The sequence below is a fragment of the Zerene cesonia genome, chromosome 17, assembly GCF_012273895.1.
Source record: "Zerene cesonia ecotype Mississippi chromosome 17, Zerene_cesonia_1.1, whole genome shotgun sequence".
NCBI lineage: Eukaryota > Metazoa > Arthropoda > Insecta > Lepidoptera > Pieridae > Zerene > Zerene cesonia.
The window spans coordinates 3,679,812-3,751,900 of NC_052118.1; the positions used below are offsets into that span (position 1 = coordinate 3,679,812).

Consider the following 72,089-nt stretch of genomic DNA (forward strand, 5'->3'; position numbering starts at 1 on the left):
GGCTGTATTTCAAAATTTATGAGCGCTGTTCCAAATATGTAAGTACTAGCTGTGCCCCGCGGTTTCACCTGCGTAAGTCCGTATCCCGTAGGAATATCGGAATAAAAAGTTGCCTATATGTTATTCCAGTTATCCAGCTGTCTACGTACCAAATTTCATTGCAATTTGTTCAGTAGTTTTTACGTGAAAGAGTAACATCCATACATCCATACTTACAAACTTTCGCATTTATAATATTAATAGGATTTTATTTATTTTCTGAAATACAAAAAATAATACATTAGCGCTTTGCCCTTTTTTATGCCGCCCGGTGCCAATTACCGACATGCATACAATTAAAACGTAATCTGTAGATAATCCAGGCGCCTTTGATCATCATTAGGCAATCTGCCGTTTTATTGTAGGTATAATCTTTCTATTAAGCTATTGCAGATATGATAATTGATAAGTATAAGTACTTAGTATTGAAACACTTTGGTTTGTAATCGTTTCTACTGAATATGTGCATATAGCCCTGCCATTTAAAATGAGCACGTGCAATGTGAAATGGATGTCCTGAGCCTGGGTTAAAAATAAAGTTTTGGATCAAACATGTTCCTTGTGCTGTGGCTGCACCTTACTTATTATGTACATACCTACTCGTCCTCGTTAGCCATTTTATTTTATACCTAAGTAGGTACATGAAGTATGAATGTGAATTTCACAATACCGTTGTTATGTCTTAATGGTCTGAGCTTTAATATTGCTTTATTACAAAGATATAATGTTCATCATAAATTTGATTTCATTGTTGACCAATAATGTTTAAAAAAACAGGAAACCACAATAATAAAGACATGCTAGCGAAATCCGGCTCTGCTCAAGCAGAAATACATGCAATGGTTTAGTGATATGAAATATTTTAATTTTTATTATAGATTTAGATAATAAGAGACCTCTTCAGCTCTTCTTCATCAAACTTACCATGTACCTACCGTGTATTCAGGAGTAGGTTTATAATAAAGAATAAATTTATTAAGAAATGTAAAAATTCAAATATTTACCTATGATCAGTGTTCACTTTTGATTCCACTAGACTTTAAGATCAATCATTACGAGATCGAGCTATTTATACAAAAATTTTCTTGATTATGTTAGAAATTTCTAGAACTTTCTCGAACGGTATAAAACAATAATGACAGCCTGCACTCAAATGACAATTTTCTAGATTATTCCAGATTTTTTTCCTCACATGACCATTCTAAACAGCAATTTTGAGATTTTCCAGAAGTTCTCTCAAGTTCCCATGAATAAGAGAAGGATAGAAAATTTTTTCTCAACTATTAATGGGTGAAAAATACTTCTATTACATAGTTTATTTATTAAATTATAAAAAAATTTATAGTCTTTTCATTTATTGTGGTATTGTTATACTAAGCCTGCTGAAGGTAAAGAAAAACTACACTATTAAGAAAGTTCATTAAAAAAGAAATAGACTGCAAAACACACCTTTAATACCCATATATTATCAGAAAAGGTTTCATTTAAATAAAAAATAATAATTTGCCTAAAACTTTATGCAATAGACCCTGGGCCGTGTGTAGTCTGATGGGAACCTTGGGTCCATTAGAATACTGGGATCCTTTTGATGTTTGTTAGTTTTTGTTTTTCTAACATTTTGATATATACTATATTGTTGCTTGGCCGTCAACAATCAGAGTCGAACCCTGATTCTAATGGAACTCAAATGGCGAAAGAAACCTAATAAACCTCTTACCTACGACTAAACATAAGAAAAAAATATATACAATACATAGAATTCTGGGAATTCTTTTCAAGAAATGAAACGGCATTGACTAAAATGTTGGGGAAAGAATACAGTCATATTTGCTTAATTTTCTCGAAAGAAAATTGGAATTCCAAATCAATTGCTCAAATTGTCCACTGGTAGAAGGGGCCTGAACGAATATTAAATATGTATGTTGATCTTATTGTATTTTAAATTTTGATACGCTTAAAGATACACAAAAATCCTACAATTCAATCAGCCGAAGAGACAAAGAGATCTGCATTTTTGTGATAATCCCTAGATACAAACTAATTAGATGAAAAACATAACAATGGTGACATGTTCTGTATCTCATTGTGATGTTATAGGATGTAATAATCCTAATAAATTAATAAGTAATTGATTGATAAAATAATTTTTACATAAATTTATTGTTTCGTTATTATATCCAGAAAGAAAAATATCCGGAATTTGGAAAAAAAATTGAAAAAATCATAGAAAATAATTTGTTACGCTAGCCAGTGCTTGATTCACGAGTTTCGCTAAAAAATAAATGTTATAAGTGACATTACAATATTAAAACATGTTATTGTGCCTGGCCTGGCCCTGGCTTTGGAAGAGATTCCCTTACACTCTAGGCATATACAATATATAGACCACATACGTACTTAATATAATCATATACTATATCATAATATAATCACACCTGCTGTTCCACAACCTATACATTTTTTTGGTACACTTAACGGAGAAACTAGTTATTATTAGTATTGACATAGCCTTTTTTATTAATGTCTAGACGTGTAATCAATCAAAAACTTTATTACTTTATTTTATTTTATTTTATTTTAAATAAAGAGTGTTAGGCAATTTGGATAGAAAACTACGCAAACCCTCGTAAAGTAGGGTGCTTTGCTAGTAATCATTACGTATCGTATTTGCCAGAAATTAATCCGGCCTTGTATTTAGGTATAGTTAAAAGGTCTACCAACAACACCTAAAGGCCTACAAACACATCACTATTTTTTACTCATACATCTATCATAGTACCTACTAACACATGTAATTTAGTTTTTCTGAGCTGATTTTGTGCATCTGAGACTAAATTTTAATTGTCAAAAAGTATTTAGTCTTTACGTCTTCATCATCTTTCCTCTTTTTACTGTTATTTGCGACGATGAGAGGGTAGTATTTTGCTCGATCTCGTAATATCCATACAATAATGATTTTATTAAATTGAGGAGTACGTGTATGTAATCTGTTTAAAAACTATATCTGTGTTGGATAGTCGTCGTAGTTGAGGAAGGCTTTTGTTTATATATTTTATGTGACTGTTAAAATTAGTTTTTGGTTACAACCCGGTTTCCCCAATTAGAACTAGAACGGAAAATGGGTTATAACTGTAACATATATAAAACTAGGACTAAAAAAATAAGCCGTAAAAATAGTTTGCAAAAATATTCCTTCAAGTAGCGAGAATCAGTGAGTTTGTCATATATGTATTTTTGTGTTCTTTATTTTTAATTAATTCTATTCTGTTCTTGAATATATGCTGCAGGACAAGTTTTTACTCATGGGAACGTTTGGTAACATATGTAAACAAAAACTGTTGCATTTATTTCATATTTGCTATTGACCGGCCTTATAAATTCATATTAGTACGAGCAATCGTTTGAAATCCCTATTAATCCTAATTGATAATGTTATAAACGCGAAAGCAACTTAGTCTGTCCATCCATCTGTCTATCTGATCTTCTTCACGTCCAAACCACTCAATAAAATTTTGTACTAAGCTATCTTAAAAAAAAAACTTAAAATAGGATAGATATAGGAACGGGAACAACGCTGGTTTTCTTCTGAATATGCGGACGAAGCCAGAGCCACGGGCAGATCTAGTCTACCATTAGAAATATGTATTCCTCCATATTTTAGTTGTCACTTATTTTATAGTGACAACGTTCATTTCGACATAAAATATAGAGAAATTACCTTATATAAGGCCTAGATATTTTATTTCGGATGACCTTGACAACAATGAATTGGATATAAATATTTTATGTAGCATTTCAAAAATATATTGATGAAAAAAAATAATTTGCATTTTTTTCTCTTTCGTGTGAAAAACATAAATATTGGTCTATAAATATATATAATTTATTGTTAAGTTAAGTTATAATTTTTGATCTTTACACGTAAGTATTAACGATTCAAAACATGAATTCAAATTAACAATAAAATCCTTTCTTTTTTATTGAAAGGACGTAATATAATTATCCTAGTTGTAAAATAAGCAATTAAAAGTGAGATCGAATAGTTACTTCCGTAAGTAAATCCAGCACCAATACAAACTGCATATCCCAACCCCCGCCAGTGGTCCGTTGTCATTCATTTTATAGTGACAACTAAAATATGGAGAAACTACCTAATATTAGGCCTAATTATTTTGTTTCCTATATCCTTGGCATTCGATAACCTTTCATAGGAAAACCGCACCTCGGACCTCGATTATTATGTTAGCATAATTATATAACTACATATATGCGTAATGCTTTTCTCACAAAGGACAACACTATTTGAAAATTTTAGAATTATTTTTTCACCACCTCTTTAAGTACATTGCAGCGAAAATATATTCATACCTATGGGTGAGATCGATTTCCGTTAGAACGTGTTTTGCCTAGTTAGAACTAGTTGTAACTAGACACGTTGGTTAAAACTAGAATTAACTCATACTCTAAAAAATCTGTTTATAATTCTTTTAAGTTTTTTCCTAGGTAGTGTACAGAATAATTGAAATATACAGTTAGCCTTCTTTACAACGTTGCTACATAGTTCAAATATATTTAAATACTTTCATTTGAAATTGGAGACATTTTAGTTTTATCGCCTTAACTTAACTTTTGTTGAACCACAGTTCGTTAAAACTTTAATCTTGTTATAGACAATAGCCAAAAATCAATAACGACGATGTTGAATGCCATAAATATGATAATTTGCATTAAAACATCATTGCTTTATATGTTTTATGCTTTTTTGAATATCAAACTAATTAATTGTTGTAAGATTCCACTGCTTTTAAAATTGCGTATTGATACTGATAAAGTGGTAAAAGCTTGTGAATTTGTGCGTTTGCTACGTTGTCGAGGGTAATCGTTGGATATGCTTAATCGATTATAATTATTATTTTATTATTACAAAGCCAGCTTATCTATGAGTATCACAGGCTATGTTTTATTGTATTTTTATCCCGGCACAACAAGAGCGGATACGGGACTGCTAATAATCTACAATAATAAGAAATATAACGAAGGATATACCTGATTATACTTGATTAGGATTGATTTATACAACATGCATCTCACTATCACCAGCTGTCTGAGAATAATATGTGCCTTTGTTAAGTCGGAATAATGTACTCAATCGGAGCCTTATTTTCGATTCACAAATGTGCCGTATAAAATGGTGACAGAAACAAACAGGCTGTTTTACGTGCGGGTCGCCTCCTCGGAGGAATATTCTGATATAATAAATTAAAAATTCTTTTCTTTTCCGTATGACTTAAAAAAAACTTAATTGAATACGCCTGAGTATAGATTAATCTGTATATATATAACAAAAAATTGTATCGCGAAATTGAATTGATTTCGGTGAGGTGACTTTTATTTATTCTTAGTTAAAAATGGATGAGGCATTCGCACATTTGGAACAAAATACACCGAAAGAAGGAAAAAAAACTTTGATAGCGCCGGACGGGGGTTGGGGATACGTAGTTTGTATTGGTGTTGGATTTACTTTCGTAAGTACCTATTCTATATTGATTTTAATTGCTTATTTTACTACTAGGACAATTATATTACGTCCTTTCAGTATAAAATGAAAAATTTCAATTGTTAATTCGGATTCATATTTTAATTGTTAATTTGAAGATTTTTTATCTCATTTATTTTTACATATACATTTTTTTCGCTAGGCTTATATCGAATATTTGCATTTTCACACGAAATAAAAAAACGCAGATTATTTTTTTTTGATTGATCATTATTTTGTTGAAATGCTCCATAAAATAGTTAATTCAATTTAATTTAAAACAAAAATTGTAAATTAAGCCATGAGATATAAATTAAATATTAACTTATCTTCACTTATGAATTTTTTATCTTTGTAATTCTATTATATTATCCAAATTATCCTTTATCTTTACCTTACTTTTTTACTCAATAAAAAAAATCAAAACAAACAGTACTTCATAATAAAAAATAAAACATTTAGCTCTACATAGATGGTGTGTAAAAAATTAAGTTATGCATAACGGTATCTTTATATAATATACATGAGCAAATATTACAATATATTATATGTATATTGTTTGTTTGTTTGAATCACTAATTGTGCTAATCTCAGGAACTACTAGACCAATTTTAAAACTTCTTTCGTGATGGGCTTTGTAAGTTCTAGGCCGTACTGAATATACGCTATAAAGGTACCACGGGCGAAGCCGGGTGGATTACTAGTTAAATGAAAGCTGAAATTTTATTTAAGAAATGCGCTTAATTTTAATCTTCCATTTTAGTAATGTACTGAATTATTGTCAGTCGATCGATTATAAAGTTAATACATAATAACCGTATTGTATAAAAAAATACATTCAATTTATAATATATTTTATGCTCATATATTAATCAAAACATGATTAAACCTGATTTATTATTATCAATGAGTTAGTGTTTTATTTTTCTGTTACGCGTGTTCTTATCTGACGTTACAACAATTTCATTGAATCCGTGCGGATGCAAAATGTTTCAATTGAACATCCCAGTTGTTGTAAAGAAACAAAAAATTTGCTAATGAATTAAAGGTTTCATTGATTCTTAGACAAAAATCCAAATCTGCTTTTTGTATATACTTTTACTATATATACGTAGTTACTTTAATTAAACAGAAATAATAAAGATTAATTACATTGAGAAATTTTCTAGAAAGTTGTATGTATTTATTTATATTTTAATCTGCGTCCCGAGATGCGAGCATTCCAGAAATGTTGTGAACATTATATTGCATTAACGATAATTCATTTCAATATTGTTCAAACAGCATAAATAATTTATCGTGCGGATGATATATTGTGTCTACTCATTAATTGATTTGAAATTATATTATCATACTACATTCCTTGTGAGCTTGAGAAATATATATTTTCGGTTGTACAATTTTAAATAATGTATAATTAATTAAATACAATTTGATTAGCACGAATGATACTTAAATTTTAAAATGTACTGGGTGTCGCGCATACTATTTTCAACTATGGCAATTATAATGTTGCGTATGTTTTTTTTATAAAATACTTAAACAATAAAACGACGTTAAAAAAATGAATTGGATTTCTAAAATTTTATATTTACATCTAGCAACTAACATTTACTGATTCGCTAATGTTATTGTGTTTATAAAAACGGTTGCGGACGAATTCTAAAAAGCACCCGTGGCCCCTTCACGTATGTGGCTCAACGGAATACTGTGGGGTTTTAGTCGGTAGGAATCCGACAAAACCCATGATCTCTTCCCCGGGGGCCGTGGGTATATATGCTAAGATTTCCCCACTATAAAAAAAGTGCGCGTTCGGTCAGCGAATTATCAGTCAGGGGTGTATATTATATACATTTTAGAAAAAATGAGTCAGATTTTATGAGCATTTTTGCGCAATCCGTGTATTTCTTTTAGTTCCATTGAGAATAACACACCACATGTAGGACACTCCGTATAAAAAGACTCATATTTAAGAAAACAAGGTCATTACTGCGCTTACATAGCAAATATGATTTGAATTTCAAGGAAGATAGTGTAGCCCTATGTATATATGTGGCAGGCAAATTATATGATTATTATACGGAATAACCGTTTACAAACGGGGCGTCAGTTTTCAAACGCTTGGCATTTTGTAATATACCGCGACTTCAGAATTAGGTCTTTTTAGTTTGGTTAAGGGGTTTGGGTTAGGTGAGGTTCCTTGTATTTTAAAAAGGAGGACACATAACAGGTCTTAATTGGCTCACATCCAGCTTCTAGTGCACGTTTGGAAAAAGTTAATTCTCAACATATTACAACGTGCATATTTGTAAACTACCGACGCCGTTTGAAAATGGCATAATCATACAGTTTGCCTGCGACATATATACCGGACATGGATTATGCGTAGATTATGTCTAAAAGAAAGCTGAAGGTTGTGCGACGGATAACTAATCAATAAAGAATTAATTATTATTGAAATAAATCATATCTATCAAATTCTAATGTCAGAAAATGCTAATTTAATTTTATAAATATTCAGTATGGGATCATATTATAAGTAACTTTAACTATCAACTTTATAGCTCCTTTGTGGAAATAAAAAATAAATTAATGAATTTCATTTACTGAATAAAGTATACGTACAGAATATGGACCCCAGACTCCAAATATAGCTTCCGCCGTGGTTGATATCTGTGCCTTCCCGATACTGCACGTAAAAAGTTCGATAGCTGAGAAGTAATAACAATATGAAATAATATATGTCAACACATAAATAAAAATCTGTTAAATAGTGTAACTCTAATATATGAGACAATTTGCAATTAAATGAGATGTTATAAAAACTGTATAATTTATATTCAAGAGTAAACTATTATAGTTTAATCTTCTTTTCAATTTATAAGCAAGTTAATGAATAAATAAACAAAAAAACGTAACACACAAGTAAACAAATTAAACATAATATCACCATACAATTTTGCCAATACTACGATTGATAAAAGAATTTTAAAAATCAGTTCCGTTGATTCAAAGAGTATCCTCTACTACTTCCCAAACATTACATATACACATTATTATGTTACATATACATTATTAATATGTTACTAGGTTTCCGCCCACGGCTCGATTTGGCCCCGCAGCCCAAGGAATTCCCATGAAATGAGACGTTACACGGCACTAAATGGAAGCCTTTCTCATTGTCCAGCCTCAAAACTATCTTTAAGAGTCCAAAATCATCAATCAGTGATTCCGTTGTGACGCGAAAGAATGACAAACAAACATATGAAAAACAAACACGCTTTCGCATTTATAATATTAAATGGATAGGAACATACTTAGTATAGATTGACAAAATGATATAAGGATAGCAGAGTTATATGTGATGTGAATTAAATTAAAAATTGGTTAATATTTTTTCGCCATCGGAACTAGTTTCTTGGTTGTTTTATCTCCAAAGTTTTCCGCATTAAATGTTGTGCAACTTTGTGAATTTAATGTATAGATAATTCGAAAAATAAGTATATGTAATTCGTAACAATTTATTCAGTCTAGCCAACGGTCTCAATGCAAATCGACTTTGATAAATTATTATATATTTGTAAGTAATATGAAGAAACCATTATAGAATTTAAATCGGTTTGACGTCGATATCGTCCTGTAGATACAACCTATTTACCTACATTATCATTATTTACAACAGGTAGGTTTATTATCGAATTTTTTGTATGAACATCATATTTGGATCTTTATTGCGATTTAATTCTAAAGAGCTATTTTCTGATATAACTGAATAAGGGGGTACCTTTTAAGACATAATAGATAAACATAATACTTTTTGTTTTGGTTTCATAAAGTTACAATGAGCCGAAGGGGATATGAATGTAATTTCCAAATTAAATTAGGTTCATTCTGTCCTACCTTTACGATACTAAAGCAGCTAAAACTGATTGCAATTATAGATAATAATAATTGATGGTGTTAGGTATTTTTGAAGGAAACCTTTATGTCCATGTATAAATGTTAGTGCAAAAATTAATGAGAATACTCTATATATATGTCAATATTTCACAGATGCTTGGGTTCGGATCATCAAATGCTTTTGGAATATTGTTCAATAACTTTTTCATGGAACAAGACGGTGCTAGTGGACTTCCTCTTGTTATAGGTGTTTATAATGGAGCACTTTCAATAGCAGGTATTGGATTACACTAGTACATAATTTAATATTCATTCATAAAACCAGTGCTCGAAACGGTGAAGAAAGACAGACACCGGCATATCCATGAATCAACAATTCGACGACATGTGACAACTACAACCCGCACTTGGCTTATGTGGTGGATTGTGGCCTCAACGTTCATAGGAGGCCTGTGTCCCCGGATGAAAATGGGGTTATGATGATGATGATGGATTAATTACACGAACAAGGGAATTCAGGGAGACAGCGTATTACATAATAATCTGTATATTTCTTGGGATAACTAATATTTATATAATTTAATTGCCAAGCGCAGATTCGCTAGCGTGCATATTTTCTTGCATACTTCAATCCCCTTCTTTACGGATCTAGGTCCTGTCTATCTCTATTTCATATTTTACTTCTTGCTTAACAATCCTTACAGAGAAAGTAGAGCTAATGGCCTAGCCAACTAAATTAATAAGCAATTGTTCCAATAGAAACATTACCCCAGCTGTCAATTAGGAGAGATTAAAATTTTTATTAATCTTTCGTCTTGTAATATGTAAAACGAATTCCACTGAAGATAGTTCATATTACACCGCTCTGACCCTAATCTATGAAAGGTCAATAACTATAATCTTAATCTAACAGTTTTATTAGGAGACCGTAGTAGGGGTATGTCAGTGTCATATTAATTTCCTATTTGCAATATTAATTGATCTGGCCGAGATATTAGATGGAAATCAAAAAGCAATGACCCATTTCCCTATTTTATTGATGAACTCAATTTAAATGGTTTATAATTATAAAGGCCAATTAACTTCTATCTTTGACTGTACATATTTTTAATGGAAATCATAAACATCTAACAGATTACTTTTTATCTCTTTTTTCTCTTAGGTTTTCTAAGTGGCATAGCATTGAAGAAATATTCGTTCAGACAAGTTGGTTTGGTTGGAGCGGGACTGTTCATTTTAGGAGATGTTTTAACAATTTTCGTGCAACGCACTTATCAATTGGTATTTACGTTTGGTGTTATACGAGGTAAATATAAAAAGAGCAATGAAAATATCGCTATACAATGCGTAGCTTTTCAGAGGTTTCATAAGTTTATTGTAATAGGTGACTTTTAAAACTAAGTTCCATTTATATTCCAGGGGCTGGTTTTGGAGTGATGATACCAGTTAGTTTTACGGCATTTAACTGTTACTTTACGAAAAAACGAACTGCCATGATGAGCGCAAATCAAACTATGAGTAGTATGGCATCCATAACTTTTCCCATCCTTGTCACGTTCCTCCTGGCAGAATATGGGTTTAGGTGGACTCTCGCATTAATCATGGCGGTGGATTTACATTTATTATTTGCCATGATAGTCATGCATCCTGTGGAATGGCACATGATTAAGGTGTCCGAGGATGCCATAAAAGGTAATTCTTTTAATGTGGTCTTTGTCTTATGGTTTCCTTGGAATTAACAAGAATTTACACTATTTTTTTTTTCCTACCATATGTTTCATATTATACAAATCATGTAGGCACGTATTGTTGAAAATGTCATGCAATCTTGCAAAGATTTATATAAGAAGTTCATTCATTGAATATTATTTTTAAAATGGTTAATTACTTAATGTGTTACAGCGTCTTAATATTTTAACTACACTTACGCTTCATCTTTGTGATGTATTCTTTGTCGATCTGCTGTGGCATTAGCTTCGGGTATGTGTGTTTATTTGTACGTATTTGTCGCCGCTTATCAATGTGCACATGACATTTCAGAACTGTCTTCACTTTGTGATGTTAAAAAAATAAAAAATGAGTCTGAAGTAACTGACGAAACCGTCGTAAAAATGTTGCCAGGAGATGACGTCGTTGAAGATAAGACATCACAGGTTCGGCACGAATCGATTCAAAAAAATATTATGTAAGTAGAGTACAACCATAATAATTTGTAAATATTATGTGAATGTTAATAGTTGAAGTTTTTTAATTTATACGGTTTTTTGCTGTACTTCCATTAAACTTGCATTTTTTTATTTATTTTGAGAGTTTGATTCTAATAACTGACAAAATGTACGTCGCAAAATGTTCACCTTATTTCTACGCACACTGGATGTGGATCGAACTTTATGATTTGGTGTTTAGTCCTCTAAAAGATCTATTTTCGTTTATAAAATATACTCGTATTTATGGTGTTGTTAAAACTTCACTTACATCTCACCTAAGCATCACTGAAATCTGATATCCATCTCTAACATAAATATCGCGAAAACAAAAGATGCTAATTGTCTTTCAATAGTATTTCATTGAAGGTACACAAATATTCGAATAATATCGAGCGGATCTATTGTTTTGAACATTACCTTTTGCTCCTTACCTACATTATTTAATGCTATCACAGCTATTCGGTTCTCGTAATCAACCCACTCCGGATTAATTAGGGGAACCCAATTGATGTCTAAAAATATTTTGATATGAGAATGACAAATTAGAATATCAAATGTAATAAATACATAGTATGTTTACTTTTCATAGTAACAGTTTTTATAGCCAGACTGAGTGAAGTTATATTATACCTTTGGAGGTTTATTGCGAATAACCAACGTGTTTAACATTTATGGTATATATTAGACTATTTTTATGAAATGTAAAATTGTTACAAATGATATACAGGTAAAAGTTCTATCACTAAGAGCATTTTTATTTAACGTAACGATTTTGTTTGAACGGTGAATTAGTCGGGCGTGTTTTTAGCGTTATTTGATGAAAATTTACTAAAGATAGCAGCCAACGCGAAATGAGGTTGAATTTTTTATTTATGTTAAATTTTTGTTAAGTTTGATGCATAATTTTGTCGTTTGTATGGATGAATAAATCGCTACCTACCTCAACTTACGACTTTGTGAGGTGTCGTTAAATACGTTAGGTTGTAGATTTAAACATGATTCGTCATTTATTTAGTTTTTTTTTTAAACATTGATTACATTTACCAGTCAATGCATTTTACAAACTAACCCTTTTAATTTCTATAATTGTTTTTTAATAACTCTCAGTAAGATCACGTAAATAAAGCATGAAAAACTATATCTTTTGATAGGTAAATAAAACAAAAATGTAGGATAATGAATGACGGGATTGTGTTGTGAAAATAACGAGGTTGACGAAAAGAAATGATTAACTATTTGCTGGAATGACTATGTTTATTGCGTAGTAGTGAAAATAAGATAAAAAGTTTCTGCAAAAATTTCGCCGATGTTTCCACCAACTAAAAGCAGCAAACAATAATCCGCCCGCGGGGCATCTTTTGGCAAAAATTAAATCTCCCATATCAGAAACTAGCGGTCGCCCGTGGTTTAATATGAATAGTGTATAGCTTATAGCACTCAGGGATCACGTAGGTTCATATCCAACGGTGTAATCATTTTTAAAGTCGGTTGAGTAGTTCCTGAGATTAGCGCGGTCAAAGAAACTCTTCAACTTTGTATTTTTTATATAAATTGTAAAGATACCTTATTATTAATTTTTTTATATAATAATTAAGCACCACTAAGAACTTAGATAAAAAATACTTCAAAAGTCCTGCTCTTGTTGCATTTGTATGAAAAACGAAACTAATACATAATGATGATGATTATGAATAAATAAAATAATAAGTCGAAATAATTTGAAGTAATCGAAGTAATCGATTCCTTTTGTTGATTCATTCGCATATTTTGAATTGAAAATTTTCGAGGCCTCGCTCGATTAATTTTATCTATTAAATGTATGAATAAATATTAGAGTAATAAGTTGCAAATTTATCTTACAGAAAAATGATTTACGCAAACGTAGAGTTAGATCTATTGAAAGACCCCAGATTCGTCTGCACTTTAGTCGGACTTGGCTTCGCTTTTGTGTCTGACGTAACCTATCTTGCGATGGAACCCATGTTGTTGTTTTCTTATCAGTACTCTAAGGTAAAAAAATTAGTTAAGCTTTATATTTACACAAATTTGCATATGTTTGAAATATTTATGAACACATTAAAACTACAATTCTCTCGCTTTGTTTGAAAATGTAATGTTTTAGTTATTTTTGTTTAAATGTCAATGAGTTGCCAGCTTTTTTTTTCATCACAGATAAAATACAGATAATGGAATATTTCATAATAAATTAGTAACATTATTTATCTTTTCTCTGTTTTTCAGATGCAGGTGGCTACGTGCGTCATGGCTGGTGCTATTGCTGACTTGGCTGCTAGATTTATTTTAGCGGTTTTCACATACTTTTATAATGTCGATAGCAGAAAACTGTTTTTTATTGGGACATTCATTACTATGATACTTCGAATTGGTAATTTCAACTTTTTTATTATGGTAGAACAATGTCAATGTACCTACGAAAACAAACGTATTCATAGTATTTATAATATTTCCATATTGATTTAAATTATTTAACAATTGACCGCATCATTCCATTCGAAATTTATTTTGGTATGCAATATTTCTTTTATTACTTGATAAAGACCAGGTTTATTCAAGGAAAATTTTATAATGTTTATTTACATAATATGATTGTTATTTTAAAGATCTTTATACAACTTTTCATGAATATTCTTTGTATTAGATAATTTATCAGGTTTGTCCAAGGTCTATTTAAGGAAATATAAAGACTTTGTACAAAAAAGGTGAAGGTTGTACAAATTGTGCCTTTAAGATTAAAGGGGACTACAAGAGCTAGACGCATATACAATCAATGTTTCTATAATTAATCTAACGTTGCTTGAAGAATTCAATCGGAAATCAATATAGTTTAAAAACTAAATAACACAAATGACTAAAAATTATAAAATATTTATAATAAGTGTGGGCTTTTTTGAACTGACATATGGAGCACCTCACGATTTTTTCACAATCACATTTTTATGTTTTATTTTTATTGCTGTGGATCAAATTCTTTGTGGCATTGTAAATCACTTAGTTAGCCTATGTAATCCCCTTATGTTTTGCGTATTGGAAAAGGGTTTGGTACCCTAATCACTTAGATAAATAATTTAATAAAATTTTCTTCTCCGAAATACACTTCTATGTTAAGGAATATTATAAAATCGTGTACTCAGTTTGGTGTTAAAATTGTTTAAGAATGAAATATTACAGTTATGTGAAATAGTTTTGGGACTATGGCAGTGAAACCGAAAGCGGCATATTAGTTTTATAATATACTAGCTGTTACCCGCGGTGCCGCAGCTTTGCCCTCGTGGTTGCCATTTCCCTCGAGGGAACAATTTATCGAAATACTTTTTTAGCGTATGCTTACATCATAGTTATCTGCATCTGCATATTTCAGGCCGATCGGTCAGTTAGTTTGGGCTGTGTTCAATGTTCATTTTTGTATGTTTTCAGTTCTGGTAACCTCTGACAACGTAACATTTGTGTTCGCAATAACAATCATATCGGGCCTCGTAAGATGTTCAGTACAAGTACTATTCCCCTTGGTGTTGGTGACTGCAGCACCCGACCGTTTTCCGGCCGCCTTAGCACTCCATATTCTGTTCTCTGGATGTCTTATGTTGATGGCCGATCCGATGATAGGTTGGTAAACACCAATTATAAATTATAAATATTACCAGTGAAATATATAAACTCCCTTCGTTTTTCAGTAGTTCATGTCATTGATATGGATAGTTTCAGTTTTGATTTTTGGTTTTGTCCTTCCGTTGATAAATGGATAAATTAATGACGATGTTTATTCTGAATTCTGATATAATATTAAACAATAAACAAACAATAAACAATAATTTATTTATCAAAAAAATTTGTTACATATATGTATATTAAGAACCCATGCTCCCACACTAGGATTCCCTGTGTCGTGGGAACAAGAAAAAGAACGGAAACATAATGTAACATCATCTTTTTCTATGTTTTGTAAATTAATTCATAGAATTTTGTATTTTTTTCCAGGTGTAATTTATGAAGCGACAGGAAGTTATGTCAGCTGTTTTATTGCGATGAGCTTTTGCTGTTTCGTTTGCATTGTTCTCTGGACTGTAGAATTCTTTGTGTATCGTAAAAAAACGTGATGAAATCGAGTATTAATTGATTATATTAATTCACACTTACTTGCAGGGACCAATATGTTTTCAACGCCCAAGCAAGCTTACTGCAAGCAATGCTTTTAAACTTCGTAGCTTAGGTTCAATTCAAGCTTTATTTATCAAAAAGGTTTCCTATTTTTTGAGTTGTTGTTATGTTTGATAATTTTATTTAGGTAGTTAAATTTGACTAGAATCTTACAGATAATGTTACCGAACAGATAAACATAAATACTATTAAGACCTCTTAATTTCGCTGTCAGATGTGGCTGTGTATTGAATTAGTTAAAAAATTGTCTGAAAGAAAGGCATCGTTACATTTTAGTGCGATTGTGAGGCTTCTTTAAAAGAATTAATTGGAACGAGATAGATAAATTTGTACTCGATGTATGCGTTGTATCTTATAATATACATTAACTCTCATAAGAATTAATATATTGTTACGAGGGTTTTAAAATTTTTTGTAGTAATCAAGTCCATATACAAGTATTTCCACTCATCATCGTATAGGTTTAAGCATGTTATAACAATTCATATTGATAATTATCGTATATAAGTTAATAGAAAAGCAATTGGTATAGTGTATCATATAGAATATAAAATTATTAAACAAGTAGGCATTTTTTTACTTTTTTTGTAGTAAAGATCGATAAAAGTAAACTCAATCTTTTTTTTGATGATTTGTTTTGGTAAAAATACTCAATGCTATTTCAATGAAAATTTAATAAATATTATATGTGTATACATAAATAATAATCCGTTAAAAAATAAATACAAAATGAAACTCTTCAGTTACTTTTACTGAATTTAATAAATAAAAATATATAAATCTTATATTATATAGCAACTTTTATTAAATACATATCACCTTTCGTAACCATTCAAGAATATAAATAGTGTTACCCTAATTACACAAATGATCTGAAATATTTGATTTAGCCTTAAAATTTATCAGGTCTTATCATTTGTAACATTAGTGTTCATAATGACTACGTTAATAGTAATGATGACAGTTGAAATGTTAACAGTCATAGCTTCCTCTAACTAAGAGTTTAATTTAAGCGGCGGTAGATGGGACCCGTTTCCTTGGTTCGATTTGAACCCTGAAGCCATCATTTCTCTTAAGGATGATGTCAGCTTGTAATACGTACTGGTCCTCGGTAACATCAGATACCATTTTGTAGTTACGGAGGATGGTAGACAGGAGGATCTTTAACTTCAGAAGAGCGTATTTACGACCTATAAGTATAAAATTCACATGTTAGTGTAAACCGTACGATAAAAGTTTATCATTGGTCCATTTATTATATGGTACTCTCTCGACTTGCATACAATTAAAAGATAAGACTATTTTAGTAACAATTGCCCAAGTGTTTGCGTTATTCCAAGTTCTGAAATAGCTTGTTTTTATTTATTATTGGCTTCTTATTTATCATGTTAACGAAACATTATTTACTACTTTGATTTTGAATATACAAAACTTCTAAATTATCTAATTAGGTCCAGCATTCTGCTCTGTATTTAAAATAGGCATTGATTGAGGCGATTATAATGAGAAATACTAAATCAAGTTCATATAAATTGATAACTAATATTAAAAATAACAATGAAGTAAATTGTAACTGAAGTAACTAAATAATAACAGTTAAAAACGAAGATGCGTACCAACACAACTCCTGGGGCCAGCACTGAATGGAATGTAGCTATAGTAGTGTCTGTTCTGTGTGTTCTCTGGCAAGAAGTTGTCAGGGTCAAACACATTGGGGTTCTTGTAGTATTTCGGATTGCGGTGGATCTGGAAGGTGCCAACCACTACCGTAGATCCAGCGGGAAGCACGTAGTTGTTTGTGGCTGAAATTGTACGAAAACATATTGTTTTATAGAGCGTCAGTAGCTTTCAATTACATTTGAGGAGCGTTGTAACAAAAATAATTCAATGTGTTGAGTAATATAATATAAGAAAATTGATGTATCGGTTATTAACGAAACTCATTGACTGTAATTTATATTTAAAATTAAATCCACTTTACACTAATATATCGTAGAGATATAAGTTTTTCGTTTCGAGCAATTCGAAATCTATCGAATATCGGATCGAAAGAGGCAACAATGAAAAATGCAAGAGAATAATTTCTTGTTCAGGACCGGATAGGTGTTTCGAGCCGACTTATCAGTTTTCGACTAAGTTATCATATTATATTCAAGAACAAATGTCCAATTGGAATAAAATATATACATACATGATGACAAATATGATACATCGATTTTTTATTGACGCTCCTTATTTAATATGCATTGATTTAAAAGTATAATGTTATGTACTATTGTCGCTTTCATATCACAACGTGAAGGTTTACTAACTAGAAAAAATCACCGACAAAACACATAAATTAATTAGTTTAGATTATGTATACACGTGTAAATACATTTTAGTAAGTCATTTGCATTATAAAAATGTATCTCTCATTACCTATTACGATGATTAACCTTCATGTCCTTACTTATACTTCCTCTAATAACCGCGAAATTATTACTGAATCGTTTTGGCATATATTCGCCCACATATTAACATATTATAGACGAACAATCTTTTATTATTTTTAACTAGCACTGACTTAAAACAAAATAATAAAAATGTATAATACCCTTTATACAATATATACTCACAAATCTTAACGTCGCGGTTCAATTTTCTGGCTATGATTGGCACTGGTGGGTACATTCTGAGCGATTCGAAGATGACCCTTTCCATGTATTTCATTTGGAGCGTGTCTTCGAAAGTGCAGGGGCGGTCAGAGTCTCCGAAGATGGAGTAAAGCTCATCGTAGACCCTGGCTTGGATGTCTTGGTGAATTCCGAGCAGGCAGAGGAAGAAACTGGAGCCAGCTGCTGTTGTATCGTGACCCTAAGATAAGGATAAGATAAGAATAAAGTATTTATGCATGTGGTAATAGAATATTTTTTTTCTAAGTGATGGCTAGGGGATTGAATCAATTTTAATATTAAATCTATTTATAAGTATATTAGAGAGTAAATAAATGCAACATTTCTTTCCCAATGTCATAGCAATTAATATCTTATAATATCTAAAAATCCAGTGTCATGATGTATGTTCCAATGAACTCTTCACCAACTCAACCGATTTTGATGAAATTTGGCATTTTATGTGTAATTTGGTCCAACTTAAGATATAGGATAGTTTTTATTTCGATTAATTATCCCAATAATTTATAATCTTGATACTTTTAATTATTACTCAGCCACTGCAACGCGTGGCCGGGTATGCTAGTAAATATTTAGAATACAAAAGTTGAGAAATTTTGAAAGAATAGAAAAAATTTGATCACGAGGCAGGATTCGAACCTGCGTTTCTTGCCTAACCTCTCGGCCTGCAACCTGCCTAGCAACTCGGCCACCCGTGATCCTGATCCTGATTGCTAGGCAGGTTGCAGGCCGAGAGGTTAGGCAAGAAACGCAGGTTCGAAGCCTGCCTCGTGATCAAATTTTTTCTATTCTTTCAAAATTTCTCATTTATAAAGCATTTCAATGCTATAAAACTAAAAATTAAAAATACAAAAGTTGTGAACACTATTGTAATTACCTCAAACATAATAGTATCAACCTCTTCCTTGATTTCATGATCAGTGATTTTGTTTGTGCCGTTTTGAGCGGACTCAATCATAAGGTCCAAGAAAGCAAGGCGCTTCTTCTCACCTAAAATGTATAAAACATTTAGAATAAATTATTACTAAAGTTGCGGTTATTAGAAGTCATAACAAGCTGTTGTTATACGGAATACGGTTAAATTGCACTTGAATTGATCTATTGTTCCTTGAAACGACATATCAAGATGACACAAGCTATCGATTACCTACTTAGTAACATTATCCAATCGAGCTCAACTTACCGACGTCGTTTTCATCGTTGAAGTCAAGGTCATCGCGGTAGCCCTTGAAGACTGTGTCAGCCAGAGTCTTAACATTGGCAAGACCTGTCTCGTTTTCTGACGACATTTTCTCCTCTACGATGCCAGGTGTAATACCTTTAGACTTGTTCTGGATGTATCGCTCTTTCTTGTTTTTAATTACCTAAAGATAACGAAGAATTTAGACATTTAATCCATTTTTTATAGATCTTATATGTATTAACCTCAGGTCCGTTTCCTTTTCCTCACCCTTTTCTAGTTAATGACTTTGTTCCCGTTTTCAACCCTTTCCCTATTCCTTATTGCTTGAATACGGGTAATGCAATTGCAAAGTTCTTACCTCTGCTAATGCTCATATATCGGTAATCGTTTACCATCAGGCGAACCATATAAAAATATACAAAATGCTTCGTCAAATTTCGGTGTAAAAATGTCAAATCAACATTATTTACCATTCATTATGTCAAGCTATAAAAAAAATATGATTGTTTCATTGTATTATTTAATTTTTTAACCTTGTTTGTGAGACCGTGGATGATGCCTAACAGTTGCTTTTGCTTTTCGAAGAAAGAGGTAAGCTTGAAGATTGAGTCGAAGCGAAGCCAGAATTTGTAGTGCCTTTGGTGGATGATATCGCACATCCTGTAAAATTTGTATTATTATAATCGAGATCTGCATATTTTTGAATTTTTTGTTGAAGATTTGAGGTAAGTAATATATGAATCAATCAATATAATAGATCAGGTGTACGTACTTCATCACAGCCATAGCGTAGTCAAAGCCGGATTGGTCTTGAGTTTCCTTGGTAATGCCCATAGCGGTTTCTGAAATAATGATGTAAATAATTTTTTTAATGTGTAGTGGAAAACATTTGTTTTAGATGGGTATCTAAATTCTGTAGCCAGTGCTATTATTAACTTTCAAATATTACTTAATTTGTCTAGAATGGATGTTTAAAAGTATAATATTCAATTTATAAAAATGAAAATGTTTTCTGTTAGCTTCATAGAACTATTCAATTCCATTAAAAAGTTGATTATATTTTGAGATAAATTGTATATGTTTTTCATCGAAAGCTGGTGTGTACCATCCTCCACCACTGTGTGGTTGTGTAGTGTCTGTGAATAAAGGGTGTTGTGATGTCGCGCTTAAGGCGTATCACGAAAAGTCTATCCGTCTCTCTTGCGCGTAGGCATGTTATGAATAGGATAGTTCTTATTCAACTTTTGCTACTGATAGCGAATACTGTGTGAATAGTGATTATTTTGCATTCGATGCGCGATCGTAAAGCGTCAGCGAATAGACGTGTTATTATTTACGTACAATGTATTTGTAAGTTACATTAATTTTAATATAATAATGTAAAACGTAATAAATATTTTACTGCAATACAGATTTTTTACTATTTATTCATGAATACCCTACCTAACTATAAATCAGTACATCAGATTAAAATAAAACGCATTTTTTTAAACATCTACATATATTGAATTATATTAGCGTGAGTACCTAGTGTGACAGTTTCAGCTTTAGGTAATACGTATATAGAATTATATAAATTAACTGTGGTATTCTAAGTTTAAACTATTCTATATTATTCTTAATTTAAAACAGCACAGTGAATTGTTATGAGGTTGCAAATTAATGAATGCGTTTTCAACAAAAAGTTAAATATTGAAATAGGTTTTTATACATGACGCACTTTCCAAAGTAATTATTGCTTAATCATGACAACAGTTAGGTCATATGCATATGCATATGCAAAACTAGCTGTTTTTAATGGACATGATTTGTATTGTGTTGTAGTTATGTACCTACATGTGATATATTTTCACGTCTGAAAAATAGCTTTTTGAACAGATTTCAAAAACGAAGGAGGCTCATTTTGAATGTACTTTTTTGTTTTGTAACTAGATAACTTCTTGGTTTTTCAACCGTTTCATGTGATTCTGTTTGTATTTGATAGGAAATTCTTGTCATAAGGTTCCAGCCAGCACTTAATCAGAATTGCCGTAATAAAAGGTTCCACTTTAATTAAAATATACAGAATACACCTTTAGCTGTATTTATTTATACTTTGATATTAATTCTGTAAACGTAGAATTTTGTAAAAAAAAGGTTTTGTATTCAATTTGTCAAAAATAAAAATAACACTGATTTGATTAAGGTTACAGGTTGTGCTATTTTAGATTGGTGATTGATACACAGCAATATTCTTTTGTTCGGGTTACGTCATGTTGTGAACTTTAAACAAAAACATTAATAATAATGACAATGTATATTGCATTGTGTTGTATGTAGAATATTTATGTTTTTTTTTTAATTGCTTGTTGATAATTTATTCCTATGATATTACATACGTCCGATAATATGTATTACTTAAGTACACGTGCGTAAGAACTTACCCAAAAGAATGTCAACGGTAACACCGCTCATGTAGTCATGGACATCAAAAACTTTTCCCATTTCGGTCTTCATCTTGCTGACAACACTCCTGCTGTTCTGATTGAAGGTGTCCACGAAGGACTTCAGGACGTTGATGTGGAAAGTGGGAGCAATCATCTTGCGGTGGGACCTCCATTTCTCGCCTAATTTTAAAAATCGGTATCTATATCACACTAATATAAAGTTAAAGTTTGTTTTCTTGAATGTTTGTCTGTCAATTATGCTGAAAGTAACGGATTTTGATGAATTTTGTTATACAGACAGGGTATGAGCTGACTTTTTATCCCAATTAAATGATCACTTGGGATAAAACAGAAATCTCGATAATTGGGCGGAGCCGAAATTAGTGTCTAGTAATTCAAACAGGAAATATATCAACTGCTGCTCGTTAGCTTCGTTAAAAGAATCGAAAGACTAAAGTTCTGGGGAATGACACTGCCAATACTGATAACTTTGGGTTTGAAGTCATTCATAATAGTCAAGAAATTAAAGGAAAATAAGGAAAAATAAAAACACAAAAGGTTCCGTGTGTAGTTGTGGTGACTACACACAACTACTTACAAAACTAGGGATTCAACATTGGATTAGGATATAAGAAATAAATAGATTTTCCAAATTTTCATACTTCTTTCAAAATATATAAATAAAATGGTATTAAAATAGAGCATCTTTCTAATCGCATCTGATTTACCTGAACTGATAAGAAGACCTTCACCAAGCCAGGGCTTGAAGAATCTGTACTCAGAGGCTTTGTCGATGTGCACTTGGCTGTTGAGGATTACTTCTACATCATCAGGGTCGCTCAAGAACACAATCAGTTTGGAGCCGAACCAACCACGGACGACTGTTCCGTAGATTTCGGCGTATTGCAGGGCGTATCTCACCAATTCTAAAGTGAATATTGAATAGCATTTATATTTGATGTTTATACAGTGCTGAATTAATTAAATAGCATGTATCACGACAATCTATGCATTTTTGTAGTACATTTCATTTCAGTAGGTTGCGTAGCGTCTGATTAACAGACGCCCATCTACAGTATGTTAAAATTATAATCGTATAAAATAACTGCCTCTAAAATTTCAAGGTAGATAACTTTGCGATCCGATCTAAGGTATCGCGTTTTTGACTCATGTTTGTATGTAGGCAACTGATTCCTTTAGAGTCGAATAACAACTTAAACAAAATACTATAATTTCATGAGTTTATCCTGATTAAAATCCCCAGATTCAATAATTTCCCTACGTATAGGTACTCTGTACAAAAGCGAGTAAGACAATTTAGTCGATTCTATAAGCGTCTTTCTAATTTTTTAAAACTTCTTTTGCTAGTAATATAACGTAAATAAACTTTATTTGTTTGGTAATTTGTATGGATGAGTACAAATGCTTGTTATTCAATTATGTCAAAGGTTTGCATCTTAGTTTATAGTCTGGAGACAAAGACTGAAAGACATTTTGCGTAAGGGCAGACGCAGTCTGCCAACCATTATTTTTAAGTTAAACAGGTATCTAACGTAAACCGTTTTTTTAGAAGTCGACTGATATTTGATTGTAATTTTAGGCATACAAATTATTTACATCTAATCTTACCTTCTGGTTTTTTACCGAGGGCTATCAGAGCATTTCCAAATACAGGAATGGCCATGGGCCCCGGCAGTTTGTTTCCTAGTTTGTGTAATCTTGACTGTTGTTGCCATCTGTATAGGAGCCATAATCCGGTGGCAAGAAGTACTAGAGGATAAAAAATTAAGCGCGTCGATAGCTGGTACGTCTGAACATCTTCGACGACCGTCATATTGCTGCAAATAAAACAATCAAACTTCTAAATGTCGTGAAATTATTAATAAATAAGAAAGATGATATGCATTCAGAAATTAATGTTTTTAATGATGAGTTTTTTTTTGGTTTGGTATTAGTTTATAGAGAAGTACTGGTTATATATTTGACTGTGACATTAACTTGTATATATATTATATACAAATAACCTGTCTCAGAAAGCAATGTCGAGAAATAAATAAATCTATCCATTGTTTTACCACAAAAAGATTTTATTTGTGTAACAAATAGGTCTACAATTTGCCTAATAAATAAAACCGAATTACACCACTCAGTATAAATGGTAACTCTATAATTTTCTTTATTTGATATTAAAAATGTTGTTATCTAAATCTCTTGTTTATTGTATAAAATGGACTAAAATGTAAAATATTTAATAAGAATAGTTGATACAGAATTTCTTGCCGGCTCTTTTCATTTTCAGAATGCAACAATTGTTTACAATTATTACGATTATTTTATACTATTTATTCCGACGATTCAAAAACGATTTAAAACGAATTCTAGTTAAATAAATAATTTTTGGATTAAAAATATTCATTTCACCGCTTTAAGAAACTGAGTAAGACATTATCCAAAAAATCTCTTATTTAATACTATAAAAAAAATAATATAAGAAATATAAACAAAAAAGAAATATAGTAAATTATTAGTGATCAAGTAATTTAAATAGAAATTAACTTTCATACTTATTTGTCATATGAATTTGAGCGACAATTTTACAGAGTATAAAATAATAATGAAATTATAAATTAAGATCCCAAATCCAGAAAGTCCCAACACAACGTAATTTTATATAAAAAATAAAAAAAAAAATGAATAAAAAATTAAATAAGTTTTATCAAAATATTAGATACAGACTGTAAATTACGTTACATCTTTCATAATAATAAATTATGAAGAAACAAAGAATATCACCTATTTAGACAAAACTATGAGTAGTATCAATATATTTCTTAAATTTTGAATATATGATTATTGTTTTATAGAATTAGATGAGTTTAATTAAATATATTTAAGCACGGTGTACCTGGCGGAGACGGTGTGATGGGAAAATATAATCCTCTTTGCTCCAGTTACAATTGGTGGTGAATTGCTATTTGGCTTTAAGATTTGCTAAACAACAGTTCTTATATAATGACGATGACAAACGAAATCACGAAAGTGTTAAGGCGAGGATACACGCGCATTGCAGACAATAACATCAATAATTTATTGCAGGCATAACTTTTATTTTTGCCATGTTGGTTATGAACTAGTACTTAATTTACCACATTCATCACATCAGCCTGGCTTATTGTACATTGGGAATGAAACGCTGGGTAATCTCGGAAAACTGTACCGTCAGAAAACTTCAGGAAATCCTTTCTTCAGTATTGTGTAGGTATTGTGCGAAAATATGCTGATTTGATCACTATATATTTAACTTTATTAATTTTTCTAAAGAAAATGGGTGTTTATCCCGACTGATTTGGTATATTATTTATTCGTTTAAATTTCGTTTTGAAATAGTTTCAAAATTTATAAAAAATATTTCAATATACGGGTTTCTTCGAATTAATGCTGATAAATATTTGAAAATACTATAGGTAAATTGGTTCAGTACGTTTACCGTGTTATTTATCTACGGGATTTATTGTTGTGTAACGATACATTTTATTATTCAGTATAGATTCACTAAATACATATGTTATATATGAGATCCAACGATCGCATTCTTAAATCTATTTTCTGCATTATCTGCATAGTTATTTAACATGAAATATTTAATAAATCGTAATTTTATTATCAAAACAATACGCTCGCTTGTATTCGCCTTAACTTTAGTAAATTAATAGTTATAATTCCTTGACATTTCACCTGAAATTTTTTCATTGTTTGCTAATGGATGGAATCACTTATGACCAATTAGAAGTCGCTGGTAAAATTTACGTGGAATTTGTAAACAGTAACAGAAATTACAATATTTCCTCCAATATTTCTTGTGGGTTAAATCATAATTTGAATGTAATAACATACTTGTATCATTTTAATAATTCATTATACATTCAAATTTATGAAAAGTAATATAATATAGAGCATTGACATAATATTGTTTATTTCATAATAGGGTGATGGAAAACTTCGGGTATGTCAAAGTTTACGTTTGATTGAAACAGAACTTTAAATTAAAGAATTCTTTATTTAATATCAACCAAAGAAGCGAGATAACTTTTAAACTCCGACGAAGGGCTTAAAAAGTTAATTATAGGACAAGGAAGCCTAAATGCAAATCGATCAGTGAAACAGATGTAAAATTATTTGTATGAAAGAATTTCAGTCACATTCATCAAAAGTTCAAAGCATTATTTATCATTATCATCAGTCTATTTCTTGGGCACTTGAGGCGAATGACTTGTGGTAGATGTTAATTGCTTTCGAACAAAGTGTAAGTTTTAATTTTTTTTTTATTGATCAAAACGTTGGCCAGACCTTAGGTACATAGCTGGTAGCGGTCACAATGAAAATAAATATAGCTTTTGAGTGAATATTTGTGGTTATGAAGTCGGTGTTTAAAAAAATATTTTGTATAAATAATAAGTTTCAAATAAACCATGTACAAAAAATCATGTTGTCAGTCCTTTTCATTGTTGAGTAGTCCTTAAGCGGATGTCAATCCTGGGTGCATCAGTCAATTAGAATAGTCTATTATAGTGTAATAAATTTACAAAATGTTGTGTCTGTAGGTTTGTGATTTTTCTCGATGGAAGGCAACCTCGGATATAGTAGCCATATCATAATGGAGTTTATAAAACACTAACTGCGCCCCGCGGTTTCACCCGCGTAAGTCCGTATCCCGTAGAAATATAGGCATAAAAAGTTGCCTATATGTTACTCCAGTTGTCCAGCTATCTACGTACCAAATTTCATAGCAATCGGTTAGGCAGTTTTTGCGTGAAAGAGCAACAAACACACACACATCATTACAAACTTTCGCATTTATAATATTAGTAGGATGCATTGTAAAATTAATTTATAAAATTTTGTGTCTTTGCTGTTTACCTCCTGACTCCATCATCAGATCAGATTAATGGGACTAGATTAATACCTTATTTATTGAAATAAAAAAATATCCAAATCAAAAAATTAGAAGTGGGTCTAAAGTAATTTCTTAGACTTTATTAGGTTAGTTCGTTAGTTTTTGCTTGATTTTCTTGATTCAATCATCAGATCCGGATTTTCTGGGAGAGGGGACCACCTTCAACGAACTAAAAAAAAATCATTCGATTCGCAAATAAAAATTTACTTTCTGAGACCAGCAACCATACCAGCACCGCCTATCGGTGCCACTACCCTGAAAAAGTAAAAACCACTAGAGGTCTATTTCTTACAAAGAAAAGTGTGCGTTAGTTGCAAAATAATTGTCAAATATGATTCAAAACGCTAGTAGAACGGCGGCTTTTAATAAAGCGCTTGAATAAGCCCGTTTGCTACGACATATACCCTAAGGCCTGAGGTGACAGATATGTTAGTGCATAAGTTTTATTGCATGAAATTGTTACTCAGCACCCTTACTATTAGTATTTGCGTTTTTTTTATAGACACCTAATAAATAATTCAGTGATGAAACAATCACGCATGAACGTCCAATTACGCATGGATTAAATTGCGCATTATTATACAAAAGGAGTGTATTGTTCGGTGGCAAATTACTATCCACCCTGTAATTATAAATTAATACTTTGATTTCTACTTATTTATTGCTTCTTAACAATACTTGTGCGGTATATTTGGTGAATAGAACCAAACGAAACAATGATACTATAACCATTCATTAAATTATTTTTTCTTTCATTATTTTCTGTTTTGTAGTTTATATGTTAAACAAGGTCCAATTTATAATAGATTAGTAGTTATTAAAAGTCATTCTGCAACCAAATTTAGTATTTTATTTGTAATTAAGTGTTGGCAGTAACTAATTATAATCTTGGGAATTAGAAAGATGAAGGTAAAATAAATCTAGAAAATAAGACCGAACGTGTAACTCTTTATTTGCTTAACCTGTGTATTTTTTGTTGGCAAATACCGTGTATAGATTATTTTGTCATCAATGAACCGCAGGAATTAAAAATATGTTTATTACAAGACGAACTTAATACTTATCAATTATTATAACGTACATTACGTACCGATTTGATATATCTCTCTTTTTCGAAAGTATTTAATACTTTATATCAATCAATAAAGTGTCTGTTTTTTTCTTTATTATTTTCAAGGATTATATTAAGTACAGTTTATAGTATTTTTAGTAGACGTTCGCTCTTTTTTGTTTTTTATCCTGACAACGCTTCATATTTAAACAAGATATTATTTTAGCGAGTTTCATAAAAATTATATAATTACCTATATAAATTTTGTGCTATCGAACAACCAATTCGTGAATAAACAAGTAGTGAAAAAAATTTTTGACAGTTCTTGAAAACACTGTTAGTATTAAAACTAAACTGAAATACAAAAAACATTGTAATATTAAGAGCAATTTGTCTTCAGTTAATATTTGCTATACTACGACCCAAGGCGCTGTAAATTAGAAAGATTATGTCAAACATAAATAATCAACATGTTTCTTGTTTGTAGCATTAAATATACATATTACACTAATAATATCAATGGACACTATATGAAAATACAAACTTATGTAGAATGTATTTAGCTACTTAACCAATTTGCGCAATAAACCAAACCCATTTAATTTGGAAATTCTTGATTGCACAATATGCTTCTAATATAATTATTCTTCTATAATCACTTTGGAGTAGACGAGAAAGAAAACGTCATTATTTAAAAACTTATATTGTAGCTCATATTTTAATAATATTACATACTCCTACATACATTTAAACTCTTGAAAAGATTAAAAAAAGATATGCATCTGTTACTTTGAAGTGCTGCAAAGTTTTTTAAAGAATCTTGCTTTAGTGTCTTACGATTTAGATCGGAAATCTTACAAGTTTCTTGGACCCTAAATACAAAGGTCAGTAACACCTGAGTCAATAGCCTTCAGGTCATATAACGTGGACTTTATGTTAGGATTTTAGGGTCTACCTGTGTGCCAATAAATGACACCACGCATTTAGTCACTACTTTCGGATGTATCTGGTATACAAGTAATATTAAAAAAGGCATGTTGAGTTCAATTACTATCCTGATCTAAAAGTGATGATAATCAGTTAATTCAAGTGCTGAAATCTTATAAATAGAACACTATTTATAACATCTTTTTAAGCAAAATGTGTGAGCATTAATAAGTCAACGACACATTTCCTCGCTTATCTAATAAATAAATCATAAAAGATTTAAATTCACATTATGGCATTTGCCATTACATTTGTCGTATCAATTATATTCTTGGTGAAATTAGATCCTTTACTGTCATAAGGTATCTTTGATCAATATTAATTTTTCCCGCTACATTGGTATGCACATTTTTGTATACTGGTTTTATGTTACAATAAATTCCTCAATCACTATTCCAATATTCGAGATTTGTCGGTTTTACTAAGATGATGCATTTAAAAAAATTATACATAAATAACCAAAATAAGTTTTGTTCGTCTCAGTTCATAGAAAACTATGAAGGGTCAGCTTTTAGGCTAGGTCATAATTGTGCTGTAAATGTGACTAGGTAAACACTGTAAAATCCATAAATGATTGTTTTATTTACACCGTCATTGACAAGCTTATTATTTAAATGAGGCTTCACGTGCAAACTTGATTGTGAATCATAAACAAGCAAGCCGTGTTAGTAAAATTATAAGGTAAAATTATAAAATATTTATTTACTCTACAGGCAGCCTAGCATGCGCAATAAGACGAAATTTTGTGGATACGTTTTGCGTTTTGATAACTTATTGCCTGTTTCCACAGAATCATAAGTACAAGTACTATTTTTCTATGATCCCTACGATCTTAAAAGAAGAAATACTGGACGTTTATAATGGACATTTTATCAATAAAATCTTTGATAGGGATAAGTATGAATATAAAACGGCAATAAATGAATTCAATGATTATACAACCACTGAGAATTCGTTACACGTTAATTAATAAGTATATAAATCACACTTAACATATTAGAACTTTTCAAAAACATAATGCTGTTTGTTTAGCACACATTAATTTCTTTCATTAGGCGGTATATTTACCTACATCGTTCTTTCTCATGGCTAATTAGTCATATGAAGTAAACAAATGCAGACAATGGTAATCGATAATCATAAATAAAACCAAATATTCCTATCTCTCCGATTCACATTTTCGATACAATATACTATAATCAAATATAATAAGAGTAATGTACAGTTCCTATTTTATTCTCAAATGTAATTTTATTTATAATTATACTACTAGGTTTTGCCTTATTTGATCCTTTTTTTTGGGAATTTTATAAAAGCCATAATCCATGGCATTAATTCTAAAGGAAAATGGAAACATAACTGTATCAAAGGTCTTTAGATCCTGGAATGAAAGTAATGCATGGAATGAAAAGGATAAAAAAAACACACCCGAGGCAGATAAATTACGAACCATTAAAAGATTTTGCGTAAGAATATAATGAATAAAGATTCGTAAAAAAATCTACTTTAATTCTGTAAATAACAATACGATAGAAAAGCGCTAAAAAGCGCTTATTATTATATTTGTTATGTATTACTTTCAGATTATTTTTTAATATACCATATTTTAGGTATTTAAAATAATACAAGCCCAAAAATTTCATATTTTATTAGCTGTTCGCCCGAGACTTTAATTATGTATTTCGTGGGTTTTCGCCGAAGAGGCAGTATGGCATTTTTTACTGCTATAGATAATTCGTGCTTTGTGAACTATTTATTTTATCAAAATACCTATTTAAGAAATTATTAAAAATAGACATTTAAAGGATATCCCGGCATAGTTTCCTTTCCAGTGGAATTTCGGGGCAACAACCTATCATATGTCCTTTCTTGGGTCACAAATAATCTATGTACAAAATTTTATCTAAATCATAAGTTCATTGGTTTAGGCTTAAATATGAGACAAAAGAAAACTAGCAGAGCTACTCACCTATTTGTAATATTAGGTATGTCTGTATTATTGTATGTGCAATCTATAATTACCTATATTTAAGTGACATGTGCATAAGATTGGATTCGTCATCTTATCTGTGGCTCTTATTATATTTGTAGTAGGTATACAGGAAATTCATACGATGAGGGATCTTTAATAATGATTATTAGTGTAATAACCCTCCTCATAAACCTGGTGGAATTGTCACCTCTAAAAATGAAAAAGGTTATTTTTTGCGTTCAATTTTTAGTACACACTGAAGCGTTGTCTGTGATCAAAATTTTCACTTCTTTTGTCAATATGAAATTGAAGATCCGTATAATATATGAATTCACATGAGAATTTTTTAAAGGATGAAAATACTTTGATCACGAGGATTCGAACCCGCGTCATATCGATGAACTAAAACTAATTATTATTAACCGTTACCAAACCGTTTATGTAAGCCTGTCATGTTGTGTTAAAAAAAATCATAAGTATAATAACTATATTTTATATGTTTATAAATAAGCATATATGCAAGAACATATCACAAAATAAATCTTCTTTCCAATTAACAAAAAAAAAAATCCATGAAGATAACTGAGAGACTTTCCTTTTTATGTCATCGTCGGCAATGGAGCTGGTAGTTCGCCTGATGGTAAGCACTTCCATCGCCTATGAACGTCTGGAGTGGCGTAAGATCGATTACCGACTTTAAATTGGAAAGGGATTAAGAAGGGAATAGGATTGAAGACAGGAATAAAGGAATGTACTGGGAAGGGTAAGGAAAAGGATATGGTCAGGTTCCGCTACTCACCGAACAAATCACAGTAGCACACTACCCCGTATTATTATATTATTCTGCGCATGCTACAATTTCCCTCCGCTCTTCTGTGGGAGTGTGGTACTTCCCCGGTGCGAGCTGGCCCAATTCGTACCGAAGCGTGCTCGACTACCATATTAATATACTATAACATTTATATTTTTTTGTACTTTTCAAGTAGTACCCAGACACAATTTTTTACCCACCACCTTATCACTTTCCGGCGGTTCGTCAAGTATTTATAAAAGAGATAGATAATTAACAATTTATTGTAAAATACAAAATGATTATCAAGTACGCGTGCATTAATAACCCTAACAGGTACTAACGACGTGTTATGTAATCGAATATAAATAAATTGTTCTTGTTATCTACTTTAAAGTAAACGACTCGTAGCAGTAACACGATCAAAATTTAATACTCGTATTTAGTCAGTACTATTTGTGCATTATTACAGTCAATATATTTCCCTATCTAGTTTATCACAGCAATAAAAAATTGTTTATCATTGCTTTTTTATTAAACGGCAAATTACTCGCAAGAACATGATCAAAGATTATTTAAACACAACGCCGTCAACAAGTTTTAGTAAAATAACAAAGGCAAAAGGCAAAGGTTTACCTGATGCGTAAATACTTTCTCAACCCAACTATGAAGTCCCATCCATTATCCAATACTTTGTGCTAATGACATTGAAATCCTTTCTCCGGCATTCGTCAGAACGTAAAATGTTAACAATGCGACTCGAAGATAAGATAAATAATGTCATGTAGTGATTGGAGTTTCATAAAATAAAGCCCTCGGTCCGTACATCGGCGACTCACAGTATCATTGCATGGTCGATACAAGATGGACCACGAGGAAGGAACTGAGTTAGAAAAGATAAACAAAAGTGATGAAAATGGTGATGTGAAAAATAATTATAGCGATGTTGATCCTCGGCTACCGTTTAGAAGACAGGTGTGTGTGTGTTTTTTAAATTAGGCAGTTTAAGTATATAAAGTTGTGAAACTAAATGAATATAAAGGAATATTCATAAAGTAACAACGAGTATAAAAATATAAATAATAATCATCTGTAGGTACAATAGGTATAATATTTATATCATGATATAAAAACAACGTCAAAAATCTGGTTTAAGGACTCGACTTTTTAAATGTTATGATGTTAAGATATCATGGAATATTATTTATTATGCACTGTTTATAGTATATTTAAATCGCTGCATCATTAAAAAGCCTGGAAAATTTTATATAAGAATACTGTGTTAATTTTGTTTAAGGATAAGTATGAATTTTATTTCGCTATACTATACATTTAAATCATTTTCAAATGTATTTGCATATAAATTGCCTAGTAACTATGGGTTTTGTGGGGTTTAAAACTTGTTAAAGAAACGAAAGAGGTCTATTAACAAATTTCATCTACTCTTCTTTGGAACTAATGTGAATAGAAAGCTCTTGACTACTCAGGTTATTAATATAGGTCATCACGAAGTACCAAACTTTCACTGATTCTACCAAAAACCACTGGTTAAGCAATTTTAATTTCGGTATTAAATATTCATATTAACTCTCAGACGATTTAATCTATACATAAAATATTCATGAATAAATCAATGCTGAGTATCAAAAGATGTAGAACGTAAAAGGTATAAAATAACTACATAATGTTGTGTTTGCAAATATTTATATACTTGTAATTTTTGATAAATGTACTTTAACTTCATGCAAAAGACAGTCCTCAGACAAAATAGAGCTAAGACTGAGACAAAATAGAATTAAAAAAGATGGAATAAAATAATAATGATTAAGGAAGCAAACATATTCATGTTGAAAAATACTTTAACACGTGGTGTTTATGAAGCGTACCATCCCAAGTAAAGAGAAAGGTAGTACAGCAACTAGACAAAGCTTACCGTAGGCCGAAGGGTTACAAAACACATTCAAGTAGCGTTTTCAATATGGGGCCGAACAGTATTATAAACAGCTTTTGGTAACCGGTTCTACACAGAGTCCTCTTTTTCCTACTAAATATTAAAGGTGATTTACCTTTTAAATCAGGCTTATTTCATAAACAACCTTAATTAGGTGACATTTCGGGAATAATTCTAAATAATATTAGTTTCTACTATATTGTTGCATCATTTAATATTATGTTGTGAATTGTGGAGCAAAATGGGGCCACCCTATATGATGCAATGAAAACATTGTTTTTACATCCATTTACTTTTACGAGTGAAGTAATTATTTTAGATAATTTTCTCAATATATCCAAAAAGGCCCTTTGTAGCGAGCAAACAAAATCATTACTTTGATTCCTTTTTGCACTATTTTACACATGTAGCTTCATAAAACTACTTAATAACGAATACCCGACATAAGGCAAAACTTAAAACATTGAGAGCTGAAATGTCAAAAAGTCTTATGCAAAAATCTTGGTTTTAATTAAAAAGGAAATTTCGTTAGGATAGGTTTACTTCATATATTTTAAAAACTAACCAGAAGTGGAGCCCAGCTTCTCCGTGTTCTGTAGACTTATATCACTACTTACACCATACAACTCCTAAGATGATTGTTATACCTAGATTTTACCAATGTCGACTTTGGGCACAAGCCGTAACATGTAGAAATACATTTTTAAAAATACTATGTACGTAGATACACTTGCAATTCATTAAAATTATATTCTATCAATTTATTCCAATTTACATACACTAATGGCAAAAGTCCGAAAAATCATCATTTTTTACACGCTTTTTATTAGCTTCACCTGTATGTTTGTATGTTTGTTTGTATGTTTGTTTGTATGTTTGTTTGTTTGTAACCAACTTCTTTGGGCGCGATTTTGACCCACTTTAAACGGCCAGATTTCGTTCAAACTTTGTAGATTTATTGAGAATCGATGACAATACACTAATTTGATAAAATTATTCCATTTTTCAATTTGCAAAATATGATAAAAGCGTGTTTTTTAGTTTTTTTAAACTATTATTATTATATTATTATGTTATCTGTGGCTTAACACATTAATTATTTAAACAAAAGCTTTGCATTTATCAGTACATGTTTAAATCCTCAGATTCGTTATAACATTCTAACAGTTACCGACATATGAGCTTTTACAGTACTTGATAGCACTTTAGTAAAACTTTAGTGTTCGTGAATATTAAATTATTATTTCTTCGTTTAGATAATAGCATTCATCTCATAATATAAAATTAAAAAGATGAAGAAGTTCTTTCGATTTATACTCAGGACAACAACTTGGGTTCGAAGTAATAAAAAAAGTATTAATGGATTTTTCCATTAATCAGATTGGTGTTTACTTCGTAAAATAAAATGCGTTATGTTAAAGACCGGGGTACTTCTTGTACGTGAATGATAATATTTTTATAACAATACATATTTTTTTAATTTATTTATTGCACTCTTGCTGTATTTCCAGTTTTTAAATAACTTTTTTTCTTTGGAAAGTAGTAGAATAAAGAAAACTGCATCTTCTTTCTTTTTAGTTGATTTTTAGCAGGAAATAAGACAAAAAAGAGTGAGCTATTTAATCTTAATCTTAATCATCAATCATCTGTGCTTTTCTAAAAGAAAAATAATTTGTCTTGTCCTATTTTAAGATTGTTTTAACTTGCTAGATATGGGATATGAATATGAGTGATGACATTGATATGCACTGCTATATTTTTTTACTTCCGAGCTCTAAATGAACTGTGCATATATTGAATAATATAATCTAACTCTTACTTCTATTACTTAGTTAAATTACTATCAGTAAGGTTAAACCTACGTTACATGGCAACACCAGCCAGCACCAAAGATTTATATTTGGAACTTTATTTTCACATATGAACCAAATTAGCCATATTTACTCTTTTCATGAAATCTGATTTTTGATGCATGAGTTGTCTACCGCGGAAAGCCTAAATAAAATATATCCGATTCGAACATTAGCCGGAATGACCATGTATTTATAAATTTACAACCGGTTTAAGTATCGTATTTTTAATAAGTGCATTCACATGCGTTAAACTGTTATATAAATAGATATTTAAACTATTCATATTTTGTATAAGTAATATATAATTTATTGGAATTTAGCTGGTTTTCGGTAGTAAAAATAAATTAAATAATTTGAAGCTTTAACGGTATTGTTAACGGTTCTATGCAAGCTACTTTCGAGGCTTGTTCTTCGAATACATGATAGTGTTATTGTTTATTTTGACACCCTCATTATAATTTACATATACAGGGAAAATGGTATGAGAGACTTTAAAAAGTAAATACGTTTAATCCTTCCCTGTAGATATTATAAACTATAAATGTGTCAAAGTATACTGCATATTAGGGATCGATAATAAGGATACAAAGTATTTGCTTCATACATTAATATTTAACTGTACATATCTCATATCTAGTTATTTATGTTGAAATGAATATACTCATTAAACGTCATAAAATTGCAAAAATACAATATCAATTCATAAAATTGCAAAAATAATATCATCAAAATAAATTCAATAAATTATCAAAAAGGTTATTGTTTCGACAGTCAGCCCCAAGTTCATGGTACATATGAACGCCATTTCGATGTAAAAATTAATAAGATGCAGACGATATGTACACATTTAGGCATTTCTACCTCGATACGTATTTTGTCTAATTCCTAATTAATAACGCAACTATGAAATTCACTTTGTCTGTAAATGTAATAAATTGGATGATTGCTTCTGATTTAATCATATCTGGCATAATTTTCTAGCAAAAAGAAAACCTGTGAGAGGTGAAATATAGAATGATTATTTTTATGCGTAATGAGAGTAGATTCCAATTCAGCTAGGAAGTAAATTTCTGTACAACTTTGTCATTATAATAAACACGAGACGTACGTTATAAACGCATTATAAATAGGTGATATTCTGCAAGTAAACAATGTCAACCGTCTCATAAACTCGCTTATCATTCTTTGTGTAATTATTCTTGTATTTTACATTACATAAAAATCGGTTAATGCCCTTGGGTTGCAGGTATAAGGAGATAAATCGAAACTTTATTCGGTCGTTCGTTTTCGTCCCTCCTTGAAAATAAAGTAAATAAACCAATGTATGGGACAGTAAACAACCTATTTTTTGTATTACACCAATACTGTTTCAATAATAATTATTGTGGACTACAAAGTAAATGCGGTATTATCGTATAGAGTCATAGATTTAATGATTTCTAAAGACCCTAGAATGACACGCTCAAGCTAAGACGCAGTTAGAGTTGTAAATCAAGATTCCATAGCTCATATTAAATTACATATATACACAACAATGAAGTTTGTTATTGAATATCAACATTTTGAATATTTTTTCTAAATTATTAAAATTGAAACTATGTCCTGTTAAACTACTTCAAAATAACATAATGTAAGTCATTATTAACATGTGCATGATTTGCAATCATAGACATTTAACATAATAAATTGTTCCTTTCCGTTATTGAATGAATTATGTTACATTTATTGTATTATCAATATGCAAGATATAAAGGTCTTTCTAGGCATTCCTCCTTCAAGAGTTGTTTTTATTATAAACGAGGCCTTTTTTGATGAATATTTATATTGACCAAGAACTAGTTATTAAAGATACATTTCAAATACATTTCAGGCATTGGTATCAATGGGATCCTTCATGCTCTCGTTCAGTGCAGGTGCCACAGGTGGAATATCAGCTATCATTATACCACAGTTGCAAAAAGACAATGGGAGGCACAATCACTATAATATGGATATGTTGTCATGGGTAGGTATGTATTAATGGAAATTCGGTTCATTTTTTGTTGGATGTTATTTACTAATAGATAATTTAAGTTAAATTATAATTGGAATTAACTATCGAATGGTTATTTTAATTTAAGTGAGTGGTATTTTTTAGGCTCATTAAAATACATTGTCCTTATTGTAGCTCAGGTCACAATGTCCTTTAAATGTAGAAATTGTTGCTAAATTGGAAAAATGTTTCAAGACGTTGACTGCATCTTCTACTGTTCCCATACTGAGACTGTTTAATTTTTACACTATCTAAAAACTACCACGTTCTATATATTCTAACAATTATTGTCCTAAAAATTAAATACAATTTAATTAATAGAAATCCATTAAACAATAACAATAATTTTTCATTACATTAAAGATTAATTTTCGCTTTACGACATTTTAGTAATACCCAAGTAACTTTGATTAGTATGCCAAGTTTTTCAGTACATTTTCTTGCTTTTTTACAGCGGCTATGTCATCGCTGGCTTTGCTGTTCGGTAACATGATTTCTGGATACTTAATGGAACGATTCGGAAGAAGAACATCCCAGATTATACTATCAACGTTTTATATCAGTGGATGGGTCATCATAGGGTTCGCTAAAAACATGTTTTTCATGCTACTGGGAAGATTTATCACTGGTTTTTGTCAAGGGTGGCTTGGACCTTTGGGACCAGTGTTTATCGGAGAAATTAGCTCACCGGCTTACAGAGGATTATTTTTAGCTGGCTTATCATTGAGTATTGCATCTGGAGTATTTATGTCTCACTTATTTGGAACCTTCCTTCACTGGAGTCACGCCTCATTCCTCTGCGCTCTGTTTCCGTTGTCGGGGTGCATTATATTATATTTTGCTCCTGAATCGCCATCTTGGTTAGCATCCAAGAATGAAATAGAAAAATGTAAGACAGCTTTTTACTGGTATAGAGGAAGATCTCCGGTGATGCAGAACGAACTCGACAAAATGCTAGCAGAACACGAAAAGAAAAAGGAGGTGAAGCCGAAATTGGAAACATTAAAGGAAAATATAAAGAAGCCAGAGTTCTGGAAACCACTTTCTATTATGATTGTATTCTTTATTGTTACTCAGCTATCGGGTATCAATGTTATATGCGCTTATACAACGAGTATAATGGAAGTTCTCATTGGAAATAATAGAAACACGTACGCCGCGATGTTAGCTACAGATGTTTTACGAGTGGTAGCTTTGATTTCGGCCTGTATTCTACTTCGAAGGATAGGTAGACGACCGCTAGCTGTATTTAGTGGGATCTTTACAACTTTATCATTGATAATATTGGCTATATACTTATACCTTGTAGATAAACGAATAATAAGACATATATCACCAACGATATCATTAGGGTTAATGGCGGTTTATATAGTAGTATCTAATTTAGGTATATCGCCATTACCATGGAATATGGTAGGGGAAGTATTTGCATCCGAAACAAAAGGTTTAGGATCCGGTATTAGTGTAATGATGACGTCGATAGCTTTCTTTGGGACTGTGAAAACTGCACCGGCAATGTTCGACACTATTGGCCATCACGGGACTTACTTGTTCTATGGTCTCTCGACTCTATGCGGTACAATATTTTTGTATTTCTTCCTTCCCGAGACTAAGGGAAAAACTCTATTGCAAATCGCCGAGCATTTCAGAAACGGCAATAAAAATAAAGAAAAAATTTTGAAGGACGATAATAATTTTGTTTGATTACCAATTCAATACCGTTGCTACGACGTCGCGATAAGATAATTCGCTGTTTTATGAAGAGAGGTTAGAATCAAATAAATTGAATAGAACAATTTAGCGTGGTAAAATAAAATACGTTATTTTAATGTTAATAAAAGTAGTCAATTATAGGAGAATAAACAATACTGCCGTAGGATTCATTTTGATAAAGCAATATATTTATCAATCATTCAGCTAACTAAAATCTATTAACGCCTAATCATTACAGATAATGCGCTACTTAACCTAATAAGATACGATTCTCATTGATATTACGAAATATCGAATATAACCTTTAGATAAATCAATATATTATATTTATACTAATCTACGTAAGGTTATTAAGATTTCGTCGGAAACAACTCACACAAAATAATTGTACTAATAAGTCCATGTCAGTAAAATAACGGCATAGTAATTCTAGATTATTCCTATGAAACATCAAACAACCAATCAGTTGAGATTGTTTTAGCACAGGCCTAGAATGACCCACTTATAAAACTGCCCTATTAACCTGCACGTAAAAATGTTTTTTCAATGTAAGATTAATTAGAACAAGGTGAAGTGTTTACGGATGCACCCTCGCTAGTAAAAACCGAAGACTATTTCACAGTCCGTTAAAGATGGACAAGTGGCACGCTTCTGTCGGTGAATTATAAATTTCTTCCTGTTGTGACACGTGGATATGACCCGAAGCGCTCGAAGATGATTCGCTGACATCTGCGAAGAGGTTTTTTTTTCAAAATTTAAGAAGTTCCCACGTTGGTACGCGACATGTTCTTATGTAAGACAAAAACCCAGGGAAACATCTGGCCTGGATGTGGTTATTTTTGGAAGACTTGATGTTTTTATGGAGATGCAAAGAAATGTAGATATGTATGATAAACACGTTGACGTAAATCTTCCCTTGATAAAACTAATCTTTATACGCGCAATTTGCTTATTCTGAGTCAAAGTATAGTCTTTACATTGTTATATATGCTGAGTCTGTCTTTTGACTATTAATGCGCATAACAAATATTTAATTAATAAACCAGTCATGTATGATCTCTTATCTTAACCTTATTATATTACATTGATAATAGTGTTACATAAATTATTTACGTAAGACATATTCAAATACGTAAAAATATTAAATTACTAATTAGGTTGTCGTATTCTATACGAATGATAATTGCATATTGTAGTATATTATAAATGTGTTATGTAAATCAATCTATATAGAAATTAGTTCAATTTCCATATCACGTAGTTGCTGTGAATATGTTTTGTTTATTGTTCTGTGAACTACTTACATATCATATCATGTGTATGGGTCAGAACGGAGGTACATACAATAATAATTTACAATAAGACACGTGGCGGAACGGAAACTATGCACGTGGTTTCAATTAGAGCAGGAGATATAAAAAATATTAACAAGAATAAAAAGCATCACCCCTAAGTGGGTGGAGTTGTTGTAAAGGGCTTATCGAGAAATACGTATCTATTGACCTGTGACTGTGAATAGAAAACATTGTTCAATTTATTATTAAACAATATAAGAGCCGTGATTTCATTACTGTTTTAAGTAGTTGATTACTTTTTATAGGTTCATTGTAATATCATTTGTAAAATTATTGTTTCTTTCAAATGTCAATTTGTTTATTTAAATGTTTAATGAAATAATATTTACAGTTCTATGTGTTCAAATGCCACGTTTCATCTAGTCCGTTAAAATATATTAGGTTAAATTTTAATTTTAATTCACATTATGTGTTATCAATGGAACTTTGACTTATACATAGCATTTGTAGACAGAATATGCGACTTTGAATTACGTACCGGTTTTTGTATAAAAAAATAAAACATGGTTAAAATTTTTTTTGTTTCATTATTTTACTGTTACACATCCTTCAATATTTAAGTCTGTTTCTTCGTTCGTAAAACAAATCAACTCATTCACCAGTTCCGAGACAAAACAGATATCCTACTAATATTATAAATGCGAAAGTTTGTAAGGATGCGTGTGTGTTTGTTGCTCTTTCACGCAAAAACTATTGAACCGATTGCAATGAAATTTGGTACGTAGACAGCTGGACAACTAGAATAAATATAGGCAACTTTTTATCCCGATATTCTTACGGGACACGGACTTAGGCGGCTGAAACCGCGAGGCGCAGCTAGTTACTCATAAAGTAAGTCATCCGAGGATGCTTATAATGAATTATCTTGAATAAGCATAAAACGCTATTATTAACATTCAACACATTTCTATACAGGAAGATAATTATGGAAGTGATTTAATATGAAATAATAATAAATAACCGGAATCATGCCTAAACTCTGCACGGCGCATGCACGTGCATATGCCTGATATACGTCAACCCCGCTTCCTATACACATGTGCCAACTAAATAATTCAAAAACAAAAATACATTAATAATTCAACATTTACGTACATTTATTGTGCGTTTGATTCAATACTTATTGCATCATTCTGTTTTTTTTTTTACATTCACTGGTCACGTACATGTTTTTTTAGTTAATAACAAATAAGCATTTGAAATTAACAATTATAGCACAGTAGTCAAATAATAATAGCGTAAACTTTCCAAAAGGGAGGGTATCTTTCTCATGATAATAGGTACCTAATGGTATAGTGATTTATCATCTAAAGGAATCACTTTTATAGTTTATACACCTCAGTTCATTAATGCTATCACAATGTTTCATCTTCTTAATGAATATATGATAATGATAATGAAAAAAATTATCACTGCGATAATAATGTATCCTAATGTATGGAGTGAAGTACTTATGTATATCAAACATATTAGAACAATAGAATCCTGCATCACATCCAAGGCTAAGGTAAATGCTTACACATTAAATAAACGAATGCATATATTTTTTTTATTAACTTTGGACTTTACTATAAATTTCGATTATAAATTAATGTGCTTTTTTCCACAATAGTAGGTAACCTCGCAGCTTTTGCGTAATATTTAAATGTAGTATCTAAATAATGTTAAGCCCTACGCATGTGTCACAGTCTGGATATTAATCTAAGTAAACAAAACTATTAGCGGGGAATGAGTAACTTTTGTAAACACTTAATAAATTACAAACATTGATCTCATCAAACGTGTCACATTTATGACAAATTTGAGAATATTATAAACAATTAGGGAAATTTATGAGACACTTCAGCTATCGCATCATATTATCATTATAATGATAATGTGTATTGGTAGTTTGACTTTTGCACGTACATAAAGTACAGTGTCATTTTCTATGACGTGATCGTTTTACAATTCAAATTGTCGTTTGAAAACGTATATTTTTAAATATTTGATTCGAATTATACAAATGAATCTAAATTAAAACATATGCCACCGTGACTTTCGCTTGTTCTGGAGTTAATTTAGTTCGGAGTAGGTTTTTGTACGGTGAGATTGCCATATGGTGCTGATACGCATGCCGTATGGCAGTCTCCATACATTGTCGGGATTCTGGCGTAATTTCTCTGTCTACTATCTCAAACAATCTGGCAGTACGTCTGTTGCAATAAAAAGAGGCTATTTTTTGTTAAAGTGTCCTCTCGTCTGCGTCGAGAGGGTTTGGAGTACACGCTATTATTCTTAAGTTGTAATGTTTACTTAATGCTTTAACATATACCGCCAAAAGCAATTAATGTTATTTTTGTTATAATTTTTCAAAGTTTTTCGCGATTTCAAAGTTATATAAAAATCCGGTCTGAATATTTGATGTGAACAAAAGGTTGCTAACAAAATTTTAATTCGCGATCTCCAAAAAATATGAAGCCCGAACGTTCCACGTTGCATAAAGCACGAAGATTATAAACGTCATCCTAATCTTTGAACACGTGGATCCAATACTTTGTGTGAGGTTGAAAAGTGCTTATTCAGTTTTGTTCGTTAGGTTTGGTAGTTCCCTAAAGGCGAGTCCGTTTTTTGCTGGTTCCCATGAACCCTGCGACAATAGTGACGACCTCGCTGAAAGACTCTGCCGAAGATCCACGCAAGAATAAATATTGCGCAACAATAGGGTAGCTCCTTTGACTTTTAGTTGCTGTATAGCGCTGTAGAATGTCTTGATACTTTTTTAAGCATTTAAATATATACATATGCTACGTTTATGATAGTCTAGTTATTGACTGATCATTGATGTTATCATTGTACCGTATCTATTTAATCGATATAGAAATTGTTTAAATTTTTTTTAATTTAAGATGATTGTAGATTATTTTATATGAAATGATTAATCGAAAAATAAAGTTTTCATTCATTGTAAAGATATATGAAAATAAACGATAATTGAATAGACGCAAAAAACCAAGAACTTTACTTTTATTCGGATCGCTTTGAGCCCCTTTTAATGGTAAAGTATCAAGAACATAAGTTCACGTATAGGATAACAATAGGTTGTGTCCCATAACGGACTTCTTTCAAAGAGAATCAATCAGGATTCTTCGTTGTTATCACAATATACTAGCTAGGTAACGTAATAGTTTGTTATATTGAAGAGCAGTTTTCTTTCCCACGTCATATCATTTTGACTAAAATCTAATCACATTTAACTTGACTTTCTTGAAGCTACATTCAATAATACAACAATAATAATTATGATTGATATATTACTTGCTAGCTTTTGCCCGCGGCTTTGCATGCGTTAATTCGGAGTAGTTTAAAAGATATATATAATTCATATGAAACTTTCTCTTGAATCACTCTATCTATTAAAAAACCCATCAAAGTCCGTTACGTAGTTTTCTAGATTTAAGCATATAATATAGGGACATAAGGGCAGAGAAAGCGAATTTTTTTTATACTATTTAGTGATTTATTTCTATACTCACAATATACATCAAATACTTTATTGTATGTCAACATCAAAATTGGTTATGTTTTCATAACCTTTAAGAAACATAAATAATATAAATTTATATAATAAACAAAATTCTATATTTATAATATGAAGCTGAAAATTTTGATTGGAAGCGCTAATGCTAGTAACTGCTATAAATCGAAAAAAAATTGTCTATTTATTGATGAGGCTACAGCGAATATATCAATAAAATTACGATTTTTACATTCAAATGTCTAATAAATTAAAATCTATTTTCAAAGTATGCTGGTACATTTTTATAACCTAATTCAAAACCAAAGTTTTGTTTGATAATTGTTTTTAAATCTCGTTTTAAATATTGTAAATTGTTTTTAAATATCTTCGTATTCAATATTGTAGTTTATAATTACATACTTCTTCACGTGTGTCTAACTCTAATCATAAGGAACAGTGCCTGACGAATGAAGCGGAAAATATTTAAATGGAAGCCAAAATAGCGTGCCGCGCGTTATCCCCGTAAAATATTACTAAAATGAATGAAAAAACCTACTAAAATAAATTAAAATTCCTGCACCCGGAAGCTGGATATAGCAGGAACGAAGCAAGAAATAGGATTTACGAATTTCAAATTGTTCGCATTTCGTATATGTCACCTGAGTTATTATTTACATGGCTTAAATGTTTCACGATGTATATTTTCTATCACAAAGACAGTTCATAATGTAAGTAGAGTTAATGTAAAGCTAAAAAAAAAGTAAGTTTTATATCATGTGTAAATTGTATTGCTATCATTCTATGGTCTAATAATTTATAAATTAAATTACGAATTTTATTCGGAATAAATATCAATGATTCTAATTGAGAATAAATAAATATAATTTCTCGCACATATCAAATTCCAGTTCACTCTCAACTATAGAATCAAAAAGGATCCGTTGCATAAATCTTAGCTTAAACTCGAACCCAAAAAATGTAATCAACCGTTTGTTCGCTCCCCAGAAATGGGCATTTTTTACGAAGGGTAACGGCGGCGCATTACAATCATAATAGCGACACCGCCGTACCGTTAACGGCCTTTCGTAAGAGTTAACCATATACAGAACCTCAGTTTAATCCCTGGTTAAAAAATGTAGAAATAAATTTAGTGTAGATGGCAAAAAAATACAGATTTTCAAGTACTTAGCTTATAGTCAACTCAAGAATTATTGTGAAATGCAATGCACGATCGGAAACTTGTAATTTCATTTTTAATACAACTACTATCAAGTTTACTATTAATTAAAACAGTCTAGTCAAATTATCGAGATAACATTATTATAGTAAAAAAACATATTGAATAATTTAAACTAAAGTGGGAAGCTCACCAATGATTAATATTTTAAACTACGTTTATTTCGGCGGTAAACATTTTGTGGCACCCCAAATCGGTACTTACAAAGCTTTCTAAGTAGGTCATTTAATGTAAAACAATTTGCCGTATTAGCATGAGGGTTTTGTCTCGAAGGGTTGGTATACAAAGATGTGTCGTTAATGACGTCATTAAGATTATCAGATTACCAAAAAAGGGATCAGAATGCAATGGCTTATTGGGAACGTCTAATAAAATAAATTGGGTAGCTATTAGAAATATTTATTTCACTTAAATAATTTATACCTAAGATCACATTATTTTCATAAAGGCACAAAGAAAAATCATACAATGTTTGTCCATCAGGTGCCCTACATTTATATACATTTAATAAAAGCACTTAAGGTTTTATAGTATCCAAGTTTTGCTACAAACATATCTATATTTTAATCTAGGTAAAATATAAATTAATTGACACTAGCATAAACGGCATTTACATTAATGCGACATTTATAGCGCGAAAGACGCAAAGTCTAACTAGTCTATACAAAATGACCGTTACAGAACACCTTGCGTTCGCTTCGTACATCGACTTTGGCACTGACAGCTGTATGTTTACATCACATACCTATAAATTAATGCTATTTACATGTACACGTTTCTATTAAATGTTTTCTAATATCATAACTAGTTAAGGCGTCTTATTTTTAGATAAAGAACGCGCCTGTCTTGTTTTTTCCTGCCACCATTTAAGAGTTTCTTCGAATTGTTCACGATCTTCAGGAGTGACTTGTATATCAGGCAGCTCTTTTTTAAGTTCCAAATCACTGTATTGCTGATCGTCCGATAGTTGATTCTCTTCTTTGAATTTGAACTGAGAGTGATTTAGAATTATATCTGCATTGATGGCATCCAACGGTAACTCGGATGCATCTTCGTAATTAGTGTGGATTTGATGATGAATTGAATCCACGTATTTCACTTCGAAATCATTTTCATTGATTGGGACATCATTTTCACTGCAATAATTTTGTTCTGGAATGACAGTGAACTGTTCTGCCGAATTTGGGAACTGGAAATGACCATCGAGGAGATGGTGGTGATTTATTTCATCTTGAGCTAGAAAATCAGACGATGGTGTCAAGGGTTGTCCCGTTCTGTCTTCTTCATAAAGGCGAGGAGTAGACACAATTTGAAACGTTTCAGAGCCTTGCAGGTCAACGTAATGCTGCGTTTGTATTTGTTGTAAGGAACCGTCAAGCTCATCTTCATCTAAATCCTCGTCCTCCATACCTGGAGAATTTAGACAATAATAATTTCTCTCTTGGCTGTTTTCTCTCGGGGAAGATGACGCTGGAGATGGAAAAGATTCCATTGATGGCCGTGATAAGTTTTCTTTATCGGCGTGTCCGATATTAAGCAGCGTTTCCAAATTTCTTATGTACTCCACTGCCATGCGTAGGGTTTCAACTTTACTTAATTTTTTGTTCGGTCCTCTGTTTGAGTTTGCATTTTCAAACACCGCAGCAACTTCATCCGGGATATGCCGGCGCAAAGCGGCAAATCCGTCATTAACTTGGCGCACGCGATTCCTTTCCCGCGCATTTCGTCGCGCTACAGCGAGAGGCGTTGCAGCTCTCGCATTATCATCTGGAACATTTTCGCGGTACTTTGGCCGCTTCGCAAATGAATTTGTATTGCCTTCAATGGAATGCACTAATGACGACACTGACACTGTGTTTGGTGATTGGAGCTTTTGTTTTTTCCTCACTATAACGATTTCACGTCTATTCGCGTCGTTGTTTGTTATATTCACTGAATTGTTTACGGATTCTTGGAGCACTTGGGTCTTGAGGGGCGAATTGCGGAACACGACAACTCCGATTGAGCTCATCTTGGAGAGATGCTGTTTTCACATGTTACAAGCAATTGGTTGTTTGATTTACTTCCGGGTTTGGTTTTTGGTGGTTATAGCTATTACTTTATAGAAGTATGTTTAGGTGGCGTCAGAGCGCCGTCCGTCGCGGGAATGGCGCGTGCCGTGAGCCGCACCTGGGGTGGCTCGCGGCTTACGGGGGGATCAATAGGGGTAGTACTTACGTTTACTAGTTGCACACATGCTCTTTCGAAAGGGCGGATTGGAGAATCGTTGAGGATCAGTTTATGTAGAATTTAAATGTAGTGTAATGTATTTTGAGAATTTCCTATTTGATCTACTATAATGATCAAATGAGAAGCTTAATATTAGGGAATGTATGGATTTAGATTAGATTTTTTTTTCATATAGCATACAAAGCTGTCATTTTAGTTTCTTAAATTCTATTTGAGCTATGACTGTTCTATACAGTAAGAAGTAAGATCAAAATTATGATATACAGAAAAAGTTACGATTAATCATAAGGCAATAATTTTTATACACACAAAGCAAACTGTTAAAAATAAACGAATGTAGTTCAATATTATTTAATATTATTTCAATTTTAATTCTGAGCCATAACGCTGGGTCGATGCACATTTTTCGTATTGGATGATATTTTTCATGGGGTGTCGCACCCAACTGGACTACTTATGTGTGAGTTACACACACAAACATATAATCAAATAAATTACTCGTAACACACATGAGGTAACGGGCCTAAACTATTCGCGTGTTTCAGTGTAATTTAAAATTTTATATGCGCCTGCGCAGGGTGAGTTGGAAATTTTGTCTAAAATAATAATCACTATTACAGTTTAGATACATGAGCGTAATAAGCTCTGTACATATCAAAATACAAACATAATATATCTACAGACAACCATACCTTAAATAAAAATACATATATTTAGGATGATAAACATTAGAATCACACTTACAACTTTAAATATTTAAGTTGTAAAGTTCCATACATATACAAATTGATAATTAAATTTTATTTAAGATCATGAGGTATTAGATAAGACAAAGTATTTAACGTGTCCTGTATCATATAAGATCATATCAACGGTTCTATATTTTTTTCTAAATCTTTATTATTGTGTGTGCGTGTGTGCGTACACCCACGCCAGCTGCATTGCCTTAATGTGCTGGCACGCGCCGCGCCTTTGTTCAGTTTCTATGGTAGAACTGATAGTCGAAGTTAATTGTACTTTGTGTATTTTCTATATACTGGCTAATAAACAAAGTGGTCTATTTATTATATATAATATACATAATTCTCGTTTCACAGCGTTTGCTCTCCTATAACGGTTTGATCAATTTCGAAGAAATAATTGAAATAAATTATTTCTACGAAATTGATTAAGTTGAATTTGAAAGCCATGGGTTCTGGCAAAAAATATATGTAGGTAACTTGTATAAATTTCGTAGTTTAAAATGTACACAATGCCATTAACTTAACAATGAATTTATAAATACAGTAATCATGTCATTATACTTAAAATAATGACCACACTCTTTAATTAGTAAATAAAATAAAAATAAAATAAAAAAGTAAATAAAAATAATGACCACACTCTTTAATTAGTAAATAAAATAAAAATAAAATAAAAAAGTAAATAAAAATAATGACCACTCTTTTTAATAAGTAAATAAAGAAATCACAAATATTTATATTATTATTTTGGTCATAAAATGTTAGGGTCATTTATTAAACTTTTTGCCTTTTTATAAAACATTGCCTACGGTATAAAATTAATGACTGTTTTTTTTTTCAAAATTTAAGTTCTGTTCTTAGTTTTTACATTACAATTTATACTCATTATCGAAGAATTATCTACATAATGGGAATAATATAAAAAAGACTCCAAATAACTTCAAGCCCCTTATTCATTTGTGTAGCAATTCTTACCGCTATACTTTTAAGACATATAACAATTTAGGCGGCTTACTATTTCATGTATAACAACCAAGACTTAAAACAGATAGCTGTGCATTAACAAATAAACCCTGGAAAGTTCTCGAAATAAGAGTTAAATCTCCCCAATACGCCAAAAGTGCATCCTGTAACTCAAGATGTCGCTTTTTTCGCCGCCAATCCGCTCAGTAAGGTGAGTCTAACCATCTTGCGAACATGTGGGAGACGCACCCCATAACCTACGATATGGTGTAAGCTATATTTAGTTTACCATATGTTAATGGTTCTCTTAAAAGAAGGTGTAGCAAATCGAGACTCAGGAATCGCGTGTATGGGCGTGATCTTAACTCGACTGTCAAAACAATTTAACTCGGTTTAGGGGTTTTTGAACATCATAAAACACACCACAAGCTTACATTTTTATAGAGTAATAAAAATATATAAAATTCTGTTGAGATGAAAGGAAATATTTATATAATATGGTTTATTAGAAAGGAATTATTAGGAAATTATGGAAAAAATAACGACTTCATGTTATGCCCTTAATGAAAATATGTAAATTAATAGTAAAGTGAGTTACTCAAGCAATTAATATTAAAAACATGAGAGGCCTTTCTAGTTAAAATGTTCCATATAATACGTATATTTGTACAGGAAATCATACGATGTTGTTAAAGATTCATCAGAATTTTACCTTCTTAGGTCAAGTCCGTATGAGTCTTCAATATTTAACTACATATTTTGCATCATATATATTTAATTCGTAACAACCTTATATTCAACTATTTGAATAAAACATCTCTCATCTTTCATCAGTCTTAGTTAGATAGTATATTATCTGTGTGTTGAACTAGACGTACAAACAAAAATTATTACAGTATAAGCTCAAATTTCTACTATTAACATTTAAAATTTTGAAACATTATCAGATAAATGCTTATTTCATGTAACTTTCGTAAATAAATGATAATACCGATACAAAGTTTATAATGAATTGTTTTGGATTTAAATGGTTGGATACTAAAGCGTGCATATCGGAATTATAGTCACAGTTCGATAGCAGACTCCCAAAAATAAAAGAAAATAAATACCTAAATCTGCTAACCTGAGCATATACTACAATAAATCACTACCAGCTGTGTTATGAATAGATCCCGCCGACCGAGTTACATTCGAATGCTATAACCTATCTCAATACAGGTTGCCTTGAAATAGCTGAGCTATTGAGTAATTCCCCATCCAGACGCATTATTACCAACAAGAATACAAATAAAAGGGAACCTTCAACTTGTAAATTAGAGCTAAGGTCACTATAACAAAAGCCAGGGGGAGGTTGCTTAGGTTGCATCTAGACGGCTAGAACGGCAAAAGCATTCATTCAGATCGTATGCATGGGGAATTTGTAAAGGCTTAATATCCGGCTTCGAATATAGCGTTCCACACAAATGATTATGACCGACAAACTCGCTGAATTTATAAGCATTTATTACCCTTAATTTTGTTTTATTTTTGAATAGCTTCCCGCCCGCGACTGCTCCCGCGCATAGGAAAATAAAGATAGTTTCGGGGTTTTTCCCACAAAGTTACCGTTTCTGTGAAATGTCCGGAATAAAAACTATGGTATGTTAACTCGGGTTTTAAAATAAACCAAATTTCATACAAATCGGTTTAGTAGTTTAGGCGTGGAGAAGAGACAGACAGAGTTACTTTGGCATTTAAAACATTAGTAGGGATAGTATTTTTTGTGTTTGATTTTAGGCATTTAAAACATTAGTAGGGATAGTATTTTTTGTGTGTATTTTACATTTAGAAATTAAAGACTTTGTACATTTAGAAATCACAGTCTCCCCGTACCACGCTCGCTGTAAAGTGTTCGAAACGTCGGGTTAATAATATAATGAATAAATCGCGTTTAAAATCCGTCAAAAAGTCTTTTATTTCTATTAGTAGGTATTTTATATGGATATAAGTAACTACCTGTCAAGCACATATAAAGTCGACAACAATTAAGGAGACTTTTGCTTGATATTAAGTTTTATAAGTATTTTTTGCGATCGAAGCAACACCTTTTTCAATGACTATACACTTGAAATATATAATATATTTAAAAATATAAAATATGACTGAACCTTAATATTATGTTTTACTGTTTCGCCAAGTTCTTTCTTCGGTATGTATGTCTGGCCGAATAATTCTACGTTCCCTTTCATTACAATATCTGGAGCAAAAATAACAATAATAGCATCCAGTGCGCTTTCAATTTGTGGTCCAGACATAAAACGCTTTTCAAATTCATTGTTTCTATCCAGACGGGACGTACTGGCTTGCCCCCTTCCTTTGGGACCTTCAGAACTGCATTCGTTTTCAATAAACTTTTTGAGCAGTACCACTGTATGGAGCTAGTAATTTTTAAACTGTCATTCCATGATGGTATTTATTTCTAAAACTATAAGGATCATAACAACATTTTCTACGTGCACTGATCTCAAGTGCACCAGATCGGGTCTGGTTGTTGTTCCATTCAATTATTTAGCACTTTCAATGGCGAAACCGTTACTTGCAAAGATTTCGCTACGGGAATATTTCTGCTTTAAGTTTATTCTTAACACGTCTTCGGAACCGTGAGAAAAAATATTTGCCGACTAGATTAGGGAATTCATATATCATTCAATACTTACTGTTGGTTTTAATATTCTAAGTGTAGTTAAAGGTACTGGTAATTTAATTACTTTTGGATCAAATAAAGTTTTTGAATATTGTCCAAGTTCCGTTAAGTATTCTCAAAAAAAGTTATCGAAATAGGCAGATGTTCATACGAACATGTTCATGTGATTCTTTGTCCCTTTCTTTTCAAAATAATTTCCATATGATGGAAAGAGAAGAAAGGTGTATGGGGTTGGCGCGAGGGTTTTGCCACGTGACCTTCTAAAATGATATTGACGCACACATAGAAATATTAACCCTCCTTTATTTTATTGATCAGTGGAATAAATCTCTTCGATTAATATCCGTTTATGGAGATTTATTTAGAATTTTATGAAGATTTAGCTCCATCACATTCAATTACTGTATGCTATCTATCTTAAATACAAATCTGATATTTACCAATCTAAATATCTAATACCAAACGAAAAAAAATATTTTTTTGTGGCGTGGCGATTGGGTGTTTAAAAATAAAGATTATTTAACAAATATACAAATATCGGGGTATTTGAGTTAACCGAATAATAAATAAATCATTATGATTTTGAGTTTTTTTTAATTTACTTAAATAATTACTACAAATAGTGGTAATGTAAATTTGAAAGAATTTTAAAACAATTTTAATGAGTATTCAGGGTTACTAATAACACTATTATTATTTGACATTATTGTAATAATTATTACCGATATAGAATATGTAAAATAACCAAATTCTAGTTATTATTACAAACAAGAGAAACAGAAACTAAGAAACACAAATTTCTTTATTTGTCATAAAAATAAAGAAATTTGTGTAATAATAGGTGTAGAAAATGGCTACCATTAGCAGATAATTCTATAAGATTAGACTTCCGAGTTCCGACTATAATGTTAGAAAAACAAGCTACTAGACGCAGAGTATCGAGTTACACTACTTAAACTGTCGTCAGCCGCCACCCACATAGTTTTTTGAGTTTTTTACCAATCATCTTACAAAACTAAATAGATTTCCTGCCACAAAAACAAACATAGACGTTTATTGACTCCAAAATTTAGTTCCCAAATGTCTTGTAGCGGGTGAATGATGGATTTCGAATGAATCTTCGTCTTTGACAGAATGACGCTTCCGATTTTGATAGCTCTTAATCATATGGCATTGTGCGGTTGAAGGATGACATAATTATAAATTGTTTTTGCGTACATTTCCAAATTTCTCATTTTGATATGAACGCAAGAGGTCCTTTCTATATATTATTATAGAGTATGCTGCCCCGATGGAGTTCATAAATAGTAAAACAGTTAAATCTAATATACATTTTTTGATTTTTCGGGTAGATAACATTTTCGATAAATATTAAAGAAAATTTATTTGGAAATGCACAAATGTGTTTATCCAAGATATGCTATAATTTTTGCTTAGTTTAAAAAGAGACATGCCAGCATTTGAATGCGTGTGGGCGATCTAGCTTCTCACATAAATTTATCTGTTCATCAAAACGGGGTTTATACGTAATATATCAAATTTACAAGAAATCCTAAAGAAATCGAGCTGATGGTGCGTAGGCAGCGATATTAATCGGTGATCGTTTGTACGAATCGGTTAAACGGATCAGTGAATATGCATCCATCAAGGGTTAGTGGTATATACTGTTACAGATACCAAATTCTTAGTTCGTAACATTTTAGTTAAATTATATTTGGCTTTAATGTTAATGTACAATTTGTATATAATATCTGAAGTATGGAGGAGGACGAATATTATAGGGTGAATTAATATTTTGGCCATAGTTTCTTATTAAACGTTTAGTTATTCGTGACTTTTATCCTCAGATCTATTGATGAATCTGATTAGATGTGGCCGGAAAAAAGATATCCATTTTTTTCAAATTATTAAAAAAGGACCAAGGTTCGAAAATAGGACTACCGTGGACACGGTGTGATTTACGAGGAATAAAAGTTTGGGCTGTCCTAGCGGTGCAATTAAAATATTTAAAGAAACTCCCGCAGTGGGTGGTAGGCGACAGTTCTCACGAGCCTATTAAATATAATTTTATTTACTTTTTTGCTTTTGTTTTACGAATGTCCTTTGATTCATGCTTGCGGACATTTCGGTGTCGTTTGACGTTTATGAGATTCCTTGCAGCCCTGTGTCGGCGGCGCTAAAATATTTGCGCCATTGTTAGAATTATACTTCCGCTTTGTTTGTGGGCTTTATTTATTATGTGTAACTAATTTCGTTAATTTTACAATTTTTTCCTGACTGTTGGTACTCCTCTTATCAGGGAAATAGGCAATATAAATACAATTTATATGTTTATCTCTGAAGTATGAACAAAAGAAGTTACAATATTATAAACTTCGAGGTTTTAACTGTATCTATTTTAGCTTGTAAAATAATACAGCATCATTATTTACATGCCAGTAAATCGATAACCAGCAAGTTATGATATCATGACATTTAATTGCTAGTAACTCAAAGGAAACCCTTTGAAGAGAGGGCCGTTTGTCCAAATGTCAACATTCATAACCGCTTGATTTTATCAAACAACGCACATAGTACCGACATTAAAATAAATTCTGTTATAAACGATTTGTGAAATGCGTTGTCAGCATGACGCGAACTGCGTTTAGTGAAATCAAGCTTTTTATACAACAAAGGGTATAATAGTTTCGTCCCGAGACAGTATTGTGATGAAACATTTAGTAACTTCGCAGCATGTGGTGGCTGGCTGTTCACCGTTTGGAAGCCAGATTAAAGTGTAGCAGCGCATTAACATATTATCATCATTTTTAACCCCATGCTGAATGACGCGAGATATTAAAGGATGAAATTAAAATAGTTTATTTTTACGACTCGGATAGGAGCGGGCATGTCATCGATTGGAAATGAATAGTTAGTATAAATTTGCGTGCTCGCCGTTGGTTAGTTCGACATTAGCGGAGTTGTGCGTTTTAAATCACTTGGAAGAGAACATGCGCCTTCTCTTACTTTATCTATTGCAATAATTCCTGACGCGTTAAAATGAAGCCGGCGGCGCGGTGTCGGCGCGCAACGTGAACAATTTAATTGAATAAAATTAGCCAATAAAGTCCGCTTGTCGAAGCCAACTACAATGGAATACCGGCTTCAGAGCTCGTAAAACAGCCTTATTTACTGGAGTACCCATTGGGAATCTGCATTAAGAAGTCTCAATATGCTGTTCGGCCCATTTACATGTGTTCATAGTCAGAGAAGTAATAGGTCGGACGACAATTTATACCTCAAATGTGACATCTTACTTGTAAAGCAACAATGAGACACGATAAAGGACATGGAATTGTATATAGGGATATTTCTTTTTAGTTATTTTAGATCTATAGTTACATTGTATTCGTATGAAAGCACTGTTGAATCTACGTTGTCGATTTAAAAGTAAATAAATAATGTTTAAAGAAGAAACTCTTTGCGATTCATGTACAAATTGCTAAAGGTGATCGATAAAGACTTGCGTGCATGTTAATGTGTTTTAATTTTGATATTAAGCAATGGCATTATTTCTGCATAACACATATTTAATGATTCTCTTCGAATATTGAATAAGGTAATAATTTACGGACAATTGTATCAAATTAGCTATTAAGAGCGCTCTTGGAGAGACACGCGCGCTGCCCGCGGGGCTCCTCCACTGTAAGCAGAAGTCTTCATCAGAAACCTGTTTATTTGTTTTCTTATTAAGTGTGATCAATAAATAACCAAGAATTGGAAGTCGAGAATTTTTAATTATACTTTTATAGTTACAAAAGTTATTTTTTAAATTCTTAATGTGGTATGAATAATCAAGAATGTAATATGTATGATTGTAAAACATTCCTTAAGGTTATATAATATTCGTGTCCTTTTTACAAAACTGTTTACCTTATAGGAACTGAACAATTGTTTAAACCTTATAAAAACTAAATGATGACTAGTAGATAGGAAAATATATAATATATATTCATAGAAGTTTCCGATTTCAACAATAGCGAGACAATTATTTCACTGTACCTGTGTTTTAAAATTTCTTTGTAAGATTATACTATAGTATTTTTAAGTAAGGTTATTCCACCAAATATGTATTGATTTCAGATGTGATGGTAGAATAAATAGATTACTGGATACATAGAGACTTTTCAATAGTCCTTTCGGGAGGTAAAATAAAATAGATTCACTTATTTTGTGTGATCCACGCTGGTTTAATACCTCCATTCGTTATATATCCAGGATTGCACCATAAACTCTTTTAAAATTTCGCTAGTGGTTGCTACAATTTCGTTGACAAATGCCGGCCGGTCCTTTGTCGGCGCCGATAATGGGATATGTAAGCTAACGACAAATTTACCCCATAAATTATCTTAGTGATGTCTCGATCTGCATTTTTAATTTAGTACACTCGATATCGATATCATAATTCATTCACGTCTTTATTACATGTTTTATTCAGAGAAGAGGCATGTCACGGTAGTCTCATTAGCTCTTTTATATTATACTATAAGTCATTTTTCTGGATGTCATCTCGAAGAAATGGGAATAAATTACATATCGATTTATTATAGAAAATTTCTACTTGAACGTATTTTTCAATTAAATGTTAAAACTATAAATAAAATGGAAGTCGACAAAGTAAATATAAAAAAGCTAAAGTCTCTAATAAATTTCGATAATAATTGGAGTATGAACAATTCCTTAGGTAGCCTTTAATTTGACGTAACAATAACTTTCCAACATTGTAAGCTGCCTGTAAAATATAAACGCCAAACATCATTATTGTAAATGAATAAAAAATAATCATTTATAACCCACGTTCAGTTTGGGAATTATAATGACGTACCGCGGCTGTAATCATGTCTTTTCGTTTACACATTGCGTCCACTGCATTTGCAAAATTATGTCCTTACTGGTTCGTTTTACTTGTGCAAATTCAAAACACTATCTCTGTCTCTCTCAGATATGTGCAAGTTGAGAGAAACAAATGAAAAAAGTCTTGTAGTAAATTTTTACTTGCGTGTTTTACAGTGAAAAATGGGTGCCCGAGGGCACAAACTTATTTCCTTAACGATGATTCCTGAAACCTCAATTTGCTATCCTCTGACGTATTGGGACGGAAGCACCACACACGCCGCAATTTCAACCATCAATCCTTTATGCAAATACCAACAATATTTTTCCAATGTCTTCGTTAATATAACAATCAAGTGCCTTTAGTGGGTGTATACTGAACGTCAAACGTGAAGATAGCACTCGTTCTTTTCGCACAGAGTTAAAGGCAAGAAGATACGCTTAATGAACGCTGACGTACATTGTGTTTGACACTATAATTTATGTTTTAAACAGGACTCTTAATCTACCGCCTACATTTGTATCATAGTGGCGAACATGTTAGCAAGTCATTAACATCCCGGCCGATCGTTATTTACTAAACAAACTGCGATAAGAGAAACGAGCTCGACCTTTCGGGCGTCTTTTTGAGATTTGGCAAAAATATCGACAGCACTTTTTTGTTGTTCACCTGTTCATGTTGCGATATCGCACAGGTTCCTACCACCCGTGTTTTAATAAACACTTATCGGAACACAATCTTAAGGAGCAAAGAATTATAGCATATTTAAACAATTTATTGCTGCCGCAAAACAAGGGATGTCCTGATAAATTTTTACGTTTCCGATAACGTTCTTTAGTACGGTTTGCCGAAAACATGACGTTTTTCTTGTATTCAGATAAACGAGTGCAGATTTTTTGCTTTGTAGATACACGATAAAGATTTAATATACTTCACATCATTATGATTTTCTAATTTGCCGAAACCTAATTGTCTTCCAAGATTAAGTTGAAAATAAAGTTATTTACAATAAATAAGGCGCATTATAGCAGCTAAACAGCTGTTTTAAATATATAATGAGGTCTAATGATTAATATTTTAAGGTTAATTGTAATACTAATGATATTAGTTGCATACGAATTGTTCCATTGATTTTCGTAGCGTTGTTTTTGAGAATTCTAACAATGTTGTGACAATATTATTGTGAATGGAAATTCCAATAAGTATGGTTTGCACATAAAATAGCTGCAATAAATTGCTAGTTGATCAACAAAGGTATCTGTGATTTATTAATATTTTTTCGCTATTTATTTTTGCAGTCGCTTCGCTTATCAAGATTAATATATTTCACCTGTCGTGATCCCTTATTAAATTAAACGCATATTTGAGGGAACTATTATAAATGTTCATTGAAGATACACAATTAGCTCACACCTTTCCTATTATTGTTAAAAACAAGATTTTATAAAATAAACTAATTTATTTTTTATTGGATTAGATTAGGAAAGTATATTTTTCAACAGTGCTTGTAATTCGATCGTTTTTGTGGACCGTGGACATGTATCACGCATTTATGTCTTAATCGAATCAGGTAAATTAGTTATTAAGTTACAAATTAGGTTGTTGCAGCAAATGATACCGATAGCTCTCAGCTGATTAGCATCGACAAATTGAGGTAGGTCATGTGGAGTTTTAGTATGGCAATTTGTTTGATTGGCTAATAAGAATATAGTTTATTGTCAGGATGCTTTGGTTTAATCGCCTTGGAGTATTTCGTGCGTCAATATGTCTTTCGCATATGTTGACTATAGGTATATTAATGCGAAACATGTTTTTTCACTTGTTGATGTGAACTTGAAGTTCATTGGATCAGCGATGACAATTAAATTCATTGCCAAGGTTAGAATCTGTAATCATTCTGAATAAATCATTTCGTCATAAATAAATACATATTATTTATCGGTATTGATATACATGGAACGGTGGTAGCCCAGTGGTTAGGACTACGAACTTCAATAGGAAAGTCCGGGGTTTGAGACAGGATAAGTGTGCAAGAAATAAATTGATATTTCAATTTATCTGCACACTACTTTCACCACCTCTGCTTAAATGGTTAACGGCACTTCTAAAGTTTGACGGTAGTCACATCTGCCAATCTGCACTTGACCAGCGGTAGATTATGACCTGAGCTCACATGTGCTGACTGATGATGTTGATGATGCTGATATACATATCTGTATAAATTAAGTTATTGTGCCAGAGTGTTTGTAATCCTCTGAAACGGCTTGATGGATTCTTATGTTTTTTTTTGTGTGAATTCTGTGGCTCTGAGAAAAGGTCCTAAACTATTTTTATATCTCTAAGCCATAAGTGCTCTAGCAGGATAATTTTCTAGGTCAGTTGGTATTATATGCGTCTAACTAGAATGTGCATAATTATCAATAGGTGTGAGAAAAAAACGTGATAAAGGAAGGCGATTCGGTGTTATGCTATGGCAATTGATCAGCAGGAACCATTTGATTATTTTTTGCTAGTTGTTTATAAACGGAGTAACCAATTATTCTTTTACTATTTGCCCATAGTATATACTTATTTTATACAGACTGTAGCCTGTAGGTTCCTATTTTTGAAACTCTCATGAATACGTTTATATCGTTCTTGTGGTGATAGCCTTTGTTAATAACTTAAGGATATAGTTAAATGATTAGTAAATCACAATAAGTTAATACAATATATTAAAATTCTTTAAGGGTCAATTTTTTTAGAAATGTTTCTTGTTCGTGTCTAATTTGTCGATATAATTTGTTAGAATGTGATTAAGAAAACATGTTATGTAAAATAAATAGTTATAATGTATATATATTATTTTTCATTGATTTATACTAGCAGTATGTTTATAAATGTTATTTGTCTTTTGTATGGCTTATTTTAATTCTTATTTTACAAATTTCTAGGTCGTATGAGAGATATTATCTTTAAAATAAAAATCACTTATGAGGGAGACAACCATTTTTTATTTTTATGTAACTGATCTTTATAAATTTGTAATCAATAAAATGTTTCAGAAAGTTATCAATACATGGGTCGAGACGTATTTTTACGATTTGGAGAATGTTTTTATTACATGTCTCCCCAATATCAACACCCTTTTACTAATCTAACTGGCACCTCAGTAATCACCATAGTTCAATATAAAGGGTGAGTTATTCCAGTGGTCGGCGCTTTAATGACAACGATGAATTGTTGACCGGCGAACGAACAGTCACTAAAACCATTATTAATACATAGTTTTTTAACCGACTCTTTATCTCGCGCGGGAATCCTTTCGATCCATCCATTCTATTGTTTTTGAACCACTTTTTTATATTGATATCAATATTTTTTCGATGGGAGTTGAGATAAAGTAGTGATTTGTACAGAACAGATATCGTTCCAATGAAATGCCTTTAGGCCTCTTATGATGCTTGTATCATTTTGTCGGCAACCTTTCTTTGTATGTTAATGTTATATTGTTTCATTAAACCAACTTTATTACATCAATAACATTAAGTATATATCTTTTCACACAATTACGATTGATTGAAATTTAGAATCCTTAATGTCGGAATATAATAAGACACCAATTAATTCGGCTTATTCCGTTCTGCATCTGACACTGATTACGTTTTAATAGCGGCTCAGTCACATTAAGAAGTTAACATTTTTATTGTTAATTTAAATTCGATATGGAAGTTACAACAATATGGGATTTTGTACTAAGTAGAAGGTAAAATATCTTCGTTTTTATGGCGGCAGCTTAGTTCTCGCAAACGTCGTAGCAGGCTGCAATATTTTTCGTAAAAGATATAGCTGCTCGCTCTCAGGCCACTATTTAGGGATTTAATGGTTTTAAATATAATATCTGTAGTGGTGCCAGTTTATTAAGACATATTTAAATTATGTGTATAGATTATAATCGGAGCACATAAGTTAGTCTAGAGGAAATAATAACACCCGTAAATTTTGCGTTGTACCTTGTATAAAAATAGAAGAATTTAATGGAGGAGTTGTGATACATATATTTTATACCATGTACTTAATTTGTTTTGTCTATTTACTACAGTGAACTTAAATATTTGCTGCAGATAGCTACAGGGCTAGAATCTTATACCTAATACAAAGGATCGGGGTTCTAGAGTGGACGAACTTGCAAGGAATACAAAGATATGCATATTATATCAACACGGCTCGAAACGAAAAGAAAAATATCGTGAAAATACCGTAAAAATACCGACATTTCGAAGAATCAAAAGTTCGACGATATGTGGCATCTATGAACCTGGACTTGGCCACCGTGGTGGATGCTCTTGGTCAGCCTGATGCCTCAGAGGAGGCCTGTGTCGCGGCAGTGAAGACAAATATGGGCTGAAGATTATCTTATGTACAGCAATTAGTTTGCATAACTTGAAAAACGAAAATTAAGTATGCACAAATATGTTTTATTATTACATTTTTAAATTCATCTTATATTCAATCACATAAATCGGTCTTGTACAAGTCTAACATACCGTTATGGGACCACCTCGCCTAAATAAGCCATCTATATGTATTGCAGTACATTAAATTATAATTTATTTATGCGGTCTTTAACAATTTTGTTTAGCATATCAATTTTATCGTACATTTAGCATTTTTTGTTAGAAAATAGAAGGTTAAAAATCAAGTTTTCTTCATTTTTTAAGTTTATAATTGTTATAAATCCCTCAGTGACTATTCTGTAATATACGTAAGCTCTTTTTTGTTTCGTTTAATTTAAAGATAGCTTAAGAGCTATTAAATTATGTAACGAGTATTAAAAATCGAAACGTCATGTATGAACGCATTGAACTGACCTTTCATGTAAATGATCCAAGTCTTGATCGAGCCACTTAGTTTAAACATGAGCTCTCGATTTCAATGTAATCTGTATCGATTATCTATACAGGCGTTTCTATGATTGATTTCACTATACTTGTAATTTCTTACAGCCCTAAAAAGGTTCGAAGAAAATGAATAGAGATGTTTGTTTTAGTGGAAGCAGCCAATCGCCGCGGGCGATCGACATATTCAGAGTTAAATGAAGTGTCCGTTTTTGTTTTTGATTTGTATAAGAGTACACTCGTTTTATAAAAAAATCTGGAGTTTATGTATATTTAGGCCGTTTAAATGTCACAATTTATTATTTTCTTTCGTCCATCGTTATAACTTATAATATGTAGGTGAAATTCTACAAGCATCTCTCAGGTGAGGTAACTAACAAGTTTTGATATTATGAATATATTTTCAATCAGCCAGCGTATCTCTCAGCGTACCATGTTAGTTCCGATTTTATATAGAGTAAATGTTAATATCTACCGCTTTAATCTTAATGATATGCTTATTACTAGCTAGTAAGAATTCAACATATCATCAGCAAAATATAATAAAGCGTTAACATTTAAATAAACCCCGCGGCAACAAAACTCAAAAGTTACCGCTTCTGTGTTAACTTTCGGATAATATCGATAACCAAATATTTACGTTGTGTGTTAATGACAAACAGCTTTCCGATTGAGATTAAATCGGAAATACCCTACAGCCCTATATTTAATTATAATACATTCGAACCTATCAATAGCTATCGGTTATAACTCTTGATTAAAAGAAATAAATATTTCACTTGAAAATTTATTCCAATTGCTACACTATAAATACGTAATTTGAATATCACCGCCTTTAATATTGCTGAGGTCATGAAGGTAACGTTGATTAGATATTAATTTAATTTATTAAGTGAAATATTGCGTGTTTAGTAAAGATTTGTCTGGGAAAACGTGTATGTTGTCAGTACAGATGTGACTATTGAATCATGTATCTACGTAATGTTCACAAATATAGTCGCGATAAATAAGAATTTACTCTGTGGGAATCTCCCGAGTGTGAGGTATATGGTTGCTTTCATTTGAATATCAAATAGCTGGTAAAATATTATCGTTTAAGAACGCCAGAGAAATGTATGCCACTGATAAACTAGTCAGCATCTTATTTACGTAGAATGAGAGTTCAAAATCGGATTGCGAGATTCATTGTTTCAATTGTATTTTGTATAATTTCGCTTATATAAAAGTATTATTGCTACAGATACGTTATATATTATTACAAATATATACACAAACCCTGCGGCAGAACACCGATAGAACGTGAGATCTGATGAGATCAGATAAATAGTAGACGTAGACGTGAGGTAAAATCTGAAGTAAGTGTAAAAATTTCTAGCTACGAATCACCATTGTAATTTTGAATATGGTAATATTCGTTCATAACTTTTTTTGTTTTTTTTTTTTTGTATAAGACCAAGTATTTGGTTCTGGCTCAAAAGATCATTAAATTACTATTGCTAGACTAAAAATATGTTATTAATATACCTAAATGTAACATTCTTCAATGATTGATTTAAAAATATTGTGTCTTAACCGTCACCGTTCTTATAATATAATCGTTTATAATTATGAAAATTGTACCCAAGCAACTCGTTCGATGTTCAACATAAAGTGCAGAAGCAGTAACCGCTAAATAAGTACAAATTGCACTTATATTGTTGACAACATTATCATACAGCAGCGGCTCTTACGGACCTATATTTTTTATAAATAATACTTGTATCGCATGAGTTGTTAATTGTTCAAACGAGACCTAAGAAATCATAGACGTATCTTTCCCATTAAACATTAAACATTTAATAGAAAAACATCAAAACAATTACTAAGATTAAATTTGTATAAAATTAATATTATAATCATTACACGAAGCGTACGCGATATTACAAAGTACCTAGTAATAAATACATGAGAGAGCGAGAACGACCGAGATTAATGTGAAAGGCTCTGCTATTAAAATTTCCATAACACGGCCCTAACCATGAATTAATCTAAGAGCTCGGTTCACTCGAACTTATCTCGCATGCATCACTACAATCTGCTAAACTCCTAGCTGCCGTGAAAAAAAACTTTAATAATTCCAATTAACCCTAATAATAGGCTCTGGGCATAGAGGCAGTGCGATTAAAAAGACAAATTCCTTAACCACTAGACTACAATAGCAGGTTGCGAGCATTCCCGCCCGTTCGCATAGCGCTTATTAATAGACCGACGACCGGTAGCCAACGACGTCGCCATACTGAGCCTAAGATATGATTAACGTAAAGCCGATACACAAAGTGATATAGGAGTTGAGGATGTTATGGAGAATATGAAAAGCGGAGCAGGTTCTCGACGTATCCATTACAAACGACAAACGCGTGTGTTGACGCACCCTATTGTTATAAGCAATGTATGCTAAAATGCCAAGTATGTTATTTATTTCCACTATCGCAAAAGACGTGGAATACCGGATTAAGATCTGTCTCATAAATATAAACTATAATTAAATAAACCACTATACGGCACGTGGTGAGTGTGACAAAAAGCCTTTTATGGTTTCAATTTGACACTAATTAATCGCAAGTTTTTCTTAATGTGCCATTTCTTGCTAAATAAATATTTAACATTTCATTTTAATGAGAATAAAGTTTTAAGATACGTTTACTTAAGCTTGACACGCCCTTTTCCAGGAATTCCCTGCGTTGCTAAAATAACCTTTCACTTGTTATTAATTCTGATCCAGTATAGTAAATGGTAGCGTATTTTTGTAAGTTTGTATTTTTTGCAAAGGATGATGCTAAGTAACATATGGTATAGGCCTCTATATTTAAATAGAATGTTACTTCGTTCATAATTCTTCTATGCAAGGTTTAACTGTGTAACACAGCCAATAAATTTAACTTTTCATCTTGTCTATTGTCTTAAACAATTATCAATGAAAAGCCATTCATTAAACTAATGGACAGATTTTTTCCTCTTCAATTTATCGGCGAACGATAGCAAAGGCTTCTTACCTTTATTGTTTATTGTAAAACTGTTTTTGTTGGTTTGTAAATTCAGAGGCTATATTGATGAGAGCTACAAACAAATGAACATAATAATAATTTAGTGTTATCGCCCGATAAATACACAGAGGCGATTGTAAATAACTGTCCAATGACAAGAAATGTAATTGGTTATGCTTGCACATCGATCAGATTTGAACCTTAACTTGAACGGAAAATAATGAAAAGATATTTATTTAGTAAGTCAAGTAGAGGAGAGGAACGATCCTATTTGGATAAAGACTAAAAACTGGTTGTGAGGAAGTTGTTGCTATTTCACATTAAAATTAAACGTTTACTTATTGTGGTTTCACGTTTCGTTTTGCTTTATAATATTTCCTTACGGAAAGATGTTCGTAGGTAGAATTTTATCTTATTTGTTCATGAAACGGTTAGAAAGTTTAGTTAGGCTACTTTCGTATTAAAATATTTACCACAATAAAAGCATATAAGGTATAAATTTTTTATTTAACGTTAAAATTCGTTATTTAATATTCCTTTATACAACCAAACAAATATAGGATAATAATTTAGACTCAGAAATAATGTTTGTTAAACTGAATAAAAAGCGAATTTATTACAACATTATTCTTAAAAGAATAAACAGTCAAAGGTTTCACTGGTGGAATTAAAAAAATGCAATCTAACTACTCTGTTGTATGAACATAACTAATGATGAGTATCCGCCAATTAAGCTTCGTCTGCACTGTACGCGTGACAAAAACTTGCCCAAGACTCTTCTGAGGCGCTACCGAACTTAATTGGACTCACAACGTATTGACTACTGGTTATTGTACCAGTGTGGCAATGGATCGTGATCGAAGGTCGCATAGCTGGATTCCTAGCAAATATCTGGTCCCACTTTAACCATTTCTGTTCGATATCTAGATAAAAACACGACAAACCCACTTAAAATACGATATACCGAAATGGGAATTTGAAATTTTTATTCGCATTTAAATACGTGAGGTTAAAAATAGAAACTTTTTTGTGTCGAAGTGCAAATTTATTGATTATCATTAGAATGAATTCAAGATTCCTCAAGGAAAATATACACGGCGTAAATGTAATACTAATAGAAATAAGGTATTGAAGCAAAATGACCCATAAAAGCGATCCGGTATACACTCTATACAAATAAGAAGTTTCTAGAAGGAATTTAATATTTAAAATAGTCGGTAACTCCATTATAATTGCATGTCTTGATGAAATTCATCATCACTTTGAGGCGTTAATTTCATGTCAACTAGCAAGGAAACCATTTCGATATAATAATCATCTTGCTGTTTTAAGACTTATATTTAATTACAAACAATTAATTGAATGTATAGTCTGAACATTTGTCTTTGTTCGTTTTCACTCTCTGTAAGCATTTGGTATGTTTTGATCATTTGTGTGGTTAAAAATAAAACATATTGTAAAGCATATATTACTAATAATTTTAACATACCTACACGACAAGAAACATGTAATCTACAGGAGACAAGATGTGATACTTTATCCTACGTAAAGCATCGACTGTTTGTAAAACTCTTATAACTTTTACATTATTGTTTAATTGCATTCTTGCTCCATTTCTTAAAGCAATTTACATAGGCATAGACTCTTTTACATTTTTCATTTTTCGAGTTTATCACTGCATCGTATTCTACTATAATATACCTATATTTTGTTATTCTACTAAATATCTTATATAAATACATATTGAGTCTATTTGATAGCACCCAACTGAACTTATACTTAATCAATTGAAGCATAATGCATTTATCTCCACCACAAACCAGTAAATTACCTAGCTGATAACAAATTATGGAATTAAAATCAAATGCGTTAAGGCCATTTCAATCTGTTACATGTTATTATTGAATTATCTGTTTCTATGTAACCCTTTTATTATCGGCAGTTGTAATTAGCGAAGGATGCAAAGTAGTGGTATTAAAGAATATACCAGTATGTAAAGTCGAGCGGCGCGTGGCACGGCAACTCAACTGGTTACACCACTCGGCGTCTGCCAATCGCTTCTAAATAAAAATAAACATGTCTGATTACAGCTATCAGAATGTCCGATTGAAGTAAACCTTAATTTTATAATTACTTACATACCGAGTAATCTAAAACACTCGGCCTATAAACAGTTTAGCAACATTCCGTACCTTCGGTTAGCCTTTCCAATCTTCTTGATATTTAAAAAGGCGTGTTCTTCATTTATTTCTTAATAAGAGATGCAAGTGTCCATTGGCTTCTCCGTTTAATTAAGCTCTAGTGGAACACATTCATATTCCAGCAAATCTGCATAGCTATTTGTATTTTAATACTCAGTATTTATAGTTGCAGTTTTATTTTGTCAGCCGTTTAGTTGTGAAATATTGTTTGCTATTCTTTTCTTTATACCTAGTTTTATTGTTATTATATACATTGCAAATAAAATAATATATCTAATTTTTAAGGGTTTCATGTAGCATTTGAAATCTAATATATAAAATTCTCGTGTCACAGTTTTCGTTGCCATACTCCTCCGAAACGACTTGACCGATTTTGATGAAATTTTTTGTGCTTATCCGGTATCTATGAGAATCGGCCAACATCTATTTTTCATACCCCTTAATGATAAGAGTAAGGCAGAACAGCGTTTGCCGGGTGCAGCTAGTGCGATATAATATTTATATACAACAATAAATATATTAAAAAATTGAGTTTATTTTATGTTAATATAAAACTTAATAATTTCTTATGATATACTTGGCTTTGCCGTAGTTTATTAGAATTTTTCTTGTATTGGAAAAGGTTGCAATGATGCAATGGCTTGTTTAAAAAAAGGAATCAGATGAGACCAGTGAGTTTTATTCATTCAAGAATTTGATGGCAGGCAATTAAGCAATGTTTGGTTGTCATCAAACAAGCCAAGCAAAATGCGAATTTTTCACGACCTAATTATATTAAATAAATACTAATTGATTGATGCAACTTATAAACGAAGATGGCTGTACCCAGGAAGCATATCTCGATTGATATCAATCTTTTTTTGTGCGAACACAAACGCTCATGAATGAAGTATGGCCTCTTTAATTGTGTTGCTCGCCTTTAGGAAACGATGGACGATAAAAGCATATTACGTTAAAAAAGAATAAACTACGAATTTTCAGGAAGAGGAAACAGGCCGCCGGCTCCACAGCTTACCAAAAGAAACACAGTAGCTTTCACATGCTACTATTTCACGCCGATCTTCTAGGGACGTGCGTGTGGTTCGTCGGTGCGAGTTGGACCTATTTATGCCCAAGCATGTTTGATGCCTATATTAAAAAATCTATAATCTGATCATATATAAGTCTCAAGACATTAACCGTAATACTGCGGAATTTTCGTTGACCTTCGCCAAAAGACTAGATTGGCCAAGTTTTCATTATATAAGAAGCTACCTACTCCATGTATCAGATGGAGAAATACAACCTATGGAACGATATCTTCGCATATTAATGCGAAAAATAATCAATGATTATTTGGAATATAGAGAAATTTAATGAATATAGAGAAAGAATCTCAAACATTGATCACGATGTTACCAAAAAATATTAAATAAGGTAATACGCATAGAATAGCCCATTGTAATATACAACACTTCCGATTGAAGTGTTTACGACTTCAGACTGGTCTTGTTACCAGTCTGAACTCGCTCGAAGATCACTAAGACTGGAGTAATATGCGACCATTCACATTGATCCGAAACAATTATCTCTGCCACGAAAATTCGTTAACATTATAAGAATCAATTCTCACTGAAGCCGTCATTGCGTTGTTAACAAAAGTTATTACAGAAATAAAAGCCGCCTTCCGCACTTTTTCTCTTTATTTTCAAGACAAGGCTAAAAATAATACGTCATTTTGAAGATATCTTGGTATTTAATTCTGCAGTCGATGCTTCAATATTTTTTGTTGACTGTGTAAAGATATTGATGGCTGCATATTCAATTGGTAGATATTTTGCATGTTTTATAAAAGAAAAAATTACGAAAGTGCTTTCGATCACGTACATCCTACTAATATTATAAATGCGAAAGTTTGTGAGGATGTGTGTATGTTTGTTACTCTTTCACACAAAAACTACTGAATCGATGATTGCAATGAAATTTGGTACGTAGATAGCTGGACAACTGAGACACACAGTCAACTTTTTTCCCGATATTCCTACGGGATACGGACTTACGCGGGTGAAACCGCGGGGCGAAATAATGTAGCTAGTATTAGATACATTACTCATATACCATTTAAAAGAAACGATCGCTTCAATAAAAGTGATGAAATTCTTTCAATTTACAAAAATTAAACAATCATGAAGTGATAACTTAATAATTCCTACTAATGGTTGAGGTATTTATATATTCTTTAAACTTTCAAACTTCCAAAAATTTTTTGAAAAAAGCAATTATCTTACGAATATACTAGGTAAAATATTATATTAATATAAATAAGACAGCTCGATTGCATTTTCAGTTTATAACTTCATCAGAGTTATTTTAAAAGTTTTATCAGTTTTATTATGTGACAGTTAAACATTAATCGATTGATTATTAACAATACCATAAACGATATAACCTTTATATTACAAGTGATATATTTGATGTAATTATTCAAATAAATGTAAATATATTAAAATTGAAAATCACGATAAATTACGAGGTTCTGCTCTATCTTAAATTCCATAATAGTAATTTTATTAAGAAATTTGGATAACTAACAAGAATAGTACATAATTATTTTCATGGACCAGTGAACTATAAGGAAAAATAAACAATATAATCGCAGTACTACTAGATTCTAAGGCTAGGTAGTTATTAATAATTAAAACGATTATTTTTGCAAGACAGTGCAGAAGCTTGGAATAATTAATTTTCTTATTAGTTTGCTAGAGGCTGGAGAACCCAGCCGGCTGTACGTCGTGTAATCGAGACGAAAGTGAGAGTTTAATATACGTATCAGGCTCTATCGTCTGTTATTTTTTTAGCCAGTAACTGCCGAGGGTAATATTACGATCACAAAATAGGTTATTTATTACAATGTATGCAGTTCCCGTATCTATGGGAGTCTTGTACGTTTACACAACTATTACAAACGCAATCTAATTATAAGGATGAAGATTTTTTTTTATTTAGAAGTCCTGATCATAAAACTATACCATAAAGAAATGGCAGTAAATCCTCACACGCCATTGAAGTTTGATTTACCGATGATTTATTGAAGCTTGGGAAATTGAAGTCTATATTACCGTAAAGATAATTATTGGTTTAACAAACGTACGCGGCAGCTTTTAAAATTAATGGACACGTGAATTAAAGTCGGTGTGCGGACTCGTAATGAAGATAAGGTTGGGGTGGACGCGCCTTGATAAACTTTTGACGGCATTTCTGCTTCCAAGATAAGGCTTTAATTGCTAAGATAATACCAGGCTGTGCTTTTTAAGATGGGAGTCTATTGTATACAACCGATGACCCTGTACTGGTGAGACAGCACCTTTTGGTTTTGAAATTATGAGATTAAAGAATAGCATAGTCATTTTACACGCGTGATACATAATAGAATTAAAAAGATTGTACTTACGATTGAACGCACATACTGTTTAATTATTTTTAACATGACATTTCGATTAAGAATAATTCGTTTAATGTTCTTTTACTTTTTATGCCTTCTGCAAACTGAATGCAATGTTATACTCCAGTTGCAAGTTGGAGGTTGACAAATGAGAAATATTATAACTCTGCCTTTGTATATGATTCTCATATCAATAATTCTGATGAAGTAATTAACTGGAAATAAAATCATGGTTTCTTATTTATATTATTAATATTTTAATATTTTACTTATACCGATTAAGTGTCATAACAAAATATACGAGACAATATGTTTTATTAGAAAATGACGTGTAATTTTGTTAATGAAAATATTTTTTTTATTATATATGCTTAACGTAACGATCAAGGTATCTAAGAGTCTTTTACTATCTAACATGAATCTGTAGTAAATTTTAAGGCTTAAGCACAAAGGCGTTTGATGAATGATAGTTGATTCACCCATTCAGTCAATATAATGCACTCATAGTGTAATCCTACTTACTTAAAAGAGTGTTAGCGTTATTTAGTACAGCTTTTACTGAACATGTTACATATATGTTGTAGGTAGGTTTTCGGTTATATGGTAGAGTAAAGAAGGCAGTATTTAACCTTGACAAGTCATAATGCAAATATAGGTCGGTTAATGGAATCTTTGTTTCATCGTTGAAATAGTAGATAGTCGTGTGACTTAGAAGATGTATTTAATAATTGCTGAATGTCTATTGCTGTAAATTAACAAATCTTGCCGTTATGTGTAAATACATACATTGCCAAAAACTGGCTATAGCGAGTTTGTTATTTATTGCATCGTCTTTACAATTCATGACAGTCACTTGTATTGTAATAACACATTTAAGTGTTTAAATGTTCTGTATGAAAGCTTTATTATAATCGAAATTCAACGTACGATCGGAGGGGTCGTAAAATATTTTGTGAACGCGCTTCCATGTACCGCAGCCTTCTACAAGAGCGGCTACAGCAGTGCGTGCTGGCGATCGTTAATTTTGATTGACGAGTCACTTGTTTGCTGTTCCACTGAAATACGACTGATTGTGCAATGGAAGAACCGACGTCAAGCACTGGCGATGCGGAGTCGTCCAAACACTTTACATTTTTAAGCTGTGAATTTTAAATTTGTGTTTATATGAAAATGCGGGGCTCTTATTTTTTTGATGTACATTTGATGTTATGTCTATATTTGTGAAGCATAATAAAATAAATAAACATTAAATTAGGTTGATTTTTATCATATCAAAAGCAAAACATTTTTTAAAATATTATTTAGAATCGTGGATTTGATCTTTGAATATCCTAAATAATCGTGATAGATCTAGTTACATGCGTTGTTACGGAAAAAGGGTTTTAAATATATTGATGGATACATATAATGCAAGCGCGACCAATACACCTACATAAACACGGCGGTGAAAACTATTGCCATAAATCTCAGAACAAGCACGCTCATCAATCTCCGATTCATTAAGACCTTGTGAAGTATTGATTGCACGGTAAGAATTCGC

The 72,089-nt window shown here is 31.6% G+C and overlaps 4 protein-coding genes across 5 annotated transcripts; 2 read left to right on the forward strand and 2 right to left on the reverse strand.

Annotated features, from left to right (window-relative positions):
- The first annotated feature begins 5,447 nt into the window (after window positions 1-5,447).
- On the forward strand, window positions 5,448-15,797 carry LOC119833571 (monocarboxylate transporter 7-like). Its single transcript, XM_038357638.1, has 9 exons — window positions 5,448-5,564; window positions 9,629-9,752; window positions 10,638-10,781; window positions 10,895-11,167; window positions 11,516-11,660; window positions 13,545-13,692; window positions 13,924-14,068; window positions 15,118-15,306; window positions 15,679-15,797. Exons 1-9 carry the CDS (start codon window positions 5,448-5,450, stop codon window positions 15,795-15,797), a joined length of 1,404 nt encoding a protein of 467 aa, XP_038213566.1.
- An 854-nt stretch (window positions 15,798-16,651) lies between these two features.
- On the reverse strand, window positions 16,652-25,110 carry LOC119833547 (cytochrome P450 4g15-like). Its single transcript, XM_038357598.1, has 11 exons — window positions 25,048-25,110; window positions 23,772-23,980; window positions 22,871-23,068; window positions 22,140-22,322; window positions 20,489-20,558; window positions 20,250-20,376; window positions 19,717-19,897; window positions 19,411-19,523; window positions 18,477-18,714; window positions 17,475-17,660; window positions 16,652-17,048 (listed from the first exon to the last, which is right to left on the reverse strand). The coding sequence occupies exons 2-11, from the start codon at window positions 23,974-23,976 to the stop codon at window positions 16,867-16,869; spliced, it is 1,683 nt and encodes a 560-aa protein (XP_038213526.1). The 5' UTR covers window positions 23,977-23,980; window positions 25,048-25,110; the 3' UTR covers window positions 16,652-16,866.
- Window positions 25,111-32,729: 7,619 nt separating this feature from the next.
- On the forward strand, window positions 32,730-41,424 carry LOC119833649 (facilitated trehalose transporter Tret1-like). Of its 2 annotated transcripts, XM_038357755.1 has the most exons (3): window positions 32,730-32,871; window positions 37,571-37,709; window positions 38,187-41,424. In XM_038357755.1, exons 1-3 carry the CDS (start codon window positions 32,761-32,763, stop codon window positions 39,434-39,436), a joined length of 1,500 nt encoding a protein of 499 aa, XP_038213683.1. In that variant the 5' UTR covers window positions 32,730-32,760; the 3' UTR covers window positions 39,437-41,424. The 2 variants fall into 2 exon arrangements, with proteins under 2 accessions (XP_038213683.1, XP_038213684.1); XM_038357756.1 differs by lacking the exon at window positions 32,730-32,871 and having other exon boundaries at window positions 37,568-37,705.
- A 4,513-nt stretch (window positions 41,425-45,937) lies between these two features.
- LOC119833355 lies at window positions 45,938-47,671 on the reverse strand. The gene has a single exon (XM_038357343.1). The coding sequence runs from the start codon at window positions 47,545-47,547 to the stop codon at window positions 46,345-46,347; it is 1,203 nt and encodes a 400-aa protein (XP_038213271.1). The 5' UTR covers window positions 47,548-47,671; the 3' UTR covers window positions 45,938-46,344.
- Window positions 47,672-72,089: the final 24,418 nt, after the last annotated feature.

Coding starts and splice junctions, on each gene's coding strand:
- LOC119833571 (XM_038357638.1), top strand. CDS start 5,448: ATGGATGAGGCATTCGCACATTTGGAACAAAATACACCGAAAGAAGGA. Junction 5,565..9,628: donor TTGGTGTTGGATTTACTTTC/GTAAGTACCTAT, acceptor AATATTTCACAG/ATGCTTGGGTTCGGATCATC. Junction 11,661..13,544: donor TCGATTCAAAAAAATATTAT/GTAAGTAGAGTA, acceptor TTTATCTTACAG/AAAAATGATTTACGCAAACG.
- LOC119833547 (XM_038357598.1), bottom strand. CDS start 23,976: ATGACGGTCGTCGAAGATGTTCAGACGTACCAGCTATCGACGCGCTTA. Junction 23,069..23,771: donor CCTCGGTAAAAAACCAGAAG/GTAAGATTAGAT, acceptor TATTCACTTTAG/AATTGGTGAGATACGCCCTG. Junction 20,559..22,139: donor TACCGTTGACATTCTTTTGG/GTAAGTTCTTAC, acceptor TCATTATTTCAG/AAACCGCTATGGGCATTACC.
- LOC119833649 (XM_038357755.1), top strand. CDS start 32,761: ATGGACCACGAGGAAGGAACTGAGTTAGAAAAGATAAACAAAAGTGAT. Junction 32,872..37,570: donor GGCTACCGTTTAGAAGACAG/GTGTGTGTGTGT, acceptor AATACATTTCAG/GCATTGGTATCAATGGGATC. Junction 37,710..38,186: donor GGATATGTTGTCATGGGTAG/GTATGTATTAAT, acceptor GCTTTTTTACAG/CGGCTATGTCATCGCTGGCT.
- LOC119833355 (XM_038357343.1), bottom strand. CDS start 47,547: ATGAGCTCAATCGGAGTTGTCGTGTTCCGCAATTCGCCCCTCAAGACC.